Source organism: Drosophila novamexicana, unplaced genomic scaffold (genome assembly GCF_003285875.2).
Source record: "Drosophila novamexicana strain 15010-1031.04,08,12 unplaced genomic scaffold, DnovRS2.1 tig00000870-arrow-arrow-pilon, whole genome shotgun sequence".
Taxonomy (NCBI): Eukaryota; Metazoa; Arthropoda; class Insecta; order Diptera; family Drosophilidae; genus Drosophila; species Drosophila novamexicana.
Genome location: NW_020824830.1, coordinates 674,858 through 739,271, shown reverse-complemented (window position 1 = coordinate 739,271; position 64,414 = coordinate 674,858). Strand labels below are relative to the sequence as shown.

General features: G+C 43.3%; 1 protein-coding gene across 1 annotated transcript; it reads right to left on the bottom strand.

Moving 5' to 3' along the window:
* Nucleotides 1-29,491: 29,491 nt before the first annotated feature.
* LOC115764689 (homeotic protein empty spiracles) lies at nt 29,492-31,495 on the bottom strand. The gene is made up of 2 exons (XM_030707879.1): nt 30,343-31,495; nt 29,492-30,269 (listed from the first exon to the last, which is right to left on the bottom strand). Exons 1-2 carry the CDS (start codon nt 31,493-31,495, stop codon nt 29,920-29,922), a joined length of 1,503 nt encoding a protein of 500 aa, XP_030563739.1. The 3' UTR covers nt 29,492-29,919.
* Nucleotides 31,496-64,414: the final 32,919 nt, after the last annotated feature.

Genomic DNA, 64,414 nt, shown 5'->3' with positions numbered 1-64,414 from the left:
ACCGAGCGACACTTTGTTTTTTTTTTATTATTATACTCTGCTTTGATTTCACACGAAAAATCGAGGCTCATCTTTGAGTTGTCGAGATGTTCTTTGTTTGGTTCGTTGGAAGCGATTGGCTTCGGTTTTGCACATTTTGTGTGTTTGGCGAGTCAACAAAAAACCAAATAAAGAAAAACACTCACATAATGGCAAAACAATTAAAACAAATTTTCGAATTGAATGCCTCGGCATTGTCCTGCCAATGATCCTGTTGCCAGCCTGTTGTTCCCATCCTTATTGTGTTTGTGTTCGGCTCGGCTCGGCTGTTTTCTGCTCGGGGTGCGATTTCTATGGAATTAAAGCGTCAAATGCGCCAGTCATAACAAGCCGCAGTCAACAAAAGTCAATAGGACTGCCCCCCACATTCCCTCTCCATACCCTCTCCTGTACCCCCTCCATAGAGAGTTGAATTGATTTGCACGCCCTGGTCATGGCTGCGAAATGGCTAAATAAATGCTGCTAAAACTGCCGGACAGGGCGTTAATTTCATTTCGATTTGCATGTGAGCCAGTTGTGTATATACATGGATATATATATATATAGCAACTGGTTACGTTGCCACACCTCCCGCCCTCTGCTACTGCTACTACTCCCCGGTACCCCCTCTTCCCCCACACCCACAGTCTGGTGTAGCGTTTCAGCGAAATCTTGCGATAAAATGCATAACAACTTCATTCACAGCGGGCGATGCCATAAAAGTGTTTTAAATCGTGTTAATAATTTTGTGCAGCGTTTGCCTGGCCAAACTCTGAATTGCGAAGAGTCCTGCTGTGACCGGCATGTCGTCCACACTGGCCCAGCCCCGGCCACCCGTCCGCCCGTCCGCCCGATGTCCAGCTCCAACTCCAACCGGGCCATTGCATGTTGTGTATGCGTATTTGGCATTTCATTTTTATTCATTTTTCTTAGGCGCGTTTATTGCACTTTTGGGAGCCTGCGCTCCAGCCTCGATCCTGTAACTGGCCGCCCTGCGGCCATGGCGCGGTCTATTCACACCTGCAAACCAACAGCATAAATTGCGCCTGCTGAAATGTATCTGCAGGCTGCTTGAGCTCCATCACGTGATCAATGCAATTAATTATAATTTGTCGTCAATAAACAGTAACAAAAAATACACAAATTTGAACAGAGAGAAGCATACAATTTCAGCAGCCAACTCTTACATTGCGTGCCGCAAGCGGAAGGTCTTCAAATTATGCATTCGTCTGCATCACAAACCATTTAAATATACTTAAGTCTCGACTTGGACCAAAGCCACTCGAGAGTGTGGAAATAATGATTGACATGGCAGCTCCCAAAACAAACTCTTTAGGAGACTTTGAGACATATAAAAAACTTATGCCTGATCATACAGTTGCAGAGGGTATTCGATTTATGGTCAGACAGAGTTGAGAATACGCTACTAAGATATATATAAAACTGTTTTTAGAAACCGGCTGCTGGTTCCAACAGTGGGATAACAAATATGAATAAAGTAAGGGCAAATGAAAGGGCTTTAACAATAATATTGAACATATTTTCTTTGATTTGATTGCATAAGGTGTAGAATTTAGGCTGCGTTGAAAATACATAATATCGCGGTGTGTCTAAGGGCCCTTCGGAGTTAATTATTCCTGCGGCATAATACGCCAATGGGCAGAGAAAGTATGCCAATATACGTGCAGCACATGGTTGAATATAAACAAATCGTTTAACTATCTATCTTTGCACAACTCCAATTCGCTCCTCATAGTGCGGGCAATTTTGGGCGGAGCTGCCGCTTATCGTGCGGCCATAAAGCTGCAATAATCGAAGCTCTGCCCCGCCAGCTGTGCATACTCGGCTCTAGGAATAATTTATATGGCCGTAATGTGATAATAAGCATGCGCTGATATCCTGCGGAACTTTCGCAACCCAGAACCGAAATTCGGACCAGGCCGAGTGGGCCAAGTGGGGCTGTGGCGCGGTTCAAATGTTAAGACGCTTTTCGTGTTGCAACTCAATTGCTCAATTATTAGATACAGACGACGGCGACGACGAGGAGGAGCTGTTCTCCAAAATTATAGAGCTGCGTTAGGCGAGTGAAATAAAAGTCCATTACAAATGGAATCAACAACTCATTGCTCATCGACATTCATAGTGCCGGAGTCGGAGCCGGGCAGAGTTGGGGCAGCGGTTCCCAGGCAACATTATTATCAGCTGTCTAGAAGAGAACACAGTCCCCAATACCCAATCCGTGGCCAATCCATGGATACTTACGTATCTGGCGGGGCCAGTACTTGGCGATAAGCAGCAATTTTCCTGAAGTGAACCCCATTAAAATATGATAAATTGCGTCTATTTTACGGAGTTGATTTTAACAAGACAATTTAACAAGCGTAATTTAATATTTGACAGAGCACAGCGCCGAGACAGCCAGCTCTTGCCGTCTCGCTCCAACCGCAGCAACAAAATGGAAGCGACCATGAAAATGATGTAAAGTCGTTCTCGTTTGTTATTGTTTTTGTTGCTGCCGACGAAAATGTATCTCACCCTGGGGAACACTTAAACGCCAACCGAAAAATTGCCTGGGTTGGACTTTAGCCGCGTGATGGGCAGGGGTAGAGACGGCGACTTTAGCCGTTAATCTCGGCCAGCGCTGATGGTGGTGGTGGTAATGTTGGTGGTGCTGGCTGTGAACCACAAGCATACAGGGTGGGTTCCAATCCACAGCAGAGACAGGGACAGAGACAGGGGCAGGAGCAGGGGCAGGGAAACAGGGACAGAAGCGGGCGCAGGTATGGATGGATTTTGATACTGCGGCGCATTCATGTTAAACATTCTAAATTAAGTGGCGCGCTGGCGATAAGGTAATTGGGGTGAAATGTGAGCGCGTTGCCAGGGAGTGGGTAACCAGCTCGTTGAAGTGCCGGGCATGTCTGCTACGGGGGTTGCAGGGGAATGTCGCCGGAGCTGTGATTGCAGACAAATGCTAATCACAATTCTATGACGCCCGATGGCTTGAAGTCTCAGGGTCGGGCTGGGTTAACGAAGTGATTTATGCGGTTGTTGCATGGTTTCCCTTTTGCCAAAGTTGATTAACTAAATTAAGCAATTATAACAAATCTCTGACGAACCGCAGAGCAAGCCGAACCACACGAATATCCAAAAGCCAAACGATCCGCGCTGATCGACTAATTTATTGTTCACAAATTGAATGTGTTTTCTTTTCGTTGATAATTGCCGGCTAAAGCTGCAGTTTGACCAACTAATTAACCTGATCCACATAAACCAAACTCGCCAGCGGACAGACAGATCCATGGCCAGATCGTGACGCACACGAATTTTAAATTTATGGCCTGCCGCAGGGCCGCAAACTAAATGGCCACAAATCAAAACTGTTTTTAATTAATTGGGCGCTTTTTCATACGCTTTAGCTGAGAAGGACGAGTGCAGGAAACATGTACTATCTAATTTTAAAACAATTCGGCTTTCTTTTGTCACTAATTGTTGTGTTAGTGATATAAGGTAAGGACTAGTTGGTATTGCCCGGCTTTGCCCGGCTCAGATTATTTGCTTTAAATCTTAAATATTTATAAATTTATGTATATAGGAAAATAAGGAGCACTAGTCAGCCAGCCAGTCAATCAGTCAGTCAGTCAAATCAGTCCGTGAGTCAAGTCAAGTAATTTTAAAATGACCAAACCGTAGCCAAGTCGACGACAAAAGTATTTAATTTCCCAATGAGAAACTAAATCGATTGGTTTCCTTAAATCTATTATTAAGCATAGCTTGGATAACACAAAGAGTCTAATTAGGCAACTCCATTTGTGGATTGCTTCTAACCGCAGCCGTTTCGTGGAATCAAGACCTCACAGCGTGCCTCAAATATTATCGGAAACAAGTACAGTCTCTCTCTCTTTTAAGTGGCCCGTAGTCAACTGTAGTGTGTGTGAGCTGTACGAGTGCCACTCGAAATGTTGACAGATAAAAGTTCAGCGAACCGCAAAAAGCCAGCCAATGGGCACGCATTGTTTAATGGCCGCCATATCAACGCAATTATTTTCAAATTGTCTCGTTAGTTTTCGAAATGCACAGCAATTACAATTACCCGCAAGATACTCAAACTCATCCACTTGGAGTTACGCATCAACACACACACTCGCACACACACTCTCGCATATGGTCACAGGAAATGCGCACTTAAGTAGACTTTGAATAGTTTCTAATTAACTGCGACAACGGCGTAACGGGGTTGACTGATGAATTGACTGAATGATTAAGCCGACGCGGCATACAATACACAATCAATCCGAAAGGGATGGAAACTCAAACTGAATTCCGCACAATCAGTTAAGTTGCGGATGCCCCCTTGGGATGAACTGAAGTTGAGATACGGTTGCATTCTGGACACATTAACATGCAAATTACACAGTCGTTGGTTGCATTTAAAAAAGCGTTCTCAATATGGGTGGCTCGCTACCTTAAACGCAGCTCACCGCAGCACACCTCACACGACGTGGACCTAGGTAGAAATTCTTTAAAATGCCATTATCGGAGCTTAAGAATTTGATACATTTCCAGCTGTAAACGAACTGAGAGGCTACTGTTCGGCCAATCACTTGAATTGGAATCTGCATTAGAATTGAAGTGGCCGGCAGCCGAGCATCTGAAGCCTTGGGTTGGGTGGACTATAAAGCCGGGGCTCCATAAATTTAAGGTGTTTGAAATGGGCAATGCTTTGTGGCACCTCGGCTGGCTGCGGAACTGCGGCGGACGTCATAAGCCGAGCCGTTTGATTTATGGCAAAATTATAACGCATTAAGATCAAAATATATATAGAGAGTGGCCGGTCGCCGGTTGAGCCGAGCTGAAAAGCGAACCAACTAGTTTTTGACATTTTAATAAATCGCTCGGACACAACGATGCGGAGCGGCGACAATGTCTTAAGCCGATAATATTATTAACTCTCTGAGTTAAATCGAACGTTTTGTATGTTTTGAAGCCGTTTATCAGACGCTTAAGTCTCACAGCTTCCGACATTCCAGCATGGACATGGCCAGCATCAACGGGCTGCGTGTTCATTTAAATTATACTGAAACTCGGACACGCATTTGATTGGACTTGTTTCTTTTATAATTGAAAAGTGACTTGCGATCCACTCCCCTCTCCCCACCCTTCACTCCTGGTGTTTGTCCTGGTCTGGCCTCTGATTTCAGTTAATTACATAAACGCACACAGTTAATGGTTAGCTAGGTGCTTCAGTGCGTCCGTAATGATACCTTAAGGCATCGTGCAATTATTAAATGAGCACAAAACCGAGCACTTGCCATACATAAATTAATGGACCACATGACGCGCCCTATTCAGTTGCCTATATGCGCATCATTTCAGCTGGTCGGCGACACAATTATCTAAACTCCGGAGGATGTGGGGGCAACAGCAGCAGCCGCAGCTTGACTTCGCATGCGCTGGAATATGCGAGTTTTTGGGCAACGCCCCAAGTTATCTAAGCACCTTTTGGCAGCTGAGCAACTCGATGTGGATGCTGTGCTCAAAAGAGGCTGCGCAGTGCCACTTATATATATATATATATATATGCCTTATATATATCATGTACCTATTATGTGCTATATATTAAAATATTTGTTGGCTGATGCTGTGTTAAATGGTTATTATTAGCGCTGATGAAATGCTTTCAAATAGTATTCATTTCCTTGTTGTTTTTCATTTTTAACTATATATATTTAATCCAACAACAATGTGAAGCTGTTAGCTAATGAATTGTCAAGAGTTAGTTATCGTAAATATGGAATGAAATTGAAGCCGTATCTGATTAAATACGCTCCGCTTTACTTGGCCGCCGACGTCGACTCATTGTTTATGAGCCATAAAATTGTATTTGTAATTTGGCATAAAATTTAAATATCCTTCAACGTTGCGCAAAGGCCACTTGAGCACTTCTCTCTCTCTCTCTCTCGTCTCTTTGGGCTGATTGCCATGACAAAGGACGCATAATTACATAAGGAGCGTGGGCTGCACGCATTCGCTTCAGTTGCACGGATTTTTCTACTGCGAGCTACTTGTTTTGTTCGATATTTTGGGATGGGAATTCGTGGAGCACTTGAGCATGGACCACACAGCGAATGAAGTGATAAACTAATTGCTCGGGCGTGGCATAGGCATGGCATAGGCATGGATGCCAGCTCGTAAAGTATTCAAATGCCACCAGCAGCAGCTGAGCAGTATTCTCATTGATTTTAATGGCACATTAAGCATACGCCTCGTTGCCATACAAATTTGCCCAGATCCGATCCGCTTGGAGCCGACGAGCCGTCCGTTTACGATTATTTGTCGCAGTCTCATTTACATACACACACACACACACACTCTTTGGGAAATACATTAAAAAATGTCCAATAAAGAAATAATGCCAAACAATAGACAGAGAGAGAGAGAGAGGGGGAGAGAGAGGGACACAATTTTTATTACAGCTTTAAGAATCGGACGAGTTTTTGGGGCTCGGAACGCGTTTTAAAGTTGTCAACTTGGCGGAACAAATTTTGTTAATGATGCCCGATATAAACCGAAATGAACTAAAATTGTTATAAAATGCGATTTTATTGTTATTTATTATTGGGTTGTTGTGTAAGAATTTTCGATTAATTCCGTGTTAGCTAATGCCCTCTTCTCGCTCTCGCTCGCATGCTATCTCCTTCTTGAAACATGATCTAAAACACTCGCTGCCCATTGTTGGGGCTCACAATGCACTCTTAATGACAGCCAATTAATTCTGAAGGCCTTTTGTTTAATCTGAATATATGTTTTATTGTGCAGATTTGCCACATAAATCAACATAATATTATTTATATATAGCTTTTAGCTAAACGCTTTCGAATTCGGGGCGTGGGCGCCTGCCTTGTATCTTTGTATTTGTTTTATTTTTGATTTGTATCACATAAATCATCATAATTATGCGAGAGTTTCAACGGTTCTCTCAAAAGGTGTCTAGAATTTCAATGGGGTGCGGCAAACCCAACGGGAATACTCACTCAAAAAATGTGGTATTTATTGCGGTGTGATAATTGTGTACAGCTTAAAGCTATATACATTTCCATGCCCTCAATTATATATTTATTGTATCATTTCTTCAATCCATGGCAACAGCTCAGTACCAGCCTTAATCCGAGTCGCAAATGCACAACGACAGCTAAACAAACATTAGTCACAAAATTGCCTGCCAACAGCGAAATGAACAATATCTGTATGCCATAAATATCCCTGGGGTACTCTGCCCCACACACACACACACACACACACTCAGCGTATACTATATTTCGTATTCAGGATGCCGGCATGCTGGCACTGGGGTTCATGACGACCCGGCTGTTTACTTTCAAAACCGTTTGCCATGCGTAAATGACAAACGATTTTGCAAAATTATTATTGCCATTGTCATCGTCGCTTGGTTGGCTGACTCTGGCCCCTGACTCTCCGGCTCTGACCCCAAAAATTCCAAACACTTTCTCAATTTCAGTTGTTGTTGTTGCTGTCGCACTTTACGCTGCTCAATTTAGCAAACAGTCAGCCGTTGACGTTATCCTTCCGCTGGCGCAGCAGCCAAAACCAATAAGCCACCAGCAGGAGCCGGCACCCGCCACCCAGTTACATTTACCGCCATCCATGTCGCTAAATCCCACAGCAATTGCTGCTGGCAATGCGCACTAATCCAGCCAGGCATTTGCTGCTTCCAGCTCCAACCCCGGCGACTCTCGCCACGCACATCCGGGCACGCCTCCGCCCCCGCCCCCGGTTTCGCCCAGCTCATGGCGCCCTCTTAGTGTATTTATTTTATAACATTGCCAATCAAGATGGCTGCGCAAACATAATCGCAACGGGGACACACAGATATTGATACAGACACAGACACAGGCACAGATGGAGATGGAGAAAGGACCCTTAGCCCGGGTCCGGGTCCGGGCCCGGGCATGTGCCGTGCTTGTTTGCATTTCAGCAGCTTTGCCCCAACCCAGCCGGAGGATCAATAACACTTTTGACTCAATTCCGGGAATGGCAGGACTCCTTTGCTCAGCCCGTTTCTAGCCTTTTGTTGTTGTTTATTTGTTTTGCAAGCAATTTCAGCAGCGCGCGTGTGTGTGTGTGTGTGTGTGTGTGTGTGTGTGTGTAAGTGCTTTATCCTAGACTCCTCGTACTCATGCCAGCAGAGGGGGCACATTGTATATTGTATATGCTGTGTACATGCGCTGTGCTTATGTCCTTTTCAATTTGTTCAATGATTCGCAAGCAAATTGATTCCCATTCAATTTCGCGCCGTTTCGCCTGCGACAATTTCGATTTTTATTGGTTTTCTCTCTTCACGCCGAGTTCGGCCATTTTGTTGTCCGTTCCATTTCGTGTGTGTTTGTGTGTTTGTGTGTGTGTGTGTGTGCTCTGCGAAAATATAATAAAATTGTAAATTGGTTTTTGTTCATTTATAGCTAGTTGTTGTGTATCTTTACCGATATTGATATTGGTCAGCGTTTGCGGGTTCTGCCAATTGGCAGCTCGTCCGCCTGCTGACCGTGTCCCTGCGACGCCTATCGTCCTGCGTAGGCAAAACTGAGATTGTTTAGCTATGAAATAACTTAATTGGAAACTCAATTCGAGTATTGTTCATATAAATTAAAGTTAGTACGCACGTAAATTTAAAACAGTTCTTCTCAAGTAAATGGCTATTGCAGGAATAATATTATATTCAAACAATAGTTCTCTAGTCGGGAATGTCCGACTAGGAGTGCATACCTCACAGCCACAACAGGAGCTAAGATAATAAATATGAATTGGGCGTTTCCAGATTTTGTATTAAAGTTTCGGAGATCGACGCGCTCTCACAGATCGACAAAGGGATTCCGTTTCTCGTCCTTATCAAGAATATGTATGCTTTATAGGGTTATAACATTAAATCCTACCCATTTTTAATGGGTTCAGGGTATAGTAACTATGTGATTATTGATATGTATTACTCAAATATTTGTTATTAGTTCAATATTTAAAATGTTTATGATAAATTCAGTTGCTTTATGAAAAATATGAATATTGAGCTGGGTGGTTAGGAAAATGTATCTATAAAGCCAAATACTTATAAGGTTGCTTGAAATTTAAAAAAAATATATCAAAGAGTTTTGAATTATTTTGGAAAAAAAGCATTATTGTGCTCTGTGGCTTGTGGAGTACTGGAGCACATAAGTTAGAGGCAATTACTGAACTCCCTGCTGCAATTGCAACTAATCGCCAACTAATTTCATCTACCAACTTTGAACATGCTCATAAACTTCGCTCAACTAGCCACTTAACAGCAACTGTGCGGCGTATCTGTATCTGTATCTGTATCTGTATCTGTTTTTAGTATCTGTGCTTGGTGCGAGTCTTCGGAGTCAGAAGCGTCCGACGACCAAGAATGTTTGTCACAATACATCAAATGGCAGCGGAATGACACAAAACATGAACGCGTCACTTTCCATCACTCCAAAGTGCCGGGCCGACGAAAGCTGCCACTGCGGCGACTTCGACTTCCACTCCGTTTCCTACTCCGGGTGCGAGTGCGAGAAATGCCAGCCAAATGGTCGGCTAACAAGCTAGCCAGCCAACCAGGGAAACAGGCAAGAGCCAACCAGCCAGACAGTGTGACGCAGCCTCATCCACAGATAGGCCGAACCTCAGATTAACTGCGCGCATGCGCAACTATTTGTGCACATTTTAAATGGGCCGCGTTGCGGCGCACAAAGCGTGGATCTGGGTACAATGCACCTTTCCAGTGGATAGAGTATGTCGGGAGGGAGGGGGCATTGGGGGAATCTTGGTGACACTCAACAGACGTCGCTGGGTCTGGCCAGGCAGCAGCAGCAGCAGCAGCAGTTGCTGCCTTAATCCGCCAAGCAATGTGACACACACAGCTCCAATGATCATGATGATGATGATGATGATGATGATGATGGTCGTGGCGATTATTTGTTGCTGCTGCGCCCTCAGATACAAAAGATATACACAGTTTTTGTCGTCGCAGCAATCTCGTTTGACCAAAAACGACTAACGAGCTGGCCAAGAGACGGAGGCTGAGACGGAGGCAAATGCGGAGGCTAAGGCTGAGCGACTGCCAGAGTTGATATTGGCGAGTGGCTGGTTGAGGCTCTTGGACTGAATCTGAATCAGTTGGCATCATTAATCCATTGCAGCCATGTGCAAAAGGTAGACACACACACACACACACATACACACGCCTTGTATGCGATGCCGCCGCCGCCGCGTAAGTTGTCATGTTTTTGTCGCTTTATGGACTTCTAATCGTTCGATTCTATCAAAAAGCTTACGCACTAACAAACACCCAAATCCAGTTGTACGTTTCAGGCCCATTTCAGTTTCAGTTTCAGTTACAGCTACAGCCGGCTACAGCACCAGATTAAGATATTTAGATTGGCTGGGACGGAGCCGTAGCCAGAGCCAGACGCAGCCGAGAGCAACTTTATTTAGCACCTTGGCCGGCCCACGGGTCCACAGCGCTCGACGAGGTGACAATAAGCTGGGCCCAGAAATTGGGTTCAATTTTTATTTTATTTTTTTTTTTTTTTTGCCTTTTTTGTGCTCGGGACGCGCTTGATAGAGCAGTCCAAGTCGGCAGTCCCTGGTGCTGCGGTCCTTGTCGCATTTGATGTGCGAATTTGTTATTTAACCTGGGCAAACACGCAATTGTCTGCGCCCGGCTCGTTTCGGGCCCTGTCCGTGGTGTGAATTGTGCATAAATTGGCCAGTTCGAGCATTAGATACTTTTCTATCTTTTGCCACGCATTGATTGTTCGGGCTTGGAATGGGATTTGGATATCGGTGCGGCTATTTGTTAAATTGTTTTCCAACTACCGTTTTTGGGCTCAATCGGCTGCTGCTGGGGCAGCTGTTAGCAGTAGGTAACACAATACGACAGGTGAAGGGTGCGCTGCGGCTCATTTGCATTTGCATGGACTTTCAAAACGGCAGAGAACGGCCCCGGAGATGGTCTATGTAGCCAGATGAATTATTGTAATTAATGCCAAATTGGCCATAAAACACAACATTTGCATGTCAAACAGATCATAGCGAATTTCATAAGCCACGTTTTGTCATGTTTGCCGGGCGCATAAATTATATTATATTTGATTATTCGTTCGCTTTTTGGCGGAAGTTTTCATTGTGCGCTCGACTGAAATAATTAAATATTAAATATGATTAAGTTTATTTGTGTTTTCTGTGATTTTGTTGTTTTGCGCTACGACCCACGCAGAGCCATAAACTATGGACTTATGGAGCTGGGCAATGCTAAACGGCATTCAAATATAAATAAATGTCAAATTGTGCACGCTTCGCCATAATCATATAGGGGCCTCTGACAGGGCCCAGCCCAGCTCCTCTCTCGCTCTCGCTCTCTGCGGACAGAGGGGCAAGCTAAAAACTGCTAAATGCAAATTAAAGCTCATTTATCGCGCAGATATTTCGAACAGCGGGACATTAATGTGCTTCGCACTTGGCCAAGAACCCAAATAACGATTCCGATGCCGAATCCCAACTCGTTTCGCATAGAAAGTGAGCTCTCAGCTACAGACATTGTCTGGAATTGGAACTGGCAAGAGGAGTGAAGAGTGGCGGGGAGGGAGTTTACCATTGCGAGTGCTCGTAAAACATGCTATGATTACTTTATTAAGCCAAATGTTTCATAAACAATCGCCATGTCGTACATAAAAACCGAATCCGAATCCGATACTCAAGCGTCTGCGCGGGCGTTTCTCCAGCTCCGAGACCTGAAGCCCGCCAACCCAGACTCAAACGGAGACCAACTCTCCGGGGCCCAGATGGTGACGAACGGGGCGTAATCAAGCGCTGAGCGCTTTGCTTAGATAAGTCACTTAAGATAAATCGCTGCGTGTGCGTGTGTAGTCGTTTAGAAATTATGGCTTTCAGATATTGGAACTCAGATACAATACAATATACAATACCCTCACTGCCATATACAATGCTCTGAGTTTGTTTTCTGTTGTTGTTGTTATTATTTTTTTTTCCCCTGGTTAAGAATTCAAATTTTTATCGCGTTCGTCGCGCAGAGAGTTTAACTAATTTTATTAAATTTAACATTTGTTAAATTTTGCTTCGATTTGTGATTTTCTCGTCCAGATAAAACGTTTGCAATTAAGTGGAAGTTTTACATAATTAATTTGAATGCCGTTTAATGCGAGCTATGGGAACTTTTTCTTATAGCTGGCCTGTTGGAAAAATAATGTATACAATAAGTTGAGCATATTTGAAATATCATTCAATTTGAGGTGTTTTTGCCGTGGATATCTATATTCTTGACACAGCCCATCTCAGTTGACAGACATTAGTTATTCATAAACATTTTATGTTGATGGACGATCTATTGCCTTGCTTATTCAATTAGCACATTTTATGCGTTTCCTAATTATGGTTGGGCCACCACGCAGCGTTCGTTTTGATGGCTTTTGACCATAAAATTGCTAACTAACTGACAAATTAAAGACAATATTTGTTTGTAGGTGCAACATCGTCATCGTCGATCGTCACTTCCTTTCTCATTGATAGGCACTCGAAGGTGCTTTTCACTACTGTTGCTTCTTCTTCTTCTTGTTGTTGTCTCAGTTGCCCGAATGTCTGCGTTATTTTATTATCGTGTTCCGCCATCTGCTGCCCCAACAGCAAGAGCCACGGCGACAGCCACGGCAACAGCCACAGTGGCAGCAGCGTTGGTTTAGCTACGCTCATTGTCGCCAATTGTGGCCAACATGGTCGTGTCTAGCGACAAATTTAATGACTTACTTAACCTCATTGAGAGCTGCATAGGCACACACGCACACACACAGAGAGAGATACACACACATATGGGCGACAGGGTCTCCGCCTTGTTGCTGCAGCATTTACCCCAATGCCCCGCTTCCATTCACAGACTTAGCTCGGTAACTTAGCATTTTTTAATGACTTAATTTACGTTCGCAATAGGTTCCACCTTCCATGTCTATTGTTTTGACTAAGTACACACACAGACACACACACACACACACACACACACAGCTGATGGTTTTATAGTTGGTCGTGGAGCGTGCGACGCCCTCGAAACTCAATTCGCGTCTTATCGTCCGCTCGCATCGTCGTCGTCGTCGTCGTTGTCGACGTCGCTGGCTCAAATCTTGCCCGGCTTCCTCTTCAACGTGGGCTGCGAATTTGTGGCCAGCTGCTCTAGAGGAATGGCCTCCATTTGTCTCAGATCGCTGCAGCAGGCGGTCGGTCCACATTCACATATCCCCACATATGAGCGGAAAGCAGAGCGCACGATAGCTTCGTTTATTGTTAATTTAATTGGGCAATTTCATGAAGGTGTTGGTGGTTTTGTTTTGCCTTTGGCCTTTTGCAAACGCATAAAGGAGGGCAACTTTTCAAAAGATGTCACAAATGAGAACTGAGCACTTCTCTGTAACAATATATAACCAAAGATACGCACCAGCTGAGAGTTTGTCGTGTTTACTTTTGTGATTCAAACACGCACAATTTACCATGACATATTCCTCCGGTAAGCCCTAATACACAATAGCAACAATAACAACATGATTAAAATATACATAGTATATGAATTAATTTATAAATATAATTTAAAACAAGTGCTCTCTTCTCTATAGCTTCTCTTCTCTATAGCTTCTCCTTCTTCGCACACATACATACAAATTCCTAAAAAATACCCGTGATTCTTTCCTTATCATATGTGTTGCTGTTTGACTTCGATGTTTGTGACATTTTTATTGCATAAATAACGCATTCAAATGTGTGTAAATATCAAAGACCAAGACCACATATGTTGTTTTTTTACAATATTATAACTTTACAATATTTATATTTATAATATGCAAGAATCTACATATCAAAAACAGGATTTTAGCATCGTTTTGACAAAAATATTTGCATGCGAATTATAAGTTGTTCTATATTTTTGACTGAGACTGGATCACAAACCAATATTCAACATGGGTTGTACTTGTAGATTTTTAATAAATTCAGTCTAGAATTATATATATAAAATGTATTTACTGACGTTTACTTCTAATTTTGTCATTTTGGCCCAATGTGCGGTCCGCTTTGAGCATATGTGAGTGTGTGGGGCAGGTGAGAATAACATCAGCTTGTTGATTTGGTTCCGCAAAGTTCCGGCGTGGGCTGCTGTGACTGCTGCTGCTGGTGGCTTACGCGGCGTATGAGTTATGCGGTATTTGGCGACAGTTAAACAGCATTCACGGGATGAACAAACGGCCAGAGTGCGACACTTGCTACTCGAGCGGCGAGCTTTGAAGTGTGCACAACTGTTGCTCACCTGAGTATTGACAGCTAACACGGTGCTAAATTAGATGACACTCACTTATATGGAGCGGCTGCGTGTTGTTTGCAAATTAAGCAGGAACAACAACAACAACCGCAACAACATTGAGGCAAAGACTGGACTCGTTGACATTTCAAGTTCAATGTCGTATATGTGATGTCTGGAAAATTTGTTAAACACGATTATTAAATTCCACGGCCGTTGCTTGGTCTTGGGCTCTTGGGCCGGGATGACCTGGGCAATGGACTGGGCACCGAAAAAGCGTGTCGCAAGTCATGTTATGCGCATGTAAACCAATCTAAATACGAATCTCTCCAGAGATTGTGTGTGTGTGTGTGTGTGTTGTTTTATTGGGCCAGTCAAACAAACAAAATGCATTTAAAAGCTACAAAACTACATTTCAGATATAGCAGGCCATGGCCCAGGGCACCGTGTACTGTGCACAACAAACATGACTTGACAACTCATCGAACATTGAACACGTTGTAATGTGATACTTAAATGCTTGATTGGCTCGTAAATATTTTCACTATGTGGCCAAGTCACAGCCGCAAGCCCATGCCCAGGCTGTCGATTCTGTTGTTAACAATCATTTCTACAAAGTATCGCTGGGCCCGGCCCTGCCTGCCCGAACCTTCCCTGCCTTGCCCAGCCCTGCTCTTGTTCTTTGACTTTGGTTTGGTTTTTGCGCACCCTTGCGGCTGTTTGACAAAAGCGCCAAATCTTGCACTAAAAACACACCAAATACGACTTCAAAGCTATCGCTGCGATCGATCGGCATTGGCGCGTTGACAGTACAAGCCGAGCCGGGCGGCCGGTCGGGCGGTTTCTTAGGACAAGTCCCCGACGATACAATTGTAATTGTTGTGCGCGCAGGGCCAAGTCAGGCCCGAGTTCGAGTCTCGCCCGGGCCACACAAACTTCGTCCTCGTCCTCGTCGGCGTCCTCATCATAATGTTAATGTAAATGCATTTTAAATGGACTTGCGTACAACATTTTTTTGTTCTCTCTCAAGAGCCCAAGACTCCGCATTGTTGTTGTTTCTGTTGTTGTCGCGCTTTTGTGTGGACAGTTCGACAAGCTGTTTGCAACACGATGCGGGCCTAGCGAAAATCATAAAAAACAAAGCAAACACACACGCACACACACACACACACACACACACACACACACACACGCACACCGATTTGATATCCATGCATATAGCATACATACTACATATATTGGCATATGTGATGTCGCATGTCTGGCGTAAAATGCGACTTTGTGGCATTGGCAGCGAACAAAACGTTTTTAGTGTCTTACAAATGAAATGTGACAGTTTCGAGTTAAAAATAACAACAACAAATTAACATAATTTAATCAACACTAATTCGCGCTTTCAGTTTTTATACCCTGCTTTTTTCCTGTGCCAACCAAGCAGATTGACGTATCTCTGAGACAAGATGTGGGCGCCCTTAAAGCCCTGTGTCTATCCGGTTTGCTTGAAGTTAGAAGCTGCCTCTGGCCTCTGCCTTCGCCTCTGTATGGCATTTCCGCTTGGCTAATTGCCAGCCTCTGTTTCGTAGCCAGACTCATTAATATTCCACATACGTGCACTCGCAGGCTCGGAAACAGGATGCTGCCTATCAATAACAATCTGGGGCTGGAGCTGCAGTTTATGAATGAAAGATCCAAGTGTCAAATAAACCCGAAACATTTGAAACAAGTTCATTAAGGAATTAGGTTTCTGTTTGTCTTGTTAAGAGACTTGATTTTAATCGATCTTTCTGCGTAAAAAGGGAAAAGTGTGAATGAAGTCAATTACGAGGCGCTGGAAAGTCTATTTCAATGGAATACACCAAACAATGAATCCACACACAGTGGCATGGCAGGCACTCACGAAAAGGGGTTAGATAAGAAAATATTTAAAGTGTGCTTATTATGGATAACTTATGCAGCAAAAGTCAGAATGTACATTAGGCATATCACACCGGGTCTAAAATTATCTAAAATTAAAAATTAGGCACTACTCGAAAGACAGTGATTTGTCAGTGTTGTGAAGTGTTGAAATACACAATATTTTGCGCTCACTTACTTTAAACTTCTTTTCTTATAATTGTGGTAGGTGCTCGCTTCCGACATATCTGCCTGTAGTGCCCCCTTCCTAATCATTTTGTAGTTACGCCTCTGCGCTAACCTGCAACCATTTCTGCTCCTAACGATTGTAAGCTCGTATGCGTAGATCCCCTCTACGTCACGTACGCACGAGATTCTGTTTAAATATAGCCACATGCACGACATATTAAACAGGCACGGACTCTGCTCAGCGCCGGCTTCAGGCCAGCTCCGATTTGGTTTTGGCCAGCCACACGAGCGCACCAAATTGGTTTATGACTTCCTTCTAAATGATGGCCAGAGAGATGGGCGATAGGCAGTGCAGCAGTCTCCTAAATGGTAAGCAACTGATTTAGGGCCCCAGCCGCAGGCCCCGCTTCCCCGCCTGGCACTACTTAGAGCCAAGGCCAAGATAAATATCGAGCAGTTTGTTGCAGTGCGACAGCTGCGATAAAATCAATTATGTTAAGTCACTTGGCGTTAAAATTATGTTGACGCATGTTTCCAAAATGTTAAAACATTCGTTTGTACAAGTTAAAACGATCTCGGCCACATCTATTTCTTGGACCAGCTCCAAGTCCAGGCTCAGGCAGCAATTATGCAAATCTCTTGACAATCATTTAAAGCTTTTAAACGCAAATTGCATGGCGAGGGGTTAGGCGGCGTGTGGTACGGTAAGGGGGGAGCACACACAGTATAAAGCCTCAATAGCGCCAACGCTGTGATCGAAACGCACCTCTAACCCAATTTATAACGACTTATCGACAGTAATAAAAACAAAATACACATCGAGCTTAAATTTATACACATGTTGCGATCGATAACGCCAACGCCTCATTTGCATGCGGACGCAAAGGCGTGGCATGGCCAATTGAGTGCCGGGGGGCAATCGGGGTCGGGGGCGGGCGATGGGAGAAACATGTAGCTCTCGCATGTGAAAGATAGTCCGCGTGTTTATCAGCGACACTTGACATTGTCAAATCGCAGCTTAATTAAGCAATCGATCTTCGATGCTTTTGCTAATTTCGCAGCCAAGTCTAACTCTGGTGCTAAGACAAAGGCCAACAAGTCCAAAAAAGCGCATATGTGGGAAAGTCGGTGTTGACAATAACTTTCAGCTGGTTGTAAAACTTAGCATATGCCACGGGCCTGAACTTTGGCTTTGTCTCAATGCGAAAGCCATAGGGGCGACCGTTATGGAGCCTAATGAGTGACATTTATCTTGGCCACATATCGAGAATTATATTAAAAAAGAAATTAAAAAAATTCGTTGTATTCGTTGAGCCCGCGTCGCTGTCTTGTCTGTGAGTCAGGCACTGATTTTGGGCTCACCATAAATCATGCGGACTCTGTGACACTATCACACTAATAAAATCGCATGCAAAAGCCGCCAAGTCGCCAACAGCCGATCGACAACAACAACAACAACAACAACAGCTGAATTGAGAGACATTTACAAAAATGACAGCAACAAATGATGCCCGACGCTTTTGTGGACATTAATGTTTGACATTAATTGAAATTAATATTAATTTCATATTTATTGTAATGCCAGTTAATGGCCAATGTGAATGCTGTGGGGGCGTCAGCCGCCCCCTGCCCATTTATGGTCATGGCTGATGAATTTGCATATTTTCCTAGCCGTGAGCCGCTGCATGCTGTGCCCAACTGGTCCCAGATGCCACTTGCCGCTTGCCACTTGCCACTTGCCACATATGGTCGGCCAGCTCAGCATGACGATTCGCATGAATGTTCGGGCCAATAACTTAATTTGTAATCGCAGCGCATTAGAATTTAAGTAACGCGTAATTAATGTTGCAAGTCATGGATTAAAAAAAGGGGGCTTGCCGGGGTGGGGAGTGGGGGAAGGTTGGGGGGCTGGCAGGTGGCTGGATTCGACATGTATGCGAGTTTTATTTATTGGGATCTAAGTGATTTCCGATGAGATTGCGACCAGCTAGCCGATTGAGGCATCAGCGCACAGCAGGTGGCAGCAGCTCAGTGAGAGAGATGTCTCGAAAGAGAGAGGGAGAATCGGAAAGAGATAGAGATACGTGATCGGTGTTTGGGTCGAGGTCGGGGTCGGCATTGGGGTTCGAATTCCTGTTGTGTATTGCCTGGCGCATCAGGTGAGAAGCGTCCAGCATCTAAATGAGTTTCACTTTCCTTACACACTCACACACACACACACATACACACACACAGGCACACACACATGCGCACAGCTTGAGTATTTTGGGTGTGATATCATTAGCTCCCCTGCAGGCAGCTGGAAACCCGTTTCATTGCATGTTTTTACCTGCCCGAGTACCCAGGCCCCAACTTATTCTCAATCGCAGCGACTCGATTTAATATTAAATTTATATTATTAGCGTGAATAAAAATTGCTGCTGCCGATATTTGCGCATCATTAAGGCCATCAAATGAAGCCAATTAAAAGTAAATAAATAATACATTTTATGAAAGCAATCAAATCTCTGGCATCGCATCCCGCTCTCTACCTCTCCCCACTCCTCTCTGCCACTAAATTATGCGCAGCGAAAATTATAAAGTTTTGTTAAAACTTAATTAGGCGCTGGCGCAAAGACAACACACACAAAACCGCCGAACCGTTCGGGATCTGCGATTTGGCAAATGAGTTTTGCCTGGCTTATTTGTTGCTGTGCGAAGCGGTTCATTAATAAATTAACAGCACATAAAATGGGCAGACAGAAGAACAAATTTATGGGACATCATCCGCAGAGGAGCGAAAGATTTAAGGTTGCGACTCTGTAGTTCCATAAAAACAAAGCATTAAAAAGGTCAGAATGTACGGAAATAGTGTTCCCAATGAGTTTGCTTAGCGATTTAAAATCAATAAAACACGATTTGCGATCGCCGATTTTATAGTTTTTTCTTGTATTTAATGATATGCACAATATTTGGCGAATTTATAGAATGCTTAAAAACAAGTCGATTACGTTGAGCTGCGAGTTGTTTACAAAGACAAGATACATACATTTGTACATATAAATAGGTACAGTGAAAACTCTCTTAGACGGACAGCAACCGTGGGGCAATTTTGGTCTGCTGAAGAGAAGTGTCCGCCTAATGTAGAGGAATTTAATTCAATATTTAGAAATAATCCTGCGGTGGATCTTCCCACTTTGGTTATGAATAACACGTACACATATGTGTTAAGGGCTTATATGTTTTTTTTTGTGCTGTGTCATATTTTTTTTTAGTTATGCCAAGGATCGGACGTTAATATCGGCTATAATAGTACAGGTCGGGTAAATTTAGAAGCCACACCTTGTCAAATGAAAAGGGTTTAAATTATAGTTAGGAACATTCTAGTTTATATTTATATTTATTATAGCATACGTTTTTATTACAACATAGTTGACCAAGGTGTTATTTCGGCAAGCCTTAACGCGGTTCGATTTGATTGGCAGATATCAGATATAAGTGTAGTATCTGTATTATTGTTGGCTTCAATAACGTCATACAATCAATGTCTATGTGAAATTCCTGCTACAGTTTTTTTTAATCCGAATAAGTTGTAGTATGTATTTAGTTATGACCTATAACAATGACTATCAAAATTGTAAGTCAGCTATAAATTGTTCTTAGCCAGAAAAGAACCTAATACACATAAGTTAAAGGAATAGTTGAAGGAGCTGTTGCCTTGTAGGGCAAAAGTGATTATGGTTTTGCGTCGGATGTGATTGGATCATTTAATGACTTCATTTTTAAGCAGCTTGTTAAGTTGTTTAGCTGTCGGGTTCTATCACCTGCCCATTGCTCTGGGCATGGCTGTAATCACATATCACCGGAGTCAGTGCACCCACCCGCTGTGTTATTTAAGTGCCACATTTCACATGAGCAACTTTTAAAATTATTTACATGCAGCAACAGAGCAAACAACGCGAACACACGGGCACAAGAACAGCAACAATAACAACAACAACAACAACAACAACAACAACAATATCAGCATCAACAATTCCAACGCCTTCTGTCCAGCACCCGCTCTGGTCTCTCCGGCGGGAGATTCTGTTGCCGTGAGCTGCCTGAAGAGCTGTGCAGATAATTAATTGATTAAAATGTTTTTGCATATTATGGCCCGTATCATATTTCACATAAATGAGCGCATTCAACACGCTAAAGTGCCAAAGATTGTCCGAGGCTGGACTCGACTCGCAAAGATTAGAGCGAGGTGTCCATCAGAGAAAGAGATAGCAATAGAGAGCGTGAGGGAGAGGAGATCATCTGTGGCGAGGCACTTGTTGCCACAACTTACCACCTAGGGTAACAGAATGCGCCATTGTGGCACACACTCATCATGACGTTCCCGATGATGATGATGATGATGATGATCATGCTGGTGGAGCGTCTAGAGTTTGGTCTAGCCAAACGCCGCATGGGGCAGAGGGGCGACTGCAGCGGACTCCAAACACCGAACAGGGTGTTTATGGTGATTTAGTCAGTTATGTGGATCGTAAACATTTTTGATAGCTAAATTTAAATAAACGACAGATATTTGTTGCTGGCTGCTTTATGAGCGAGGTTACAGCCAAAGATGGAGATGAAGCTGAAGTTGGAGATGGAGATGGAGTTTGAATTGGTGTCGCAAGGCGAGGGCGCTTAGTCATTTTGTGTGCCTGTGTGTGTGTGTGTGTGTGTGTGTGTTGACCAAGTCGAGAATTTAAATTAATTTTATTGCATTGAAGTTTTTGTGTAGTTGGCGCGCGCGCGGCGAAAGAAAATATCAAATTACTGTGGTAATATATTTGAGATTAATGTCAGATCTGTGGGCCAACAGATTTTGTTACGTTTTACTTTTATTCAGTTGGTAAATTGGCTATAAAAGCCTGCCCAACACACTCACACACACACACACACACAGATGAATGCAGCGCGATAAACAGCTAAGGAAAACGATGAAAACGGTGAAAAGCGAGCAAAGAAAGCGGCCAACTGCCACTTCTTCATCAAAGAAGAAGGCCCAAAAGAAACTGAGTCGTCTCTTTCTCTCGCTGCTCAGCCAAAACATAAACATCAACATAAACAAAACAAATATTTAGTTTAAATTTGTTCGTTGACAAGCGTTTCAAATGTCAGTCCCCAGACCACATAATTGGCTCTCATTTTTGGCAATCAAATTGTGTTTATTTATTTGGGAAATTGCCCCGATCCGAGCATGTAAGTAGCCTGCTTACCTGCCAGCCGAGAGAGTCAGCGGGATTTTCGCAGTGTGCTGGCCTAAGCTGAATCCGGTTGCAGCTCAATCTGCGCCCCGCTCTCTCTAACAGGATTAGAGCAGCCCGACTCGCACTAAGCCCACAACATGCACTTGTGGCTTAACTTTGGCAATCCTGTTAGGCTGTTGGCCTGCGATTTCTTTCAATGAACCTAATCCTCGACTGCAGTTGCGCTGTGTTTTCGGCTTGTCATTGTTTGTAGTCGAGTTAGCTGCTGCTGGGCAGGAACGGCCAGATCGGGCAAAAGGGTTGCGGCTACGCCCACACACATATATTTGCATGCCTAGCATTGACTTATGCCTTTTGTCACAAGCCCAAGCCACAAGTCAAACTGGCTGCGTCGGCGGGTTTTCGCCCGTTCGGGCCGGGCTCAGAATTCATATTTAATAAGCACATAATGGCAATAATCATAATTTTACAGCGAACTTCGGAAGGCAGCCATGCCAGCGGGATGCCCCTAAAGGGTTTCCTTGCCTCAACTGTGCTCGAGCTCTGAAACCGAAACATATACATATACAGATACAGATACAGGAACAAAAACAGAAACTGGGAGGCGTTGCGCACATTTAATTAATACGTTTGCTTGTTGCTTAGTTCTTGGCCCCGGAATTCAAACTTGCCCTGAGCCATGCTCGCTTGCCTCGGTGGGCGTAGCAACAGATGATTAGATTTTCTTAAAATTTCAACTAAAGGGTATCGCATAGTGTGCTGTGTGTGTTTGGTGTGTCATTTGCCTGACTTATTGTTTCACTTTTGATGGCAGGCAAAGCTTCGTTTAGGTCCGGTCGGGCGAGGCAACCGTTCGGGCGGGCGGGGGGTTTTTGTCTTTAACGGATTTCAACGGAAGCCAATGGACATACTAAATGTTGCATTTTGGCTTGTGATGTTTACAAAATGAGTTTTAAGCGGGGTTTTCAATGGGTTTTGCCCGGCTGTGTGTTTTATGTGAAACAAAGGACTTAGGCAACGAACTTGTCTGCCTGATAACTGGATCTATACGATTTTAAAGGCATATACCTATTATGAACGTTTTTTGTATATGCTTTTCAAGAATTCTATCTAGATTATTATTTAAGTACATATAGTTATACATTTTCTAGCTCTTATCGTTTCACTTCATTAGCTCTCAAATTTCCTGGTAATTAGATTGATTTTGTAGCAAAATTGCATTGTTCCCACCAAAAATACATTGGCCTGACTGACTGACTCTGTGTAACGGTTTCTGCTCATAAAAAACCAACAAAACAATTGTATAAACAATACGCACCACCACAACAATTGACGCTCAAGTGCCCTGGGGCAAATCACGCAAAACCATAAGAGGAATAATGGGCCTCAACCTCAACCTCTGGCTGGCCGGGGCCATTTGTTTAATTTCCAATTAAAAAGAGCAAACACACAGAGAACACTACGCACACACACCTACGCCTACGCACAGCAGGTCAGTAATAGTCCGACACCGAATCCGAGTCAGATCGCCTGGCATTATCAACATTGACATCACGACAAGGCTTGTTGTTGGTGTTGTCGCTGCTGTAGCTGCTTGACAACTGTTTTAGGCCCAGGTAGAGCCCAAGGAGGCAAAAGGATCTCGCACTGCGTGTGTGCAAACGCCTGACACTTGGCTCTGGGTCTCTGCACTGACTGGCTAGCTGGTCAAGCATTGAACACTGTGCGTGGGCCCCGTTGAAATGAGTGCGGCGATGATGATGATGATGATGATGATGGAGTGAGTCTGGTCGTTTCCCGGAAAATGCCACTTGTCAATAGGCCAATGCCTGTCCCATTGTAGCTGTTATCTAAATTACGCCAAACAAAACAGCAGTTGCCGTAACGAGCCGAAACAGAAAGAACCCAAGCCGAAGGGGCAGCGCATTCGACTGGGCCAAGCCCAGGCCTTCACCAGCTGCTGCTGAATGTTTTGGCCCTTTTGGCTGTCAGGCAGGGGTGGGCCCGGCTAATGTTTTAATTTGATTTTAAAATGATGTTAATCTAATATCTGTGGAAAATGTCAAAATAAAGCGCAGCCATCTCGCTCGCACTCGCCCTGCCTCAGACTCAATCTGAATCTCTGTGCCAGCTTGATTAATTAAAAGTCCAAATATGGCTTCCACGGTGCTAATTGAAATGCACTTGCCGTGCTGCTCAATTTCAATGAATTTCCCATTTTATTACGAAATACGCTGTCAAAACTGTATTGGAGGCTTGAGAGGCTCTTGATAATCTATGAGCATTATGTTGACAATATTTTCCTGTGAATTTCATGTTTGTGGCTTCAGCACAGGAATGCCAACATCATGTGGCTGCTTTGCTGCCACTCACGCATCGGGGCGTGAATACCACAAATTTATATTTAATTGTTTGATTGCCTGCCGTTGGCTGCATAATTTCTCAATAATTTCTCCCTGTCCGAGCTGCTGCTGCTGCTGCTGCTGATGCTGGTGTCGATGGAAATTATTGAAAATTGCTGTGACAAATGTTAGGCGCTGACTGCATTCATTAATTTCGGGGTATTAGCCGTCAGTCCCCAACGGGGTGTGAATCGATGAGTGCGACTCCGGGCTGCGTGTGGGTGCGCAACTGGCCAGCCAGCCAGCTGTGTGACGAATTGGATGTTTTGTAAATAAGACATCTTTAATATAAATCGAAAGAAGCCGTTAAAGTGAAATAAACGAGGAGGAGCATGTGGAGAAAACAAATGACTTAAGCAACAAACTTGCTTAGACAATAAACAGAACTTGTTCTCTATTAAAAAACGATTGCGATCGACATGAAGAACAACACAAGACAACATTTGTTGGCACAATTGATGACATTCAGGCAAGCTAAAAATATATTTAATCTGCATTAACTTTGCATCAAAGTTGAGCGGGAACTGTGATTCTTTTATGCTATTTCGCTTAGTTCTTATTAAGAATATTATTTTGTGTACACATTTCAGACTTCAATCCAGGCTTTAGTTGCGGCCACTTATCTCAACTACTCTATCATTTACGGCAATTCAATCGATACGCCTGACTTTTAATTACAATACAAGCTTGCGAATATTGTTAATTTCATTTGAACCGACTTGGAGCACATTCACGTGATGATTATCTGTCTATGACGCAGCTCTATTTATAATTTGCATGCTTATTAAGCTAAACAGTTTAATGGAATTAATAAACAAGCAACATTTCCCCATTCGCGAATTCAGTTCCCGTCCCGGTACCGAGACATCAAGACAACGAACCAGCTAATCGATGCTAGCTGCTTCGCCACCCGCTCTATAATTTAAATACGCTCGCACGGCATGGCTGATGCACATTTGTTTACGATACTTAAGCGTATGGCAATTTTCGTAATGAATATTCTAATTGGTTTTTAATTATTATACAAAGCGCGTTTCGTGTCTTGGCCCTGTGGCAATGCGAAATGGGCTAATTGCAGCTGGTAATTGCAATATTAGACGCCTCGCCCGAGCCGGGCATCTACTGGCCACGAGCACACAAGCCACACAGTGCAACAGGCGGCGTCAAATGCAGCCACCTCAATTAATATGTATATCGCCAGCTACTCTATCCAATAGCCAATGCCTGGGAATGGCCACACGCAATCGACGCATTTGGCGAGCTGCACAGTTGCACAGTTGAGCAAGGTGCAAAGGGGTAACGGGGGCAAAGGTGCAAGGGGGCGTTGGGGTCGACCTATATTAATTCAATAACGGTATGCACAATGCAACTGCAACTGGCGGTAATTGATTAGCTATTCACTTAAATTCAGTCTAACCCTTGAATAATGCATTGCGGCCTGAAACTAAACACGAGCTGCTCAAGCATTCGATTGTTGGCCCAAAATAAACAATCGAACGCCGCGTGGGCGCCCATAAAGAGAGGCAGGCATCAGGGCGCATCGTAAAGTTGGCATATTTATGTGACTAATTTGAAATAAAACATAAAACTCACCAAATAATATTAAGAGTCTCACATTCGAGTCGCCACATAGGTGAGATGCATATCAACAATTAGAAGCACGCCAGGCGCCCCATGGCCACAAGAGATTCGAGAAATTTGACGCTTTTACGAGCGCTCCACGCCACAGACAGGCAGCATAATGTCTCTCTTTGACATACCAAATTAAAGCAATGGACACAAGCTGGACATTTGAGCGCTGGAATCTGGTGAGACGAGTACTTTGCATATGAATGGGACGATGCCGTGTCAGCTGGCGCCGCAGAGAGCGAGCCGGTTTGCAGAGCGGCAACATAATTGAGGCAATTAGAAAACATCAAAATATTGGGCCTGGCCAAAGAAAATTGTTAAATAAATAAATGCTAACAAATTTTGATCTTAATTAAGCACTTGAGCGCTTAGCTGAATGTTTATGTAAAGTCTGGACGGACAACAACCTGGCTCTGACTCTGGCTCTGACAATGCAATTAAAGCCGACTCTCAAGCGCTGAGCAATGACAAAGCATAATTCAATTTAGAGTTGAATTTGGCCAGGTTGGAAGGTAGCTGAAGCCAACGCCCACCTTATAATCATTCAATTAAAACGCTTAGGAATTATTATTATGACAAACAAATGTCGAGAGTTTTAAATTGATGCCAATCTCGCGGGCCAACCGCTAACGGCAGGAAGTTGAAAGCGGCCCAAAATTACAAGCAATTGAAAGAATATGATCAATATCTCTATCTCTCTGGCCAACTGGCGGAAGTGAATTGAAAAGTTAACAAGCGTGGCGGCCATTGGCAAAATGGTTGCTTGGCCAGCAAGTTCGTTGCCTAAGTCTTTCGTTTAGACAAATGCCCAACATGGACTTTAAATTAATTACTTAATTTAACACAACACGCGGCCCAGCGACACCTCCGATGACATCCCAAAACGACGACAACACAAAGCACTAACATTGACAATTTGAATGCAGCCGCAAACCTGTTGGCGATCGATGCGAGCTGCGATCCTGAGTGTGGAGGACTGGGCTGCAGATGGGGGCATAACAGATTAGTTAGCATATCCCATATCAGGGTAATTATTGTTAAATGAGATAACGATCTTGTACTGCGTTGACATTTATTTATTTTCCTTAATTTCGCCGTATTAATCTTCCTGGAAACACGCATTAAACACAGCGCAGAAATCAGACAAACAACAAGAAGAAGACACACAGACACTCACCTCGTTGTGGCACGTCCCGCTCTGGTGTGTGTGTGTGTGTGTGCGCATTCGTAATGATCATTAGCGGCCCATGAAAATCAACAGCATCAATTTGGCTTTATTGGCAATGCAATGGCAACGAGCATGCGGCCAGTTTTTCGAGCCGTCTTTTGACAATTTGCATCAGGCAGGCAATCGATCAATAAGCCTCAAAGTCCGGCTAATTAATATAATATGTAAGCATCGGTATTATCGGAGAGCTCATCAACATCAAAATACTTGGCAATTAAACGAACACGTGAACAACAGCAAACACCAGGTAAAGCTGGTTAGATTTTTCGGGCGACCCGAAACAAAACTCAATTAAAGCCAGACAAGCTAAAATCAAAGCAACAACAATCACAAATACAACTACAACTATGGGCAGCAAAAAATAGAGAGAGAAAAAAACCGCCACAACCAAAAAAAGACGCAGCTAATTTAACCAAATTGGATTACTTAATAAGTTTATTGGATAAATAACTTGGCCGCAACAACAACAACAACAACAACGACAGCATAAAGTGAATGTTTTTGTTGTGGCTGGTTTTTTTTTTTTTTTTTGGGCGCGCCACAAACCTTTTGTGGCAGCATTCAAAATAAGCCACGGGGCAAAACAAGTTGTATATAAAAATTGTGAGCTAATTTCTGAGAATTACCCAAAAAAGATGCCCCCCACCCCCCACCCCCCGTCTAATGTGTTTTGTTGTTCTACAGAAACATTTGAAATGATATCGTTAGGAAAGCAGGGCCAAAGATAAGCCCCAATAACAAAATGCAAGCAGGCTCCACATCAAGTGGGCGTCGTCATTTATTATTAATTATAAACAACGTTTTGATAGACAACAGAGAAATACCCAGGGCCAGCACCTACTACTATCTAGGGATCAAATGTGCGTGCTACTAAGCAAACACACGCCTCGGCCCAAGTACTTAAATTGTTGTTGGCCTTATAACTAAATGCGATTTATATCAATATCTCTCTCTCTCACTCTCTCTTCCTCTGTCTGTGGGTGTAATTGGCTCTAAGGGCTTGAATTGTTGAGCTTTTGACACTGATTTATGCATGAGCTTAGATACATTGTGTACTTTGCTGCGTCCGATTAGTTGGCTAGTTGGTTATTCAACCAAATCATAGACCCGACGCCCTCTGACAGGCGACCGCAATTTAGTGCTGTTAACAGCTAGTAATTAGGCCCGATTTGCCTGTTAATTAGCCCATATCAATTGGCCCCGGCCAGTGGATATGGATGTTGCAGCCTGCAATTCGCATTCGCATTGCATATTCATGAGTTTCTTCCCGCGAGAATTTACTCGATTGTCGATCTGTCGCGATAGTCGCATAAATATTGATTTAAAAATCATTAGCACACCTCAAGCCAAAGTGCCGCGATGTCATTTCCAGCAAACCAGTTTGGGCATCTACCCCCACACCCCCGGCTGCACCACCTGCAACACCTGCACCACCCCCAAAAGCGCCCCAAAGCAGTCGTATCTTTTGATCTCACTCGCGCTGGCGCTCAATTAAATTCTACAATAAAACACGATTTGCATTTTAAATTGTGCAATTAAAATGCTTATGAAATCTATAAAAAATCGCTTAATGCATTTTACGAACGCCTAGTGAAAAAACAACAGCAAAGTAATGCCAAATGTCACACGTTAATTAATTAGCAGGCCAAATGGCTGACTCTAGAGTCTATAGGTATACAGTGAAAACTCTTCGGATGAACAGGGGGTTGACCTGATCAATAAATTGTACATAACATAATCCCGCCAAGATTCATCTGTATATGTATATATATATATCTCCTTATGGCCGGCGCCTTTCTAAGTAAAAGCTGCGAAAGTTGTAGGTGATTTTTCTTAATCTCTGGTAAAGTGCCAATTTCATTATTTAGCCGCTCGCTTTTGCTTTGAAAATTATGTAAATGTGTCTTGAGTGAAAAGACAAAAAAAAACGTTAATGGAAACAATGCTTAAATGTTTAACCAGAGAGATTGGATTTTGGCCGTCGGCTGTTCAGAAAAAAGTTACTTGAATCGAGACTCCAAGCGAAGGCAAATGAAAAATGGGAACTTATATTTATAATGTCGAAGAAATGGGAGAGAATAGAAAAAATAATAAATAAATGTTGGACACGCAAATATATATATAAATAGATGATGTCACGCCAAAAATATCATGCAGCATCATTTATAAGCAGATATTTAGCCAAATTGGATTTTGCACCAATTCAAAGACAATTGGTTTTTTTAATAATTTTATTCTTGCATAAGAATATTTTGTATATTTTATATATGAATATTTTTCAAGCATTTGTCTCTTTACTTAACAACTAAAACTAACAACTAAGACAACTAAAAGTTCTCGCTAGCAATTTATTAGCATAAGCGAATGCCAGTTATAGCATTCAGTTAAATACAATAATTAACATAAAACTAGTTATAAATAAATGCGTTATTGATGTACAGGAATTACAAAGTACCGACGAGCTCAAATGTGCAAGAAATTCGCTAATTCAATTTATTTATTCTCACTTTCTTTTTTTTTAATATTTACACGCTTAAACAATTAAAATTTGTACAATTGTTTCTCTCTCTCTCGCTCATTCTCTTTCTCTTTTCTGTTTTCTAATTGTGAGCTCAACTCAACTCGAAGGGCGAAGGGCGCAACTCACCTGCCCGCCCGCCTTTGATTTGGCACTGTTTTTTTTTGGGGGCGTGGCCAGTGAACGCATTTCGTCTCGTACTTAATACTTTTGTAGGAAGTGTTGTTTTTTCTTTCTGTCATTGGATAGATGAGAGTCGCTTCTATATACACTAAGCCTAGCGCTTTCCACTTTAAGAATATATCACAAATAATTAATTTTAAGAGCTCTCACACGCACACACTCATACACACAGACACACACACACACACGCACAACGCTCAGCAAATTTGGGCGCTTCTTTAGTAAGGAACTCACATACGCAGGGCGGGGCAGCTGGTCGGCTGTTCAGCCTAATGACTCGCATCTAGATCATGCTCATCATCGCTGGCACAGTCGTCCATTTCCATGTCGATGAGCTCGTCGTCGTCCTCGTCGCCGCTGCCGTTGTGCATGTTACGCTCGGAGCCGGAGCCGCCGCCCTTCTCGTCCTCCTGCTGCATACGCTTGTGCTTGGTGCGACGATTCTGGAACCACACTTTCACCTGCGTCTCCGAGAGATTGAGCGACTGCGCGAGCGCCTTTCGCTCCGCGCCGACCACATACTGATTGCTCTCGAAGGCGTGCTCCAGCTTCAGCAGCTGCGACGGCGAGAAGGCGGTGCGAATGCGTTTCGGCTTGCGAAAAGGTTGCAAGAGGAAATCTGGAAGGAGCAAGCAGAGATCGGGCTGGTTAGCCAACGCACAAGCAAACAGTGCTGACTAGTGTGTACTTACTTCCTGGAAAGCGGTGCGGAAATATGCGTCCGTGGCGACTGAGCAGCCACGGGTAGAGCGGGTAGCTGTCGCGCGGCATGCCCGGGCTGCCCATAAAGGAGGCGGCGGCGTGTGGGGGCAGGCCAGCCGCTGCGGCGGCGGCTGCCGCTGGACCCAGCACATGGCCGGCTTGCAGAGCTGCGGCCATCTGGAACTGGGCGGCGGCAATCAGATGCGGATTGTGCTGTGGTGCCAGCTCCGGCGGCGTGTTGATGTACGGTGGCAGCGCCTTAATGTCCGGCATGCCCGGCTGTCCTTGCGGCGGCGCTGGACCGCCTGGGCCCATCGGAAAGGGTCGCACCAAGCCGGCGGGCGGCATGCCTGGCATCATGAGCGGGTTGGGACCAGGGCCGCCAGCTGGATGCATTACAGGTGGCTTCGGGTAGCTAGGCGGCTGCTGTTGCTGTTGCTGCTGCTGCTGCTGAGGTGGTGTATTGTGCGGACTGCTGACCAGCAAGGTGGGCGAGCAGGAGGGCTGCGAGGATTGCGGCGAGACTGACTTGGGCGGCGTGTGTGGCGGCTGAATGCGCTGGGCTGGATTCTCTGCCTGCTCCGAGCCAGGTGGAGCTGGCGAACGCTCGCGCTTCAGAGAAACAGCAACTGGCGTGGACGTGACATCCCCCAGCGGGGAGAGGCGTGTCTGTAGAGGACTGAGGCCGTTGGCCATGGCGGCATTGTGATGCAGACGCTGCAGCAGCTCCTGTATATCATGATGGGACTTTGGTGTGCCCTGCTGCTGTTGGTGGAGCAACAGATGCTGATGCAGTGCGTGCTGTTGGGCTGGCGATAGATGTGGATGGGGATGCGCGTGTGGATGCGGTGCCATGTGCGGTGGCAGCACGTGGTTGGCATGATGTGTTGGCGGTGCCATCAGATGATGTGGTGGTGTGGGCGTGGCAGGCAGCATGGTGAGTGCAGCGGGCGGCGTCTGAGGCGGACTGCCGGGTCCGTTGCGGTCCGGCTGAGGGCTGCCGGGCTGCTGCTCCGGATTGCCTCCAGCGGCAGTCACCGTCGCATCGTTGCCAACAATCGAGTCGATGCTGAAGCCGATCTTCTGCTTGGGCGTGGGCAACATGACGGCTGAGGTGGGTACCGGCGGAATCATTTTAGTCATAAATACGCGCGTTGTTTGTGCGGGCGAGGCGGCGATTAGTTCGGCTATTTTGGCGGCTTTTGTCTTTTAAACTGTCTCTCAGTTAATCCTTGAGTAATCAGTTGCCTCTGCTTGTTACACTTGCTGCGACATTTAGACGCTTCACAACACTTAACACTTGCACTTGGCTTTGAAACCCTTTTAACCGTTGCGGGCGACGGGCAAGTAAACAACTTTCTAGCGGGGTGAGGGGCAAAGAGTCAACAAAAGTTTTGTAGTTTTGCGATCGACGCGCTCGTAACGTGTTCACTCGACGACGTTCACAGTCTGAATAATCGAGAGAAGCGGCGCAGCGGCACCAAGTGTACGCAGTGGGAATTATGCACGACACACGACAATACGCTCTCGCTCTCGCTCTCTCACTCTCTCTCTCTCTCGCTGGCTGGCACAAAACACGTCAAACCGGTCTGCACTAGCGCGTCACGGTTGCTGCTTGTTGCTGTTGCTGCTGCTTCTGCTGTTATTGTTATTGTTGCTTGAGCTGTGCGAGAGAGCGAGAGCACACGACCAGAGCAGAGAGTCGCACTGACCAATGAGCGTTGCCCGTGCGCTTGCCATTGCACTCTTGCCGCCTTGTGGATTTTATCTGGCCACGCCATGCTGTCTCATTATCTGAACGGATCAGCTGCACATGGAGAGGCGTACACAATTTAATTCGCTACGTTGTATTTGTGCTTGCATTTGTAGTTGTATTTGTATTTGTATTTGCTTTTGTGTTTGTGTTTGTGTTTGTGTGTTTCTGCATATGGCTTCCGTTGATTTCTACAGTCGCTGGTGGTGGTTGTTGCTGTGGTTGTTGTTGTTGTTGTTGTTGTTGTTGCTGTTATTGCTGCTGCTTTTGTTGGCATTGTGGCTGTCTCTTTGTAATTTGGCTTAAACTGCCATTCATAGTTTTTGTGGTTAGATTTTCATGCTTTTATTTTGTTTGGGAAAACAAGCAAAATGTGGAAAAATGCTTTAAATCGGGCATGTGCTAGGGCCAAGTTAGCACTTGCGGTAATAAAAGTGTAATTATATTCTTGTTTGCAACATGTTTACTTTTTATACACTATAACTATGTATTGGACTTCAATTATAAGTCTGAAGCAGTTAGAAATAGGCAAAATGCGAGTGAAAGGCAATTTCAATAGATATATACTTTTGTGTATTCTGAATCAGCATCAATTGTTTATCCGCCTTTAATTAATTGAATTAAACATTTAGATATATATAGAAATCGCACTCAAGAATACTATTTTTATTGACATATATAAGAGCCCAATGAAATGTTTCCAATACTCAATATTTCTACCACAGGAATAAGGAATGTATATAATTTCATTTACATATATCAGGGCATTATCAAAATCCTAAATATTTGTTGTTCAAGCTTTTCAAGCTTTTCATATGATTCGATTTTTTCTTTTGATTTGCATGCCGACCTGTTTACTTTGAGGCCACGCTCTGAATGCTGATTTCTGTATGAACTTTGTTCGTTTCAAATGGTTATATTGGTTATAACTTTCCAGGCGACTAGCAGGGGCTGTCATGCATGAAGACCGAATAGAATCAATCCGATTATTAATTCCGCACCACAAATGCACTTCAAAGTTGGCCTGGCGCTAATAAATCAAACCGGGCGCACATTTGCTGCGACAGTTTTATATAGAGAGCATAACGCTTACAATTTAGATGTTAATTTTGATGAATATTTGAATTTTTGTTCGTTTTGGCACAAGACAAACTTTGCATAGTTTATGTGTGTGATCGCAATCAAAATCCAAAATCAGAGCAACAGCCAGCCGCAGCAATTGTCGTTGGCGCGCATTTATTTTTAGATCAAGGCGCAAATATCAATTAGTGAATCAGTGAATAATTCAAACAAATAATTTTCACACTTTTTTGGCTTGCCTGGTGCCAGTTGTTGTCTTGTGTGGAGCCGACCGATTGTTTTGCCGGGGTTATCAGTTCCGGGGCAGCGCACAGAATTTATGACTTTCGAAATAAACAAAATTTGAAATTCATTCTATTTTGCTGTTAGATTAAAATCAATTTAATGGCCAGCTAATTAAGTCAACTGTCTGGCATGGCCTACCCGGGCAGGCCCATAAAGGCGTAATTACCCCGCCTAATGGGCTTTATATACAAGAAAAAACAAAAAAAAAACTGATGGAAAGTTCAGAGTGCGCTCTTTAATTGCCAAAACGTGGCAACAAATTGCCATAATGTGAAAGCTAGATTGGCTGCCAAGCCAAAAGCACATTGCTAATTTTGCAATTAGCCAAATTTAGAAAAAAACATCAAGTGCTTCGATTCACACGCCCACTGCGGGACGTCGAGTACAATAGCTAGAAGTGGACAACTGGAACCAGGACGAGTGCCTGCCCGCAACAATTGTCCTGTTAATGAGCAAATAAAGATCTCTGCATGACCAGCAGTCAGCTAAATAGATGTGCGACTAACCAGCTGCCTGGCACCCGCTGGGCAACCAATTGAGCAGGTTATACACAGTACTCGATCCTGAGATACCCTGCAGTAAGGTCAATATGTTTAACTCAACTCGAATTCGATTAGGCTATACGAGTTAAGGAAGATCCTGGAGAACAGGTTGCCTCTTTGTGGTTTGTTCCGCAGCTCACAGAAGGAAGGTCTTCCGGCTACAAACACTTTTCATAAAGTTCAGATGACTTGTGGCTTCTTGATAGGAAAACAGAAGTTTGGCCAAGCAGACTACCCTTTGCTTACAGGGTATCAGCTGACGTGGATATTTCGCAAAGGCGCTTCTGTGACTGCAAATGAAAACCATAAAAAATGCGAGACAAGGGCCAACAACAACAAGGGAACAGGCACACAAAAAAAAAACGTATTTATTAGATGGAAATGGAAATAAATCGAAAGCAGCCCCCGGGAGAGAGAAGAGAGCACACAATGCTGGCCCGTCCGAAAGGTGTCAAAATCAACAATTTTCGAGCTGCAAACAATTCCACAGAAAACAAGGCGCACAGCATGATGCAATTTTGCCCCTCTCGCACTTAGCTCCCTGTTTCGTGCTCTGGGTCTGGCTCTCGAGCGGATCTAACAATTATTCGGCTGAAATGATGAAGGCAAAAAAAAAAAAAGAAGTAAAATAAAATAGAAACAACAAGAGTTTCACTTTTGCTTGAAAAAGAAAAAACAATGAAAAACGTGGCAAATTTCCCTTTGTTTAATTTAGTGGCAAGAAATTGTTGAGTGCCAACGAAAATGGTGGAAACAAAAAATTGACTTTAATGATGATGAGTTGCCGATTAGAAGAACGCCTCGAGCTGCTTCGAGCTGCTCACTAAATTCATTTGAATTGTTTTCTGTTTTCTATTTTCTACCGTGTTTTATATTTTCTGTTGACTTTTTGTCTTTTTACGCTGAAAATGGCACAATTATACAGAAATCTCAATATTACACTTACCCACTGTGCCTGGCATTTAAATGTAATTAATTTACAGAGTCTTGATTGCAATTGAGGCAGACGCACACGCAGTTTCCAGGAATTTCAGTCAGATCTATCAATTTCACAGTTCTCATAATAAGTTCGTTTTCCCGACGATCCTCTCATAATTCGAACGCTTGTAAATCCACGCGGCACACAAAATTATGATGGATGATATTGCGGCTGCATTTTCACGCTTGAAAAGGGCGAGAGGAGTGGAAAATAGTAGCCGAGAAAAACTCCAAACTGACAGCGCTTCCAATTCCAAATGATGATAAGCATGAGAGGATCAAGATGAGAAGCGGGGGCGCGCGTGTGGAAGGGGTGGATCAGGCAACTGGCCAGCCCTCTTGACGGTCCGTCGAGTTCCCAGAAAAACCCATTACAAGGTAAATGAAAACGCCATGGGCCCAGGATCAGCATATGCATTTGATATTTCGAGCACGCCACATCGAACGAGGCCAATCAAGAAGAAAGGCAGAGAGAGGGAGGGAGAGAGAAAACTAACTACAATGGCCATAAAAGCATATTAAAACACAATTTTTGGTCAACAACGGAGCGTTAAGGGGCCAAAACGACATAAAACATTTATATCTAATCCTGGACAATCATAAAAATCACAGAAACGACATGACAACGATAACGACAATGGTTAAAATGGGAAAATGGAAAATGCTACGAGCTGTCAGCAGCGGCAAACATTGCTTTAAATTGTCGGAAAAGTGCTCAACTGCGAGCAGCTACGACAAACCAATGCCAACAAAAAGATCTAAGGAAAACAGTAGTCAGAGAAAATGTCATAAAAATGTCTAGCTACGGCTCCCACTTTTCACATTTCCCTCAGCCCGTGCTCCGTGCTCCGTGCTCCGATTCGCCCATGCTTGTCGTCGGGTACGTGTGCAAAACATTCTACACTATTCAAGAACCTGGCATTTTTATGACACTTTCCGTAACGGGAAAGGACTATCCCTATTCCCGGCCCTAACCCTTAGCCTAACCCTAAGCCCATTGTCATCCTTTCGGCCAGAACAACAACTGCATATAAAGAGGAAAATCTTAGTTGCTGAAAATAAAATCAAACGTAATTTTTATAGCTTTTCACCGCTACTTTTTAGTGGCCATACGAGTACGAGTTTTTCCTGCTCCGCTTACTCCCCTTTTTTTTGACACTTTGCCACGTTTTATTTCGGGCTGACAGGCACTTTTGTTCGTGTGTCATTATCGTTTTGGCCTTATCCGTTTGGACGGGACTTTATCTTGCCGTGGAATTTATGAACCGGCGGCAGAAGACAAACAACTGGCATTTTGATCGAGCTTGGATAAGATCACGATTAATATGGTTAGTCAGAAATTGGGGACTTGTCTACGATTAAGTAATATACATTTAGTTTAGTTCTTAAGTAGGAAATTCACATCTTGAATGCGAATGGATTCCAATATGGATCGTATTATGATTTGTTGCAGATATCTGTCTATGTCTAGAATATAAGCATATATATTTGTGTTCTTCCATTGCAATAAATAATATTCTCTCGTCTAGCATAAAAATCCGATTGAATGCAAGCCCAACGTATTTCACTTCTATTCAAGGCTTTGCCCAAAGGGACTATATCGATGCTTCGAATCTTTGATAGTCACGGACTGAAGAGTCTTGGGGAGGTCAGTGAGCTTCGCACCTTGAGTTCGAATTCCAATATGGATCATTATTATAATTTGTTGAAGAAAGGCTGCAGATTCGCTGGAAAATCGGTCTATATCTAGAATATTCTCATATATATTTGTGTTCTTCTATTGCATTCAATAATATTCTCTCGTCTAGCATAAAAATCCAATTAAAGGCAACCCCAACGTATTGCACTTCTGTTTACATCTTGGCCCCAAGGGACTATATCGTTGCTTCGAGACTTTGACAGTCACGGACTGATGAGCCTTGTCTTTGACTTCCCGCACTTTATAAATGATCCGCCCGCACTTGTCGTTCGCACTTTACACCCCATTTGCAGTGCGCTCTCCGGGCGCCTGGCACGCTCGTCAGCCGTATCAAAACTAATGATGACACCCAATAAAAAATGCCAACAAATGTGTAAATTTGTAAAAATGCACGAAATTGTAAATGTAAATTTCCCGAAAATGGTAACATTTTCCTCGCTGATGCAGAATAGAAATTGGGATATGGACACGGCTGAGCGCGTGTGACGAGGGGCGCGCCGGAGCCGAGGACAAACGATATAAATTTGTGCTTGTAACTTGAAAATGTCGCGCTGGCAACAACAACAAAACTCACACAGGGAAATAAAAAACGAGCACAACAATATGATAATGGGATTGGGAATGAGATTGAGCAGGGGGAAAATGGCAAGCGAGTGCAAGGGGATGAGGATGGGAACGGATCGCGGGGCGCATTTCAGATGACTCAATTTACACACAACGAGCGCTGTAAATTGCGCCTCATTTTGTGCAGAATTTTTCCTCTGGCAATTGCCAAATGTCAAATGGAAAATGGGAAATGGAAAATGAAAGCAATGCGCTGCATAAGTGTGTGTAATTTGTGCGCTCTCTCTTTCTCGCCTCATAAAGGCGAAATTAGCGCCCCAGGAGCAGGACGAGCCCAAGGACACAAGGCTGATGGGCCGCCATTTTGTTGGCATCGTTAAACAAATGAATTGCCATAAGCGCTGCCTGATTGCAATGTCACTTTAGATGGGTTTTATAATAAGCTGCGGCTCCGGCTCTGGCTCCGGATCTGGCTCCGGTTCTGGCAGCTGCTGCGCTTGGCAAGCAGCCCGATGGGAACCCAACCCCTTTTTCCTTTTACTAACAAACGGCAATGACAACAGTTTGCGCACTTTATGAGGCGCATCATTATGAGCCTGCCATGGCAGCCGCGCATCCTGAGTCCTGCATCCAGCGACTGCCATTATTATACGCCATTTAAATAATATTCGCTTTCATGCTGGGCCGCTGTCGCCTGGCACTCGCCGTCTGGCACGTTTTCCAACCCCTCCTTCCTGCTGAACGATGCCAATCACCCCCAGAGCTGCGTAGTCTGTGCCATATTTCTCAGGCACATCATCAGCATTTGATTGCGACAAATAATGCCGCCGCTTTGTGTGTTGCACGTTGCACGAAACCAAACAAAATGGCGCCCAACGTGCGACGAGTTAAAAGCGCGCGCGTGTTAAATTAAAAGGATTTGTGTGTTGATTAAGTGCCGCTGACAAAAGGGTTGGAATGAGTCCATCAGAAGGGAAACCTTTTTTATAAATGAATCTTGGTCTGATTTAACGCCAGATGCCATATGGCAGGTCTGAAGTCTAATCCCCAAGAACTGCAAAGGAGTATATTCGCAAGGATCTTCTGCGTTTTCTATAGGAACCAAACGGTAGCCATCGTTCAGCCAATTCTAAGCCGATCTAACAATAAGATAATGAAACATATATGAGCTTCATAGCCCAAACAAGCCGACAGTAGCTGCAACTGGACCAAATCCATCAACTGCTGCCAATACAATGGACTGCCACTTGAGCTGTGAACATGGACTCCGACTCCGGCACCGACTGGGATTCGGACCCGGAGAGTCAAAAGACAATGATCGAAGTTAACGGCAAGCAGCTGATGCTGATCTCCGAGGATCTTTGGCGATCTCAACATTTTGATCTTGTTACAAAAGTCAGCGGCAGGCAAAGGGCAACGCGCGGGTGTTCCTGCTGAAATGAGAAACGGGAGGAACCATTCTACGAAGCGGAAAGAGCCAAAAAGTTAAGCCACAAACATACAAGAGGATCAAAACGGATTTAAATACAAAGTGGGAAATAATGAAGTGCCGCCTCGCAGAGGGGAAACAGCGGCAAGATGTGCACGATTTTCAGGGTGGGTAGACGAGCGATAGAGAGAGAGAGAGAGAGAGAGAGAGAGAGGGAGAGAGAGACGAGTGCGTGTTGCCATTTGGCTTATTAAAGTTATAATTAAAATATGTATGAAAGTCTGCTCGACTGACTGACGGACTATGCCAGCTCGCATCCACCCCGATCTGTGATCATGGTAACCGTGGATCCAGGCGGGTTCCAGTTTTCTGTGAATTCAATTAAAATATATAATTTATAATTCTTTTGTATTTACATTTAAATAGATTCACACTTCTCAAGCATGTTGCACAACAAGAAACTACCATGAAGTGCATGGTGGAAGGGTTCTCGTTGAGGTCCGGGAAATTAGAGAATGCCTCAAAAATAACTCAAAATTATCTATTATGAAGCGCAAATCAATTTCAAATATAAAAAAACAATTAAATCTCAAAATGCCCTACTTCAAAGTCAGACTGTGCCTATACCCTTTTCATGGGAGACCTCCCAGCTCATGGCATGTCGTTTAAATTCATTAGGATTACGAGACAAAAAAGTCAACAAGATGCCAACATGTCAACAATCAGAAGGAAGAAAACTGAAGCAGCCTGCGATAGTTCTCAAGTCATAGCCAGAAGGAAATAAGTATAATACAACTCATATGCGAACATTATGAAACTATTGAAAAGAATTGAGAGAGAGAGGGAGAGAGAGTGAGCCGCACATACTTGACTTAATTTAAGCCAATTTAGTGCCCATTGAGCGAGCGGATTACATTGGAAGAGGATGCGAGTGCATCTTCAAGCCTTAATTGTTTTGGGAAAAACACACACACACGCGCACACGGGTTCACATATGCGGCTTAACTGTGTGCAAAGTGGAACACCCGCAAGCCGATGACTTTTGTTGCACCACATCCAAGCCGAGCCGAGCAGAGCCGGGCACTTGAACCATGTAATCGTAATCCTGGAGTGCTTGTGCTCGTTAGCCGCACAGTAGCACAGGAGTCGGCATATTAGAAGAACACCAAATTTGCGCATGCCATTATGTAATTTGCCCTGTCCAAGTCCGAGTCGGAGTCCGAGTCGGAGTCGGAGTCGGAGTCGGGCTCTGTGAAGCCCTCGAGCGGTTTCTTTGTGCCACTTGCCGTATGTAATACGATTTGTGCTACTTTCCCGGGGCGGCACTTTGATGTGGGCACCACGCCCTTGAAATTGCCCATCAATGCAAATGCAATGGCTGCCATAATGATATTTTGTCAACGAAAAACAAAATGAAAATCTATGAAATTGTATAATTTATTGAATTTTTAAAGCTAATTGGCCCGACAAAGCGCTCGGCCCCAAATCCCCAGTTGGAGCATTAAAATGCCACAGCATAGTGGGAGCTGGTTCAATGTGCGGGATGGGGGGATGGGGGATGGGGGTTCAGCACAATTCCATTGCATTGATTTCAATTGGTGTCAATGCACGTTGCGGTATTCGTAATGTGCGGAGATTTGTTTAAAGTTTGAGAGCCCGCGGCGGCTTTGTTTTTAATCAGCTGCCACTTGCCACAGACCGCACACATGACTTGGACTCCAAGCGAATCGAGTCGAGTCGAAGCGAGTCGAGTCGAGTTGATTCGAATGCCTAATTAAAATTGATTTGATTTCTCTGACACTTTTCAGTGCTGGCAAATCAAAGCGGCATTGTTCGACACGCCACTCGGTCCGTCAGGCAGGCAGCCAGTTGATCAGTCAGTCAGTCAGTCAGCCAGTCAATCGTTTCAATTTCACATTTGATTGATACTTTTGTTGAAACCAATACAGAGAATGCTGCAGCACGCTAATTAAGCCAGCCGGCGCTAAGCTCATAATTATACAAAAGCCTCAAACATAGACACTGCAACGCCTTGGACTCCAGCTGGAGTGGGCAATTCCAGCCGGGATTTGAGACTCGGACTCGGACTCGGACCAAACATTGGGTTGTCATCTTGGCCATATATCTTGTTATGGTCGCGGCGCGGCGCATGCGCGTCTCGTCAATTAGTTTGGCTGTCAAAAAGATGATGAACTCGTTGCTTGATGAGGGTTTGCTCATCGTCTCTGCCCTACGATCCTCCGCCTCCCGCTCCGGCCAGTTCAGTCCACGGCTGTCCACTGACTTATCACAGTTTCAGGCGAAATTACGACGCGCCGCAGTTATTTGCTGCTTTTGTATTCCTCACATTTTTTTTTGTCTCTTAGTTTTTAATAGTTTTGGCGTAGTTTTCGAAATGCCTGAAATATGAGTAACGCCGTCTTTTCACAGTTTCAGAGTTGGTTTTTTTTTTTTGGCCACAGCGCTAGATAGCATCGATTCGGGCGTGCTTGTAGGCCAGTCGGAGACGCAATTTGGGATCTGCGTGTGGTCGTCGCTGGCGTCATGTCGTTGACATTTGCGACAAATGCCCTGACGCATGTCAAGTGCCCGTCTGTGGCACTTCAGCCGCGAACCGGTGGCAGCTGCGTGTGTGGTCCCGGCCGCATCTTTTCGGGGGTGGTCCGGCCTAATTGCACAAGCTTGTTACGGCAACAGATCTTTGAGTCAGCCACTTGGCCACTTGGAGCCACATGGCACATGGTCGCAGTGCCTGTGACTCAGTCCAACAATGTGGCGATTATTTGAAGTCACGTCTAGTTGACAGCGCGTTTTTAATCAGCTCATTAAGGTCAGCACATCATTTTAATTGTTTTTCATAATTTGGAACGTCGGCGCTGCACAAAGGCTTCCGTCTTATGCGATTATCTACCCCACTCGGGGCAGAAGCTGTGGTCCAGCGCACTCGAAATTACAAGCTGATAAGCAGACTTCAAGTCTTTTGCATAATTGGCGGCTATTTTGCTTTTTAGTCTGTTGCTTATTTTGTAATGGAATTTAATTTAATTGCATGAGTTTTAACAAATTTGAAATCAAAGTGCGCATATACCAGCCAGTCCCAGAGGGTTTGGAAAGGTCAGCCCCGTGCGGAAAGGTCACGCGCTGCACAAGCACACCATTTTTCAGACTCGAGCGCCTCTCTGCATTTATGATTTGGTGATTGGCTTAACAAGAGTTCAATTTGATTTGTGTTTAATTACGACTTTCTTCAGCTCACTGTGGGAAAATGGAAAAGCAGCCACGTCGCTCGCCTGTGATTAATTTGAATTATTTTTAGGAACGCGGTGAAATGCGAGCGCCTCGCGCGTTCGTGCCGCATTGTTGCTCTACTCATAAAGTATTTGTTTATTTTGGTTGTTGTTTTCCGATGCCAGTTCAAATTTATTTATTTGTTTGTTTTCGTTAATTTCTGTATGAAACACGGCGTAATTAATTACACTTTTTATTGCCACGACTTGAGGCTTGGCCCAGTACTCGCACTCACGGGCATAATTTAATTTTTTTTCCCAATGTGATTTATATGGGAACAATGTAAAGATCTTTCACGAATTAGTGCGCATGTTGAAAGTGCCATAAAATGTTTGAGCTATTCGAAATGTTCGATGAAATGTGAAAGGCAATCGCTCAATTTCATTTTATGATCTGAGAGCATTTTACCTCAGATCTAGAGCATTCGAAACGGTCAGGTTTAATTGGAGTTATTCTATGATTAAATATTCCCATGATGCATATTGTACAAGTAGAACCCTATGTCGAACGCGGTCGTTCGACCCGACATTACAGAGAGGCGCCTCCGCAGGATACACCCCTACGATCTTAAAATCCATTATTATACCCTTTGTATAGAGTATTATAATGTTGTCGTGAAATGTGTACAGCATTAAGGGAGACACCTCCAACGCAATAAAGTATATGCTATATCTAGATCAGCATCAGAGCTGATATAGATATATCCGGCTGTCCGTCTGTCCGTCTGTCTGCTTCTATGCGAACTTGTCGCTTAGTTTTAGGGCTATCTTCTTGAAACCTCGCCTATAACCTGTGGCAGGCCGTACATATGTCAGAACTGGCCACTAGGTTCCTCATTTATATGTGGAAAATGTGATCAATATCGGAAGCCTATATCATATAGCTGTAATAGGAACTGTCGGTCGACAATAAAGTTCTTGTACAGCTTATTGGTTTATAAAGATATCTTCAACAAAAATTCGAAATTTTTAACTTTCATTATGTTTCTTACATATGAGCTTAATCTTATCAAGATCGCACTATTCTATTATATTGCTAGGAAGAATCGGTTGTTTTCCAAGATTTTCTGCCATTAAAAACAGCATTAACGAGCTCCACAGTAAAGTTTAAAGACACATTTCTGTGCGCCAAGTTAGTTAGTGGCTGGATCTCTCTTAAAAGTTCCAAATTTAACTGAAACATTTTTGAAAAAATATATGAATCAGTTTCCGTTTCGGTGCGATTTTTTATATAGCCCAGTTTTCCCTTTTATCACTTGATAATATAAAAAACTAGGCCACTTTCATAAGTAAATATTTGTAAATTGCCCGCATTTGGCATCGTTAATAACATAATTCCAGTCAAAGGTGAGTTTCGCAAAAGGTTCATGAGATTTGTATTCACGAATTGCACCGGAAGTAAGAGTTAAACGCTGTTAAATGCGGTTTAATTACCGCCGACAACAACACACACTCTCTCTCATAATTGTGGAGAAAAACAACGCGCTGACAATTTAAGTTGAACTGCCGCCGACCCAAAAGGGGTTTGCATCGTCGCCAGCATTTGAGCAATTTGCTGAAAACATTTTAAAGCAACTAAAGTGCAAAACACATGCAATGCCAGTTAATTAGGCTGGACCGAGCCGGGCCACTGCATTTGAAAGTAAACAGCAGCCGGGTCGGACTGGCCAGGTCTTGGCCGCGCCTCTTCACGGTAGCCCCCAACGGAAGCCATACTTCAGCGCTGGCAGTCCGAAATCTGACAACTCGCATCTAAGAGATGCGCGACGAGCCACGAGAAGCGCGAAACAGACCACAAACAAGCCAAGCCAGCAAATGGCAGTAGCCAATGCTCCAGCTCCCGCGCCAGCTCCAGCTTCGGCTCTCAGGAAGTGGGCTGTCGGCGGCATCGCTGATACGCCCCGTGGTCCGTTTGCATATTGAAAGCAATAAAAATTAATTTTCGCATGCTAACAGCGCAATCAAAGCAAAGTTGACAAGCGTTTACAAAGGCGGCTCATCTGGGCCGCGCGTTTATCACCGAAATATTTCATCTTCCGGATAAGCATCAGCCGAGTGGACGGAGACAAAAACCAACATAAAATGCACTGGAAAGGTGTGAGGCGTTCGTTCAAGCCGTTTGTCATCGCATTTCCGCCGAAGACGCGGCCGGCTCCAACATCTCCCCACCATCTCCCCATCAGCTCTTGCCCCAGCTCTGCTTTTCTTTTGGTTCTATCTGACCAACTGTCATATCTGTGGGCATGCGCGACAGTTGCTAATTAGTCGCATGAATGAAATTGAAGCTCAGCTCGGCTCACACCTTCTGCTGCTGGCCACGCGGATTCGGATGCGGTTTTAGATATGTTTTGTGGCAGCGGCTGCCTTTGTCTTTGGTCGTGCGAAATTTTAATGGTTCGCTTTTTGTTTTGCAGCTCTCGGCTCAGATGGCTATCGGGCTAGGTTTCTTTTTATGATTGCCCTTTGCGCTCGCTGGGGGCTTTTCGCTTTAAATTTAATTATGTCCAGTGCGGAGTTGTTTTGCCTGTGAATCAGTTGGAAAGTTGCGCTCGCAAATGGGCCAAGGTGTGACTGTGGCAGGTGACGAAACTAAGCTAAGAAAATCAAGCGCAATGAGTCAAACCAAAGGCCGTCAAATTCAAATTTTATCAGGCTGAGTCAAAATGTACAAAACCCACACTCAAGCCAAATAGTCATGGGTTGGAATCTGTGCAGACTCAGCAAATGCTGCGCTTCCGTGTGCCGCAAGGCATTTGCATTTTTATTGCAGCCAATTAAAAATGTATTTAATGCAAATCTTACGCACCGCACTCGAACGGAAGGCGCATTCTGGCTTCCATATTCACTTGGCACTTGGCACTTGGCCATTTGGCGAAATGCGCTTTTAATTGCTGGCCATAAATCAAATGCCGGCCAAATGCTGTAAATGTAATGCAATTATCATTTATAAATGCATGCGCCAATTGATACTCTAAACAAATGCCAATTCGAATGCGAACCGAGCGAGAGACACACGGCCGGGATGCATAAATCAGCGGCCATTCCGGAATCCGTTTCAGTAGCTGCTCAGCTGCTCGGCAGCTCGTAAAAAATGCAATTGCCAATGATGTTGGCGGCCATTTTGTAAAGCTTTGCGCTTTATTAATTGCTTTATATATTTATTTATGGCCAGACTCTGCCTGGAACGGGCTCTCCGAGCGACGCATTCAATTACCAGCGCATGACTCACAAGCCTCCGGGCCGGGGCGGAATATGGACGGGAGCTGGTGTCGGGCTGCTATGGAATGCAATCAGCTTCAATCACACTGGGCCCTGTTATATTTATCGCCTTAAACGAGCATAAATTGTGGCTTAAAAGTTTCCTAGAATTGTAAGTCAATGGAACTGAAATGCGTGCTACGTGGGTGGAGGGGCACAGATATCGATGCACACGATCTGTTGGTCACACTACATTGCACTGCGAGAAATTGTCGAGTAAGTTCCAAACTATAAAAATATATAATAAAATACAATATGAGCTTAAGGAATTTGAATTTGGCATGCTAATATATTGATTATACACTGTAAGAAAAATAACATATATATATGTAAAATACTTAAACTAATAAATAAAGGCCTTCACTTCATAATTTCTAAAGAATTTTCTGTTGCTTTTTTTTTAAATCTTTTGCGACTTTTAAATAAATGTCATTTGATAAAGAAATAGTGTGATAAGTAAGACTTCACCCAGTGGACCTTTCATCCTTCACATCATTTTAATCAAATTGTCAAAGCATTACAACGAAAAGAAGAGCATAAACGCATTTAATATTATTATGTAAAAAGATTTGAAAACTTTAATATATATATTTAAGTATTGGCTGCACAGTATAATTCCTAGGAATCACAAAAATTTGAATAATTCTACTTTTATTTCCCAACTATCCTGAATAAGATAAAATTTCAAGAATTTCGTGTACGTTTATAAAATTTGTTTTCAGTGTAGAATGAAGTTTCAACTTTAAATACTTATAGTTGCATTTAAGTTAAGTTTCATATTTATTAAAACAATCTATGTTTATCTGTCTCTCTCTTTTTTCTTTTGCTCCCTCGCTCTCTCCCATTTTCTGTGCCTGCCTTTTCACAGCTTACATTTTCGCTACTTGTACGCAATTTCTCTCAGTGCACATTAACGAAAAAGATCGATGATCAATACCAGTGGCGTTTAATTAAAATTGTACAAGTGCCAGTGTCAAGTCAATCGTCGTCATTCACCCAGCTCGTTCCCGGCCTCTCCTTTCAGCACCAGCCCCCCCTTCCAACCAAGCCCCTCCTCTCGATCCACGAAACACGTTAACAGTCCAAACGTGACAACGGCCGCAGCCGTTGAGGACAGCCCACAGATGAAACACTTGGAACAGTTGAAACAGTTGAGCGATTCTCAGGTATTTTTTTTCTGTTTTTTTTTTTTGGTGGTGTGTGATACCTAAATGCCTCGCCGTGTTGGCGTTGTCTCAATTGTCAATTCATAAACGACTTTGGAGTTTTCTTCGATATTTGATTTATGCCCATGAGTCTACGGCAAATGTCACAGGCGTGCTCCGGCGAAGGGAGGGGGGCGGCGGGTGCAGCAGCAATGGCCGCTTCAAATTGAATGTTAATATATGCAGTTAATAAGTTATTTCTTGATATTATATGGTAGCCAACGGGCTGTCAAAACTCACACAAGCAACTGTCAGCGCGGGTAATTGCCCAGCGGCCCACGCGATGCGTCTGGCCTGGCATATTAATGTGCCAGCAGCGCACCCAAAGAGGGGGTGGGGAGGGTAGAGGGCGACTGGCTCGAAGACAAAGTGACGCGCCGGCCATGTTTAGTGTGCGGCTGACAAGCTAATTTGTTCGATAATTGCGCGATTTCTGACAGGGCCAATGAGCTGACAGCGTTGCCAGATCGCCATTTACATGAAGCCCAAAACACATGTGGCAGCACCGGCTGCAAAGTCAACAAACCGAGGCCAATTTACTCCAAGTGAAATTACAAACCAAAGAGACAGGCGGACCAGACGGACAGTCAGACAGTCGGACAGTCGGACAGACAGGCTTGCAGTAAGAGCCGGGCCAAGACAGATTGACATTAAACAAGTTGTAATTCGATACTTAATTGACGCCTGGCTCGTAAATTTGCAATTGCTCGCGCCCAGACCCAAGCCCAGGGCCAGCTCCAAGTCACATAAGACTTGGACAAACAGCGAGCGGCCAATTCCAATTAAAGATGGCCCAAGGGGCCGTCGCAATCGCCTGTCGAATTGAGGTACATATGTAATGTAAAAAGTGAGAATATTGCCCACACACACAGTCAGCGACACGACCATTAAGAGGGCGGGGCCGGGGGGGGGGGGGGCTGAGGGCGGAGGCGAAATGTTCGCAATATAACTCAAGTCCCAGTCTGAGGAGGGGTCGCTTGGCCTTTGTGTGTGTTTGTGTGTGTTGGCCCAGTTTTTATTTGCTTTTAGCACATTTGTTTGAAAACACGGCCCATGACAGTTTCCTCTGCCAATCCACCTTGGCCAAACACAAGACAACAAGACTTATTGCACTTTTGCAATAAATTGTTGGCCAAAAAACTGTAACTGTAACGGTAACTGGCGCTCACTTAACTTGGCTAACTAAACATAGAGAAGAACCCAAACCCATAGACGCTCCGCAGGGCTTTTATGGCCCAGCCGCAAGCACTCCCTCGGGGCATCGGCTTTCTATTGAGAAAGTGTAACTTTTACTTGACGCTTTGTCGATTTTAAAGCCAATAAAAAATGTTTTATGTCTCTCGCATATTTTTCGTTTGTCGCTAGACCGTAAATTGCTCTACACCTTGACACCAAGTCGCGCTTGGATGGGAGTTGTGTGCCAGCTGAGTCCGCCCACCCCCATTTCCCATCCCCCTCCACACCCTTGTATACAAATACATTGTGGGGCGACATCGCCGTTATTGCGGCAATTTATTTTATTGCGTATTTTATAGACTCTGAAATTTGATTGGGCTTCTTTTGGTGCTTGCCCCGCGATTGGCAATCGAGCAAAATATCGAATTACAAATGAATTTGACTTCGATTTTTATGCGGCCAACTACTGTGCAATTCGCAGGAATGTAAACGATTTGCGAACTCGAAACTGAAACTGCTTAAATCATTTTAAAAATATTTAAACACTTGTGCGATATACAACCAAAGAGTAACAACAACTATTTATGGCTACCACAAATAAACATGGCTCGGTTCAATTCGCTCAGCCAGCTTATGGCTTTATTTTGTGGCCAAGCGGTTTATTATGAATATAGTGCAAATAAATGCACTGCCAATGCACTCTAAATGGGTCTGGAGGCTTGGATGTAATGTGCTTGGATGTAATTTAGATTATGTTTTAGAATATGGTTAATTTGTAACGTCATGAGACTTTGTGAAGGCCCGGCACAATATATATGTGCCGGCTGGTCTGGAGCCGGATTAGATGACTTATTATAGAGATGTCGCACCTTTTAAGGTTTTATGCCATTTCATAATCATAAAATATAATATATCAGCATATATTTGGTGCAGATATAGTTCTTGCAGCCGAGATCAGACATAAATCTCTCTACAGCATGTTAATTTCTAGTGTCAGGAAATAAAGAAACAGAGAAAACAGAAAATAATTAGTAGAAATAAAGAATGGGGAGTGACAAATAAGATCGAAGTTTACACTAGTTTAAACTATTTGACTAGTTTATATAAATAAATATTAAATGCATTAATAAATAATGATAAGAATAATAATAAGTAAGAGGTTCTAGTCGGGAGCTCCCGACTAGGGGATACCCTGAACCCTCTTCTTCCAGCATCAAATGCATATATACATATATTCTATTTTAGAAGCTAGATGTCAAGTTTGGTGACTCTAGCTCTTATCGTTTACCAAAATTGGCCAAAAAACAGGATATCGATATCGATTTTTATCGATTGCTTGGAAACGGAGCAAGTTATCGATTATCGGAAACAAACTCGATCTGCGCGGGAACTAGGAGCACCTACATCTATTCAATTTCAAGTCTCTAGTTCTTATAGGTTCTGGGATCCTTGCGTTCATACATACGGACGGACGGACGGACGGACGGACGGACGGACGGACATGGCTAGATCGACTCGGCTATTGGTGCTGATCAAGAATATATATACTTTATGGGGTCGGAGATGCTTCCTTCTGCCTGTTACATACATTTGGATTTTGCACAAATACAATATACCCTTATACCCATTTTTAATGGGTGCAGGGTATAAAAAAAAATCGCCTTAAAATAATCGTAGAATTTCTTAAATAAATTCCAGATTTTACAAAAGTTATTGGTTTAATTTTTAATACTGACTACAGAGTTAGATTGCCAGAAATTAAATCTTATAACTATTGTCCGTACTAGCCTGGCAATAAAAAACTAACTGTATTGATAGGCTTTTTAGGCTCAGTTCGAAATCAAAAATGAAAATGCGCCTCAGCCAAATCTGAGCCGCAAACAATCAAGAAGTCACGGAATTCGAGCCAAGCTGCGCACAATTGGATATAATTAAAATATTTGTCTGTGAGCGGCATATGGAATTTATAATTTTGTATACATTTCGAAGACATTTTGGTCAATCGCAGCACGGGACAAACAATTACTTTATGAGCCCGGCAAATATGGCGTCGATCATAATTAGGAAGGCAGCCGTTTATTTTTCTTTAGTTTTTTGGCCAGAACGAAAGTGACAGCCGCACTTCCGTTTGAATGGGATTAAATACTAGGTAGAGCTAGTTACCCCAACGCTCTGGAAGAGGTGTCGCTGGAGTCGAACATGACAAATGGCAGCGACAAATCGATAGGAAGTTTCAACAATTGTCGAGCCCGGCAACGGGCGATGTAATTGCTCCAATGCCCGGGCCAAGCACTTACAATGCCTCCGTCCGGGCAACGCTAATGGCCGGAAAGTCGCCAACAATAAACGGCGACACGTGGGCGCTGATAAGGCCATGTCTATGCCTCTCTCTCTCTCTCTCCTGTCTCTCGCCTACTCGGGTCTGGGGGCGGATGTGAGCGATTTGGTAACAGCTTTTGACGCTTTCTGATTGCAGATGCCAAATTGCAGGCAACGGGGCAACATTTAATGTCTTAATTAACTGGCAAGAGATCTGGCCTGGAGTGGAACCTCAATTGGTTTCGATTGGGCTGGGTTCGCTCGCTCCGCGCTTATCTATAAATTGTAATCAGTAATTAAGTCGGCGGCTAACTCGACGCACGCGCTTAGGATTTAAGCAAAAGTTCGCTTTGCTATCGGCAGGGGCTTGGAGTTGGGCTTATGTTATCATGTGTTGATTTACATGCGTATTGTTGCTGTAATTTGATTCGCTTGTCGCGCTCTTGTCATGTAATGGGCGTGCTACGGGTTTGGCGCTCTCCGGCGATTGAAGGGCCACGATATGCAGCAATTTAAATAAATGGATGCGACTGATGACGAGATTGAAGAGCTGCGATAAGCTGGCACCAAGCAGACAGCCTGACAGACGCATCTAAACGCACAGGGCATGGGCCAAAGATCTGTACTGGATTCCGAGTAACGCAGCAAGAAGCCAATTAATTCTAGCTACTCAAGCAGCATGTTAAGAACTGCAAGTTATGGAAATGATAACTGAAATTTAAACCTAATGTTAAACTACTGATCATCTTGGTATGCGGCATAAATATTTATAGTACTGAAACGGTGAACTTTGTCCATTTATTCCATCTGGAATCAGGTCGTCAGGTATTTATAAATTGGTTAGAAAATTATTTTTTTTTATTTTTAAATATTGAATTGACAGAACCTCTCAAAAAATGCTGGCACAAATAAACTTATTCAAATAATGTCAATTAAACTGACTAAAAAACAAATTAATAACTTTATGGCCTAAATAAACAATGTTAGGCAAACAATTTTGGCACTTTATGCTCATAAAATATTTCATATTTAAATGTTGCGAGGCAATTAAATTTGGATTTCTTGCAACTCCAATTCAACCTATTCGCAGTTAAATTATAATTCAGTTGGTTACAAAATAGCTTCGCCCTAATCGTTAACTAGCGCAAAATAAAGCAACCAAATGCTGTTAAGGTTTTTTTTTTTTTTTTTTTGGCGATTGTTTGAGCCAGTAACAAAACTGATTGCATAACGCGTTAAACAGAAAACAAAACGTTTTGTTGCAATTTTTCATTGTTTTTGCTTGAACAGAGCAAAAAATTTAAATTTTTTACGACTCGAAAATTGCAACATTTAACAATAAGTCGGAGTCGGAGCAACAATAACAATGAACCCACAAAAGGGTCGAATGCAAAATAAACGCTTCAATTTACAACAACAACAACAACAACAACAACAGGAACGTAACAAAGGAAGCGGAGGGTCAAAGCTAAGACAACCAGAGAAAAAAAAGCCAAACGTAAGATTAAAGCGCAAAATGCAAATAAACGAAACCTAATAAAAGCAATTTGCAAAATTAAGTAAAACGCTTGCGCGCCCAACTCCCCGCAGCAGGCGGAGTGTAGGGGGGTGGGGGGTGTGGCAGGGGTGTCTGGGTAACTAAACAAGCAAAGCTGTGCTAATTTTTTGTAAATAAAACTACCGATCTGGCGAACGGAGCGATTTGCCAGCCACACCAGCCGCAACTACTTAACTGAAAAAACCAACTGCGAAAATCAGCCAGCACAAATGCACAACTACAAACTGTGCCAAATTGCTGGCCAAATCGTGAGGCGCAAGGCGCAAAACAACAGTTGCAATTCAAACGGAATGCAAATTCAAGCCCAGTCCGTCCCAGTGGTAATTACGAGCCAACAAGCCAGCCAGCCATCCAACAAGCCAGCCAGCAGCACCACCAGATCCACTAGATCCGAAAAAAACGCAAGGTAAGAGTGCACTAGTAGGGAGTGCCCGACCAGCAGATACCTACAAATGCCCACTTGACCTTTTATATAGGATATATCTTTAACAAATATATTTGGTAAGCGCATTTTTGATTAACTTCGGAGTTTATGGTCCGATCATTATGCAATTTTCAAAGCTTTAATATGGTATACAAATGTGTGCGCATACCAAATCCCAGGGGTATATCTTTAATAATTTTCTTTTGATAAATGTAAGCGAAATGATGCGAGTTATCCAGGAATTGAAATATTTTTATTCCGTTTAAACTAAACGAGATTCTCGTACCATACCAAGTTTATTACAACTAGCCCCTATAATCTTCGAGTTATGATAAACAAACCATGTCTCAAGATTTATTTCTATTAATATTATGGAAACTGAAGAAGATATGGATAAGCCGGATAAACTCTTTCTTTGCATAGAAGAATATATATATTTCAAATTTCAAGTCTCTAGCTTTTGACAGACGGACGGACAGACAGGCGGACATGGCCAGATCGACTCAGCTCGTTGCTTTGATTCAGAATATATAAACTTTTTGAAGCTGGAAGTACAGTCTTCTGGCTGTTACATAAATGTGCACATAAACCTCATACCCCTTTACCTATTTTTTTGGGTTTAGGGTATATTAAGCATTAGAATCTCTCTCAAAAGCTCAAGAGCTCTCAGCATCAGCGCATGCTGCTTGCTTATTAAATTTGTGTAAGCCGCACACACACACACTGAATACACACACTTGGTGCAGCAATTTTGTGTTGTGTCTGCCTGCAAGTCACGCGTTGCGCCGCTGTCTAGGCCCTCCTCTCGCCCGCTCTCCCCTCTGGAGTGGGTCATCAGTTGTTGCGCTGATTATTTGCTTAAATTGCTGCTAATAACATGACGTGGTGGCATTCAAAGAGAGATCGAGAGATCGCCCCCCAGTGCACTAGACGCCCCATTTGCATGCACATGCACCGATCCAGTCTCGACGTCTGTCCATCATTTGTTAATTTCCTCATGTTTACGAGTGGAGCTCGAAGAGGGGGGAAGAGGGAAAACTTAACAGACATTGTTATTGCCACCGTTTGCCAGAATGCAAATCTGTTTCTGGCCCGTATTCGTATGGGTTTCTCAGGCCAAATTGCCGCAAAATTAGTTTGCCTGTCTATTACACATACAGCTTGCAACTGCAATTGCAGAGATGGGGCTGCCAGAGATGTTTTATGCCCCATTGGAGCTGCAAATGTAAATGGCAAATGGTTCGGTTAGTTGCTCATAACTGCAGGGTATATGGCATATGGAAAACGGATCCACTTGCCGCACCTGGCAATTATGGCAGCAATTACACATCCAATCATCCAATTGCTGCTGCACCTGATCTATAATTTACCTATGGCCAGTGAGTTACTTTTCACAGCTCGCGGCATCGTTTTTCGCAATACGAACGAAATGGAATTGTGTGTGTGTGTGTGTCTGCTGCAAACTCATGTTAATGAAAGAATAATAAGCCAGGGTGACACTGACACGGCGTGTGGCCAAAATATCAAAGTCAACACTGTGCCAAAGGCAAAAAACCAACATGCAAAACGACACAGAAAGTCAATGTGAAATCACAAATAAATAATGGCTATGCATTGGAATTTCACAATGACTGCAACAGCTATCCAAACAGTTAGGGTATGGAATGCTTTACATATATGTTAGATATGTAAAACGAATCATCTCAGCTCGTATTTCCACGAGGCGGAGTATGAGGGAAAAACAAAAGCGTACAGAAGTTGGTGACCTACTGAAAGCAAATCCTTCAATGAAAATAAATACAATTTTTAACATGGCAGTGGTAAATAACCGAATAATAGATGCTCTACAGCCAGTTTAACAATTTCTTTATATAGAAAGAGCCTTAATTTACAAATATATTTTGGTAGCGAGACTTATAAAGATATCTAAGATATATTCTAATCTAATCTCTGGGGGAGAAATACAAATTTAAAAAAAATCTTAATTTTGGTCTCATCATTCGCGAGATCATCAAAAGTCTAAGATGCGATATGAATTGGCAGATCTTTATCTTATAATTTGGGTCAGAAATAGAGAAAATACTTCTGGTTTTATTATTCCAGAGATCATCAACAGTTTCAAATATGATATAAATTTTGAGAGACTTTTCTTAATAATGAATTAGGTATAGGCAAATACTATATTTGTGCTTGATCAGATGAGGCTGCACAGAAACTTACTTAAATACAAAATTTAAGAACACTTTTTTAAGTGTTGAAAAACGACTAAAGCACAAAATCAGTATGCTCTTTTCGCTATGCACAAAATATTTTTCAATTTAATTTAAATTATTATTTAATAATCAAAAGCATATCAGTTGAGGTAAAACAGGAGCATATATAAAATGGATGAAACTTAAATAAATAACTTTTATAGTATTGTATAACGCTTGAACCTTAGCTGCATTATTATTGCTATTGGAACCTTATTGAGTCCGGAGCTCAGCTTTATATCTCTTCAGGTTCTGCGTTTTACATCAGAACAAACTTATAAAGATTGCAATATATATATAGAATTATTCCAGGAAAGCAAGCATTTGAAATCTTTTTGAGCACACACTTCTCAACACTATTAGCAAGACATTCTTATAGAGATTACCGCGGATCATTGTCATAGACCTCGACAAGTTGTTCATCGACATAAAACTCATAAAATGTATACAGTTCGACCGCTTGGCTGTCAACTTCGGGCGGGCAGCCGCTGGCTGGCATCTCCAGTTAAGCACAACTAATGAGGGACAAGCCCAGAAAAGTGTCAGGCAACACCCACAACACAAGCCACAACGAACTGCCCCCAGAACAAGCCCCAGAAACGAATACAACAAATAAATAAGCACACACAGAGAGAAAACAAATTAAAGAAAACATTTTGTAAATGTCGAAGTCGCTGCGAGCGGCAGTTGAACAAATGGACGGACTTATGCAGTGAGAATTAATTAATTGCCCGCCAAAAAAACAACAACAACAACAACAACAAAAAAGCACAGCACGTGTAAATGTATCTGCATCCGTGAGATACATGCGCCCGAATAAATCAAAAGAAAACTGTGTGTTTTTCTTAAGCAGCACGGACTCGATCGTGGCGCCATGCAGCTTAACAATAGCTGCAGATACATAGATACAGATACAAAATGCCCAACTGACACTTTCTTCAGTCCGGGCAGCCTTAACCGTTACAAAGCTGTAACGACATGGCGCTAGCCGAGATTATGATGAACGCACGACTCCGCCAATCCCAAGCTGTTGCACGGCGGGCGCATTCGTGCGCTGCCCGAGTGCAACTAATTGCCGCACGTTCGCACCCAATTAGCGGCAAAGAGTTGGGACGAGGCTGCGACTAAGTGCAGCTATCAACACTTGCAGCTGCAACTTGCGGCCATGCAGTCCACGTAAGTGTATCCATAAGATACTTGGCATACCACGAATTATGATTAACATACGAGTATCTGTGTCTGTGTGTTTTACTAAAAACAAAACTAACCAATTATTAATTGATCTACACGCGTCAAAATGTTGAACAGACCGTAGAAAATTGAAAATTTACCAAACGGTGGCCCTTGTCCATTAAGTGGGGGGTGTTGACAAATGTCTTTTGTGTCACAGTCACAGATACAACTGCAGCCGAATTTGCTGCCAACCGCAGACAGAAGATCGTCGCCCTTCACTTTCCACATGGCCGCACAGTGTCCTCAGTGCAAACAGAAAGTGTGTGCAAACATTCAAAAATATTTCATATACTAAGAAATTTCCTTTAAAGCCATTTCTAGGAAGGTTTTGTGTATAGCTATTTCAACCTAAAGGTGTCTTTTTTCACCTTAGCTAATAAGAGAGGAACAAGTTTTTAAAATTATTATCTTTTTGATTTTTTTTTTGTCGAGGATTAAATTAGTTTAGCAATCAGTAAAGGAATTATCAAAAAGTAAATTAAGAAAAAATTATTCAATCTGAAAAATTATTTTAAGTTATAAATTGAAAAGCTGTCTTTTGACACCTTTGTTAGAAATAGTGTTAATGTATTAGGCATATGTAAATAAAAATCAAATATTTTGATCATTTTTACTTTCCCAGTAAACATAAATATGCAACCACTGTGCGGCGTCGGCGTCAGCAACAGCTGCTTGTAATTTTCACGCTGACTCAAAATACAAAAAAAAGAAAACATTTTTCACTTGGCACTGTGCAGCGGGGGCGTTGCCAAAGACGTACAGCAGATGAAGGGGGGGGCTGGCATTTGTATCTATCAACGCCGTCAGAGTGCAATTGCAACCGCGTGGCTGCCGCACATTTGTGGCAGACACAATTATGACTCGAGCTGCGAGCCCGAATCGATAGTCAATGCATTTGGCCGCAACGATGAGTGAATCTCAATGAATATATTAATGAGCAGCGATTTGTCTGTGCGTTAAAAACGTCACCCCCTGGCCCAGCTCTTGCCCCAGTTCTGGCCATTTATGTAATGGTAAATTTAAGTGGCCGAACAATGTGTAAAATCTGTATGGCTTTTTATTAGCCTGGTGTGCGATCGTTTAATTAATTGAAAGTTGCCCTTAAACTAGCCCAACTGCAACTCAAATCAAATGCTTAAAATGAACTTCAAGAAATTATAAAAAGTTGTAAGAAACTTGTCGAAAAACCTGCTAATATAATTTCTGCTCTTTTCCCTAAATTAACCTCTAAAATCTAGCCTTAAATTGACTAACATATTTATTTTTAATAAATTACTTATAAATTGCAGCACGGCTCGCAATACCTGTTCTATATGCATGCATTTATTTACGGATTTGCCGATATATATTAATGATAAATCCGGTGAAATATTTGCATTGAGCGCCCCCAGTAAGTGCGACAAAATATTTTGGATCTAGCAGCAGAATCCAGATCAATGCAAAGTTAGTCCAGCTGCTGGCAGATCTGGATGGAACTTTAGTGTCACGCAGATGATCGGTTGATCAGCGCATGTTTAGTGCGGCAAATCCGAAACTTAGCTTGGAATTTGTGCGCCTGAAAGCCATATGAAAATCCAAGATCAGCGCAGGACTAGCGCTGGCTGGCATGCACAAAGGATCAAACAGGATCTGCGGATCTGCAGATCAGCGAAATCAACGGATAGCGCATTTAATCCAATTAACGAGACTGCGACCCGCGGCCTTGCCTAAATTGTGGGCGGTTGAATGGCTTAAGGTGAGAGCGGCAGGTAAATGCCGACCCACACGCTCATGGCGAGCACTTCCCGGAATGTTTGGGTGATTGCTCGGACGGGCAGGCGGGCAACTGATCTTGGTTAGGTTGATTAATTAAAATTTCGCTCAGCTCTCAAACGGGGCCCATTATTTAATGAGCTTTATGACAAGCCTCTGGGTGTGGCAAGTGGCATTCATTTTGGGACACATATGTTCGGAGTCGAGGCGCGACAACTGCCGCAAATTAGCGCAATTCGCTTGGAGCGTGGGATGCACGCCAAATATTTTATTAGCTCATTATGCAAAGCGAATTGGCATTAAAAGGCCAACAACGCACAGACAACAACAAAAAGGGGAGTGGCACACGCAAAGGGGGGGGAAGCCAGCATTAAAATGTGAAAATCTCAAGCGTTAAATGAACAAGTTAAACAGCCATAAACGACGGGGCACCTTTTTGTTTCTGTGGCCAGAAAACGCACAGAAAATAGACCTGAGAAGAGAAAGCGAAAGGCAGAGAGTAGAGTACCTGACGAGAACTTAAAGCACATAAACAACTTAAAATTATAATAAGTTAATGATTGATCTTCAACTGAGCTAGTAAAACCAGTGTTGAAAACTGAGCTAGTGAAGCCAGTGTCGAGAAAGCGAGATGGAAAGAGAGAGTACATAAAGAGTACTTAAAGCCCAAAAACAATGAAAATCATAATAAATGAAGACATTAAAATACATTAAGAAGCTTGATTGATCTTCAACTGAGCTAGTAAAGCCAGTGTTTAAAACTGACCTAGTAAAACCAGTGTTGAGAAAGCGAGATGGAAAGAGATAGGACATAAAGAGTACTAAAAGACCATAAACAATGAAAATCATAACAAATAAATAAATTAATACATTGAGAAATTCGATAGATTTTCGGATGAGGTAGTGGAACTAGTGTTGAAAACTTAGTAAAACCAGTGTTGAAAAAGTGAGATAGAAAGAGCAGAGGAAATAAAGAGTATTTAATTAATTGAAAGTTGCCCTTAAACTAGCCCAACTGCAACTCAAATCAAATGCTTAAAATGAACTTCAAGAAATTATAAAAAGTTGTAAGAAACTTGTCGAAAAACCTGCTAATATAATTTCTGCTCTTTTCCCTAAATTAACCTCTAAAATCTAGCCTTAAATTGACTAACATATTTATTTTTAATAAATTACTTATAAATTGCAGCACGGCTCGCAATACCTGTTCTATATGCATGCATTTATTTACGGATTTGCCGATATATATTAATGATAAATCCGGTGAAATATTTGCATTGAGCGCCCCCAGTAAGTGCGACAAAATATTTTGGATCTAGCAGCAGAATCCAGATCAATGCAAAGTTAGTCCAGCTGCTGGCAGATCTGGATGGAACTTTAGTGTCACGCAGATGATCGGTTGATCAGCGCATGTTTAGTGCGGCAAATCCGAAACTTAGCTTGGAATTTGTGCGCCTGAAAGCCATATGAAAATCCAAGATCAGCGCAGGACTAGCGCTGGCTGGCATGCACAAAGGATCAAACAGGATCTGCGGATCTGCAGATCAGCGAAATCAACGGATAGCGCATTTAATCCAATTAACGAGACTGCGACCCGCGGCCTTGCCTAAATTGTGGGCGGTTGAATGGCTTAAGGTGAGAGCGGCAGGTAAATGCCGACCCACACGCTCATGGCGAGCACTTCCCGGAATGTTTGGGTGATTGCTCGGACGGGCAGGCGGGCAACTGATCTTGGTTAGGTTGATTAATTAAAATTTCGCTCAGCTCTCAAACGGGGCCCATTATTTAATGAGCTTTATGACAAGCCTCTGGGTGTGGCAAGTGGCATTCATTTTGGGACACATATGTTCGGAGTCGAGGCGCGACAACTGCCGCAAATTAGCGCAATTCGCTTGGAGCGTGGGATGCACGCCAAATATTTTATTAGCTCATTATGCAAAGCGAATTGGCATTAAAAGGCCAACAACGCACAGACAACAACAAAAAGGGGAGTGGCACACGCAAAGGGGGGGGAAGCCAGCATTAAAATGTGAAAATCTCAAGCGTTAAATGAACAAGTTAAACAGCCATAAACGACGGGGCACCTTTTTGTTTCTGTGGCCAGAAAACGCACAGAAAATAGACCTGAGAAGAGAAAGCGAAAGGCAGAGAGTAGAGTACCTGACGAGAACTTAAAGCACATAAACAACTTAAAATTATAATAAGTTAATGATTGATCTTCAACTGAGCTAGTAAAACCAGTGTTGAAAACTGAGCTAGTGAAGCCAGTGTCGAGAAAGCGAGATGGAAAGAGAGAGTACATAAAGAGTACTTAAAGCCCAAAAACAATGAAAATCATAATAAATGAAGACATTAAAATACATTAAGAAGCTTGATTGATCTTCAACTGAGCTAGTAAAGCCAGTGTTTAAAACTGACCTAGTAAAACCAGTGTTGAGAAAGCGAGATGGAAAGAGATAGGACATAAAGAGTACTAAAAGACCATAAACAATGAAAATCATAACAAATAAATAAATTAATACATTGAGAAATTCGATAGATTTTCGGATGAGGTAGTGGAACTAGTGTTGAAAACTTAGTAAAACCAGTGTTGAAAAAGTGAGATAGAAAGAGCAGAGGAAATAAAGAGTACTAAACAATGAAAATCATAATAAATTAAGACATTTAAATACATTGAGAAACTTGATTGATCTAACCAGTGTTGAAAACTAAGCTAGTAAAACAGTGTTGAAAAAGCATCTCATTTTTTATGGTTGCATCGTGGCAAAAAGCTCACCTTTCTGCTCACAATTGAATTGAATTCCTCTCAACCCTTACCCCGTTGTGCTGAATGCTCTTCAAAGTTGTGCGCTCCAGGTAGAGCGTTAGTTCGATTGGACACGCTTATCGCCGGAAAACCGCATTGAAATTACGCCAGGACCTGCCCAAGTTCCATAATTGCGGTAATGCCAATAATCTGTTCCTCTACCAGCCGCTGCGGCTGCACGTCCCTGCGGCGCGTCCCTCCGGTAGCCGAGGGATGCGCCCATTGCTTACGCGCGCTTAATCCCACGGACCGCCCACTCATAAAGTTGAGTCAGTTTCTAATTGTTTGAGGCCCGAAAGGATTGGCAATGATCAGTGAGCGGTGACCGGTGAGCGTTGGCCATCGATAATTGGATTAAATACACGGCCGCGACGATCTTTGCTGATCCCAGCGTTAGTCCCGCGCTGATCTCGGATTTCCACTGGCTTTGAGGCGCACAAATTCCAAGTTAAGTTTCGGATTTGCTGTGCTAAACACACGCTGAAGCTGGAAGCGGGCGACCCAAAGTTGCAGTTCGTTTTGAACTCGAACTAAGCGCTCAATTGGCTGCCAGGCAAATCCAAAATATTTATTTGCATTTAATTAAATCGCGAGCTTAGCGACGGCAATCGGAAGTTCACCAGGCCACGCGGCTCACAAATCCGCGCCATTAAAATTCAATTTAAATTTTCGCTAGCACCCAAATCAAACAATGGACAAAAAAAAAAAAAAGAAACATGACAACCCTTTTTGGCAGTACAGGCGGCGACCGGCAGAAAATTTTAATTAAATCAGTGCCACCAAAAATGCTCAATTATTAAAACAAATAATGCCAATTAGTTGTGTCAACATTGAGGGCCACATCCCTGGCTGCTTGTACATGCTCCCAATTATGATGCGCTAAAGAGCCAGTCATACGGCCAGCAGCAGCAGCAGCAGCAACAACAACAAAGGTTTAATTGACACTCTGATGCCGCCGCCATCATCGCCATTAACGGCCCCTGCACTTGGGCCCCCGCTGCCCAAAAGTCAGCCACTGGCCAGACGGCTAGAAGAGCACAGAAAACAGAGATGAGACAGTCGCTGACTCCTCATTTGTGCGTCTAATAAAAACGCTAACGAGACACACACACACATACACACACACACACACACACACACATACAGTGGGGTAGTGCACACATTAGCGCAAAACTCTTAGGCGGCGCAATCAATTCGCTTCTGATTCCAAATTTATGTGCTTCATGTGCTGGGTAGAGGGGGCTGCTATAACTGAGGCTGTAACTGTAACTAGACAGTGACAGCGACAGCCAACCAGATATGGCCATTCACACTCACACACACACACAGACGCACAGATGGGGGCCCCATGCTCGCTCGCTCTCTGCCAAAGCCGTGCAAAGTACTCCCGATAATGAGCTCCATCTCGTTGGCAATTATTAAATGAATTGGATTTATATGTTGCCGGCAGCAGCAGCAGCAGCAACAACAACACAAATAACAACAACAAAAACAATGCCCGCTCATACAAGCGCTGGCTTGCTGCATAGCCGCCCCTTTAGATAGCGACGCTCTCTTTCGCTCGTTCGCTCTCTCGCTCTCTGCAACTCACTCGCTCAGGCCATCAGCCAATGGGAAACGTTTGCGGGTTGCTGTTATCTGCGCTGTGAGTGTGGAACGTGGAAGTTTAGCACTGTGGAACGTATGCGGCTGGCGCACTGCAGTTTATATGCGAGAACTCCTTATATATGTGCAAACGCACACTTATACATACGCATATATACTTATGGATCTACTTTGGCTGTTATTATGCCTTCCAATTCGGTTCATATTGAAACAAAGTAACTTTAATTAGTTGCAAAATATGTATGTGTTGTTTCTTGCAAGTCTGTGGGCGTGCCAGCGACGAAATCAATGAATCGCATGCAAACAATAAACAATGTTTAAGCATTGCTCTTGGTCAGAGCTTTGGTCATATTTCAATTACAGTAAAAAGCCAAGGAACACGCCTCTGCCCAGGGGCTTTGCAAAATCTGCATGACCCAGCCAACAACAACTGCGATGACCTTTGCTGGGAGCGCCAAACAGCAATGGCGTCTCTGCCGAGAAGAAGCAGAAGTAGCAGAAGATGATGTAGAAGAAGAAGCCTGCAACTCATTGTCTGACTAATTAAATGATTTATCCCGAAACGTGAGGCAGCCAACACTTTGCAGCAGACAACAACAAGAATCCAGCTGGCCGAGCAGCAACAAAAACCAATTACAATTACCGCACCCAAAGGTGCCACAAAAACATATATACACACACACACACACACACACACACACACACATACACACAGGCTGCTGCACAAATGCAGTTACAGGCAAACAAGAACAAGAACCAGATCAGGAGAGCGAGAACTGCGGCCAGGAAACGTTATCTAGATGCATACAAAGCCAACACAAAGCGCACGTCAATTTATTTGCCAGCCTCGGACGCGGCTGTCGAGAGTCAGATGTGTGTGTGTGTGTGTGTGTGTGGAGGGGGCAGCAGATGCGGGGGCGGGGTGGTCAGTTCAACTCGGCTCATATAGATTTACCTATGCCAATGCCAATGATGACGATGTCGAAGTTGGCGCTGCATGTTTTATGCCTCCTCTGCAGCTTTAACGAGGTGTTTATTTTCACAACTCTCAGGGCCAAGGAGTCTGTGTGTGTGTGTGTGCGAGAGTAAATGCGCGTGTGTGTGTGTGTGCGATTGCTCTTTACTGAAGGTGCAGAAAACGAGGGCCCGCCCATTTTCATGTTGGCCTCTTGGGCCCCGCCAACATGATGAAGATTCGATGCCCGATGACGATGCACTTCGTGCAACATTTTGTGCAGCCGGGGGCAAGGAGTGCAGCCGCAGCCTGCCGAGAGGAGCCACTTTGACGGCGGGGCGTCTATGGAAATAAGCAATGATGTTGACGCCGTCGCAGAAAGGTGACTACAGTGGTTCGAAAGCGGAGAATTGCGCAATACGAATGAAGATAAATCAGAGTATTGTTTACTGTTAAGTAAAATCTTAAAGAAAAGCTGCTTAATAGTTTTTGACTAAATAAATAATAATATTAGACTTAATTTCAAAAATCTTAATTTATATTTTTTATACCCTGAACCCATTAAAAATGGGTATAAGGGTATATTGTATTTGTGCAAAATCCAAATGTATGTAACAGGCAGAAGGAAGCTTCTCTGACCCCATAAAGTATATATATTCTTGATCAGCATCAATAGCCGAGTCGATCTAGCCATGTCCGTCTGTCTGTCCGTCCGTCCGTCCGTATGTATGAACGCAAGGATCTCAGAACCTATAAGAGCTAGAGACTTTTAGATGAAGATGCTCCTAGCTCCCGCGCAGATCGAATTTGTTTCCGATAATCGATAACTTACTCCGTTTCCAAGCAATCGATAAAAATCGATATCGATATCCTGTTTTTTGGGCAATTTTGGTAAATAATAAGAGCTAGACTCACCAAACTAGACATATAGCTTCTAAAATAGAATATATATATGCATTTGATGTTGGAAGAAGAGGGTTCAGGGTATCCCCTAGTCGGGAGCTCTCGACTTGAGCCTCTTACTTGTTTATATTTAAATATTTATAATATATATTGCTTGCATTAAATTCAAATTATTCATTTGGCATATAGATTAGAGAGATACGAGTCTTCGGCTAAGCAATTACACTATATATGTGCATATACCCCAGCTTAAGGTTCAAGCCTTGTTTCTTAATGTTCAGTTCAGCCCCATCTTTCAATTCTCATCGACCTCAGGTACATATATTTGTATTACAATTAATATAGGATACTTTGATAATAACTACCTATCAATCGAACCTTTTAATATTACTGTCTTTTTGCTAGAACAGACTAATATATTTATACATTTATATATTTCGTTATTATTATTATTTTTTTTAATACATACAATTTTCTTTAAATAAGATCTTCAATTTTCAAATATCTAACACAGAAGTTTCCCACTCAAGCCTCCTTTTAAACATTCAGCATTTTTTATGGAGTCATGCAACCACTGTGCCCAAGCTGCTGACTGCCCACTTTCCAACGCCGCCCCGGCGCAGCAGCACAGTTCGCTCAGCTAGCAGCCAGTTGGGCACTAAAACCACAAACACTTTAATGATGCTGTTTTGTTTAGCGCAAATTGTTTGTTTCGCTGTCATAAACTGGTGCGAAAAATGGCCAAACGCTGCCCCGCGGAGAGAGCCGCGCCAAGAGCGCAAGCGAGAGCGAGAGAGCGCCAAATGTGGACCAGACTGACGAGTGGTCACAACACAGTCACACACACACACGCACACGTATGCACACACAGCTGTGGAGCAGGTTTATCTGCGCTGCTTTGGCGCATGCGCCACGCGCACTGGGGCCAAGCGAGACAACAACAGGCCACAGCAAATCGGCAGCACCGTTGGAATGCCAGCACGGTAAAAAAATGAAGCG

Bases quoted from the DNA above. Each gene is read 5' to 3' on its own strand.
- LOC115764689 (XM_030707879.1), bottom strand. From the start codon at position 31,495: ATGACTAAAATGATTCCGCCGGTACCCACCTCAGCCGTCATGTTGCCC. The intron at 30,270-30,342 runs GTAAGTACACAC...TGCTCCTTCCAG, and splicing joins TCCGCACCGCTTTCCAGGAA to ATTTCCTCTTGCAACCTTTT.